The sequence below is a fragment of the Zosterops lateralis genome, assembly GCF_965231275.1.
Source record: "Zosterops lateralis genome assembly, chromosome: 1".
Classification (NCBI taxonomy): Eukaryota; Metazoa; Chordata; class Aves; order Passeriformes; family Zosteropidae; genus Zosterops; species Zosterops lateralis.
This window is the reverse complement of record NC_139762.1, coordinates 55,663,139-55,727,006: the sequence shown is the minus strand read 5'-3', so window position 1 is coordinate 55,727,006 and position 63,868 is coordinate 55,663,139. Positions and strand designations below refer to the sequence as shown.

Below are 63,868 nucleotides of genomic sequence, written 5' to 3'. Positions count from 1 at the left end.
TTGGGAGGAGCACTACCAGTACGCAGTTTCACTCTTGTTTAATGTTCATCCTCTAGTGGCAACAATGGCAAATTACTGTTTGGTTAGTGCTTCTCTTCATGCATGAAGTTCCTTTATGAACATATATATTACAGTATCATCACAGTGAAAAAAAAAATCTTAAAGGGAGCTGTAAAATCCAACACCTCTAAAAAAGAAATCCTCCTAATTATTACAGACCTTAAGTATAGACTTTGGGTGCTGAGGCTGAAAAAGGTCAGCCGCTACAGACACCAGATCCTTAGGAGAAGATAATCCCCAAGACATCCTGTTTTACAAAACAAAAAGCCCTTTTCCTGCATGAATGAATGTGAATCAGAGTTGCAACATGCTCTTGAGCTTTGGCGTTGTCCTGACTTTCAAATGCAACATGGACACATTTGTGAGTTCAGAACAGCCTTCCCATCGAGAGTGTTCTTTTAGGGCAGTATTTTTCCTTTTGGAGTGAAGCTATGACCTTGACCTATGGAACTGTTTTCAGTACACTTGTCCCTGAATATATATTACACAACCTACCTGCTGATGGTGACTAAGCATGATGTTGGAGGGAGAAGAACAAAAACATTACCAAGAACAGAGGGAAGAGACAGAAATGTCTTCATCCTGGATTTATGAGCTTGGCCTTGTTCCCACTGAAGCAATGGTAATCCTGCTGTTGACAGAGATGGGAGTACTCTGCCCAGCTGCCGTGCTTCTGGAGGAGGCCAGTTTGAAGAGAAATATCTTTAGCGTATCTATGTAACATATTTTAGATTTATGTAACAGACAAATGGAAACTAAATCTTTCCTTTGCTCATCACAGCTGAACAATTTTAGAATAGTTAGGAAAAGTAGAAAACTTTTAAATAAAAACAGATTTTTCTTCCCCTCTACGTTACAACAGTTATATTCCTGCTATGGACATAAACCCTGAGTAATAAATCACACAACAGTGTCACTGACCTGTACTTGGTTGTGTTTTGTTCTATAAGACATACAAACACAAAAGTGTCCCTTAGCTTCATCTGTTGATGAATTCCACCATGCCTATTAAAATAGCTCCCTCCTCAACATTTCCAACTTATTAGAAACAAATGAACAAACACAGCCTAGCAGCACCTAGAAAATTTAGACCAGTTGAAGCAATTGGGTAACATTTTAAATGTTGCTAAAAACTTAAACTAGGCACAGATCTTACCACCTCCTTTAGGATTCGGACCTAAGCTGCTCACCCTCATCCTGTCCAAACTTTGCTCAGGCTTTCTACTACTATTAGGTACCTAATACTCCTATGCAATTAAATGGTGCTTAACAGTGCAGTCAGCCCCAACAGGCATGCAAATCCTGTAGAGCTTGACAGTATGGATATACTCATACATGTGGCTTTGCAGCACTGACAGTAGCCCCACCCCTCCATCATGAAATGGTACATGTGCATGGAGATGCATAGCAGACAACAGTGAGATAGGAGTTCTGATTTCAATTCCAGCGGTCTACAGTATAAAATTCTAGAACTACAGATTTGCCTTTCAAATCCCCTTCTCATGTGAGATAGGAGCTTGAAACTAGCTCACAAGGCAGTAACCCTTGCTTCTAGCCTTACTGTGAAGTCAGTGCTTTTAAGTGTTATCTGCCAAAGTAGTTCCACTTTGCCTAAGTTTTTATTTAAAATAAGATTGAACTTGCATGATTGCTCTGTCATTCACTGTCCTGCATCTGAGGAGTTTTTTATTTCTTTGTAGATTTGTGGGGGACTTCTCCTGGTTTTCTTCATTTTTATAGGAGAAATGGAAAGAAGAAAGGGGGAAATATCCATCATATCTTTTCTGCGTCTTAGTGTTGCTGCCATTTTGATCCCTTTTGTTGTCCTCTACTTCATACTTTTGGCCCTTCCTAGCTCTACATGTCCTACCATAACTGTCCTCTTTCAGCTCTTCATGTCACTGCAGGTTTGTCCTTTGCAGTGATCTTCTTCTACAAGTCAATACTATAATCATCTTAAAGTTTATATTTTCTCCTGAAGAGAAGGTGCTCTAGGATAGGAAAGAAAGGTTCTCTTCCTAGAAATGGAACAATCCAATTTTATGGTATGGAAAGCTAATGCAAATTCAAATATAGGAAAGAACATATGCGCACGATTGCTGAGATATTTACTTGGAGAGGAACTGGATCCAAAAAAGCACTTAAAGGATGTCTAGGTAAAATGGGTTTCAAAGTATTCCCAGTATTCAAAGTATAAATTCCCAGCCAAGAGAGCACAAACAATTCATTGCATCATATAGCATGCATTTAAATCAAATTGGTGTTGCATCAGAATATTTATACAAAGGTCACGGATGCTGTAGTGTTTGTTACTCCTCTAGAAGAAAAAAAATCACACAAACCCCCAAAACTTGCACAAATCATAGCTCAGCAACAGCAAGAAGCTTTTCCACCAGAAGAGGGAAGACATTGCAATTAGATGGAAGACTTGCAATTGCAATCAAAAATTTTATTTACAACACATATGCTACTGTGGACATGTGTTATAATTGTGACTGTGCTAGAAGGAAGAAAGAAGGGGTGGAACTGGAATAGTGGAGAAAGAAGTGCTGTATGGCATTCTGAATACCTCTGGGTAGCTTCAGAAAAAGTTCACCAAGACTGTAGGATTGGAAATTATACCACAAAGGTTATGATGCAAGCATGCAAATCAACAGTGTATCCTGATCTTTACTAGTACATTCATAGCAGATTTCTTTGCCACAGCTGGAAGATGACAAAAATTGATAAAGTAAATCACAGAGCAAACTCCTTGTGTAATACCAGCAAAATGAAAAAACTATGATGATCACATCTGGAGAAGAGATGAATAAGAGAAGCAAAAAAACTATAGCAGACTCATGACACCAAAAGGTCTGTTGGCTATTACAGTTTCTCAGAATGGAAAATCAGTGAGTTAAAGGAAAATAAGTCTTGAACTTGATATTTTAAATTGTTAAGTTAAAAAAAAGTGTCCTTTTTTGCATATACTCAATAAGTCTGTAAGATAGGTTTTTTCACCAGATAGATATTTTTGAGAAAAATATCAACTCATAGAGGAAATATACTACGTATGAAAATGTAGGAAATTACATTAAAAAGGAGCTTCTGAGCTGGTGGGGGGTTTTTGGGTTTTTTTTGTTTGTTTGTTTGTTTGTTTGTTTGTTTGTTTTTTGTTATGTTGACCATTTCGTGTCAAGCAGTCTGATTGTAATTACAGCAAAAACAAAAATAAAATTTAAGTCCTCCTTTTATAGTTATCCATATAAAATTCCTACAACAGCTTGATTTATCAGATTCCTCAAGAGAAAAGCTTTTGACACATCTAGTAATTCTTCTCTGTATCTATCTTAGTTTTTGCAACTGCCCCATCATCATCAAGCTATGGGTCACTAGAAGTTTGATTCTTTTTTATGTGACTTTTTAATAGAAGGCAAAATCACAATGATTTTCCAAAGGTAGTCAAATCTTATTTGTAAAGAGAAACACTCTGCTTTCATCTGTAACAAAGTGCTTTAACAATCTAATCTTGGCTTTTTTGCTTTGTTTCATTATACATTAATTAAATTGATTTTTTTAAATCCAGTAACTCTGCATGATCTTTGTGTTTGATGGCAGAGATTATTTATACAGTGGGTAAACAAATACTCATGCAACATTCAATCTTATCGCCAGTGTGATTTTGATATAATAAAAACAATTTGTATTAACCCCTTGTATTGGTCTGGGTTTTGTTAGCAGGGGGCCACAGAAGTGGCTTCTGTGAGAAGCTGCTAAAAGTTTCCACCATGTCCAGCAGAGCCAATCCCTGGTGGCTCTGAAGATGGACATGCTGCTGGCCAAAGCTGGGCTGATTAGAGAGGCTGCTAATGTGATAACATATTTAAGAAGAAAATTAAAACAAAGTCACAGGTTTTTCTTCTAGTCAGAGAAGAGGAGGAGGTGAGAACATGTGAAGGAAACAGGATGGAGACACCAAGGTCAGTAGAGAAGGAGGGGCAGGAGATGCTCCAGGTGCTGGAGCTGAGATTCCTCTGCAGGCCGTGGTGATGACTATGGTGAAGCAGCTGTGCCCCTGCAGCCCATGGGGATCCACCTGCAGCTTGTGGGGGAGCTGCTCAGGCTGGAGCCGGTGGATGCCTGGAGGAGGCTGTGATCCAGTGGAAGACTCTCTGGAGAGAGGGGGCCCTGCTTCCAGGCCAGCGCAGCCTGTCCTTGGAGGACTGCACCCTGTGGAAAAGTGACCCACGCCACAGCAGTTTTGGGAGGAGTGTCTGCCAGTGGGAGGGTCTCACACTGCAGCAATTTTGGGAGGACTGCTGCTCGTGAGAGTGGACCCATGCTTGAGAAGCTCACAGAGAACTGACTCCTGCAGGAGGGACCCCACGGTCTCACAGGGGAAGGACTCCTCTCCCAGAGCAGCAGAAGATCTCAGGGGATGAACTGATCAAACCCCCACCCCCTGTCTTCCTGTGTTGTCAATGGGAAGGAGGGAGGAGCTGGGGGAAGAAAAGATGTTTTTAGGAGCTTATTTTACCTCTCAATATCCTCCTCTGATTTTGTTAGTAATAAATTCACTTTACACCTCTTAGTTGAGCTTGTTTTGCCCTTGGAGTGTTTTCTTCCAGTCCTTATCTCAATGAACCCTTCGTTAATTTTTTCTCTCCTCTGCTCAGCTGTAGCAGGGGAGGATGAGTGAGTGACTTTAGTGGGTGCCTGGCGTTTGGCCAGTGTGAAACCTGACACTATCAGACACTAAAGCTCAGGCAAACCTGATTCCCAGCAGCAGCTTACCTGATTTCAGCTCTCTGTGCAAGCCTCAGGCTCTCTAGAACTGACTGAAGTCCCCGAGTCCTGTCTCTTGACCTCTGAGGAAACAGTAGAGGCTCTGAACCCTGGAAAAAATAGTCTTGGTATTACTATCAACAATACAATGACAATAATTATTATCAACATAATACTGCCAAAATCAGGAATGCCCCAGGACAAAAGGCAAGGACAGATTTCCTGACAAAAGCAGCTGGGCAAACTGTTTTATTTTTGTAAGAACCACTGCAGAATTGAATAGCCTGAATTTTAACTGATAACAAGAAATGTGTCCTCCTGTTTTAACAGCATTCATCACTTTGCTGTCAGTAACAACCCTTTTGATCTCTTTGCTAAGGATTCCAGGCTGCTGTCTTCTGCTCTGCCTGCAGCCCAGGCCCTGTTCCTTTAGCAAGTACAGTTCTGGCATGTTTGTCCCCCAGTTTTGGCCTCCCACTTCATGGGACAGATGACCAGAGAAAACTGACCTCTTGACTTACTCTGGCCTGAGTCCTATGACTATTCCTATTTTTATTAGCATTTTGTAAAATATGAAAATATGAAAGAATGGCACTCAAGATTTAAGTATTAAAAGCCAAATTTATTCATGGAGGTTAAAAGTCTCCATAAAACCTCAAAAGAAAAGATCAGGAATTTGAAATATCAGGAGCTTCTCCAGTTTTGGGTTAGTAAGTTTCTTTCAACATCCAGTCTAACTACTGTCAAAGAGAATATCCACTGTTGCACTTGTTAAGGTAGAAACTAATACACATTAATCATTGCTGGCTGTTGTCCTCCAGGTGCTTTTCCTCTGGGTTGTGTAACTGGCTGTGACTGTGAAAGCTCTAGTCTGGGTCTGAATCTCCCTTTTTCTCCATCAGTGCCTACTTTTCTCCCTACTACATGTAGTAATGCTTGTGTGGAAAGCCATGTATTAATTCACAGAGAAAGGGGAGTTTTGTGCGAATCCTGGCATTTAACCCATGTGACAGACTCAGACATAAAGTAAGTTTGTAGTCTTTTGTTACTGTCTCAAACTTTGCATGAGATGCTTGAATGTGTATCTGAAAGTGCTTTTATGTTTAAATTGCTTTAAAAGTAAATCTCCTGGGATTTTTTTTGCCTTTGCCTTTATTGGCATAAGGTAGCAACAACTTCAGCAAGTAAACCTAATGGTGGTAAAGGCTGGGGTCTCACTCCATCACTGCCTACAGCCCTCAGGGACTGCAGTAAAGGGCATATCATATGGTTAGTGGTGTTCTTTTCTGTTTCTGGGCCTGGAGAGACACAGTGGCTGAAAAATACAAAGAGATTTAAACAGCTTATCCTTGTTTAGATGCCTGGAGCCAGCACTAAGGGGATAATTTACATTTTTTAAAGTCCCTTCTAAGATACAGCTCACCATAGTAGGCACTGAAAAACCTTTATTTCCATGGCTGGTCCCAGACATACCCCTACCTGGGTATTAGTAATGCTGGGTTTAATAATGCTGACTATAGCAGAAGCAGTGAAACAGAAAGTTTTTTTTATATTAATTGTCCACACATGAACTCATACTCTGCAACATGCTTTCAGCTTTGTCATACAACAGTAAATCAAAATGTTTCATCAGAATGTATTGTGTCTCCAGCTAGGCAAACTGCAAAAGCAGCTGGCCTGTGGTAGGATGGCTAAAGGACTTTAACCTCTCTTACCAGAAGAGTGAAAGAGTTTGTAGAAAATAGTTTTCTGGCTGGTCTATGTATGCACAACATTGCAAACAAGGTGTTTTACTCAGTGCCCAGACACTTTGGGTGCCACCAAGGAAATAACTACTTTTTTCTCTTTTTTTTCATGACCCATGATTTAATGCAGAAAGTCCATAGAAGCCTTCCGTAGCTAGGCTTGCCATGAGACAGCCTCTCACTAGAGTTTCTGCAGATTTACTTTTAGGTATTTATAAGCTATTTCCCACATTTTAGCCAAATTAATTGCTGGGGCAAAATAGCAGAAGTCAGTCTGCATCCAAAAGTTAGTGCAACAAAAACTTGGAACATCTCCTTTGCTGCATCCAGAATTTAATTCTAAAAGTCATATTTGCCTCATCAGAATAGATAAATAATACCAAATTGATTATATGTTTTTGCTACAAAGTGACAGCAATCAACAAATGTGTGAATCAAATTATTCGTCCATAACCTAAGCACAATCAATTGAGTGGAATTCCTAATAATCCACACAGCTGTAATGAAGCATTTTTTTATATGGAATGAATTCAGAGAGGAAACAAGGGGGTTTATATTTCTATCATAGCTGTTCCTCTTCATATGCTTGATGCTATTTGTGCGTGATGTGTGAGTGTTTGCGTGTGTGCCTCATAGTGGTTTTGGATATTAAGCTTAAAATTCAGAGTTAGTTTCTTACCTAAAAAAAGATAATGAGGATATTCCACTGGTTATTTGGGGTTTTTTAAAACATATCAAGATAAGCAGTCTCAGTAGGAAATTATTTGTCAAGTTACTTGAATTTTTGGTAAACTTTATATTCTGTGAGCCACTCCATAAGACTTTAAAGAAAAATAATTTTAAAATCTCAAATTTATTTATCATTCAAAGTGAGGTCATTGACTACGAATTATTGAGAAACCAATGGGAAAATCTTGCAGAAAAAGTAGCTCTTGCCTAGGATTCATGTAGTGTCTTGTGTCAAGCGGTTCAAGTTAGGCGTCAACATTTGGAACACCTAAAAACTACCATCAAAACTCTTTAGTAAACACAACTTTACATCATGAATGTTTTTAACCTCCTGACTCTTATCTGTTTGTGTTCTTCAAAGCAATGTCAGGGTCAGAGACGGAGATTGGTAGATGAGTTGTAGTATTAGATCAAACAGAGCCTACACAGACATATACACTACTTTCACTTCATTGATGTCCCATGGCCTATATGAAAACATTGCCTGGTTGATTGATACTGCCCTAAGTTATCATAATCCGTTCTAACATATGTTCATAACATTTATGTAAATGACATATGAAGGGACTGATTTTTATGGGTCTACCTTCTGTACAGAAGAACATCTCACAAAGTCTGCTTTAGCAGACTTTTAGGTTTCCTCAATTTGATTTCACAAAAGATAGCAAGTGAAAAAAGGGCTGGGCCATGATTTCAAGTGGACCTGGGACCATAAAGGAAACAAACCAAAACCACTTTCAAAATGTTTTATAATCTGTGGGGAGGAGTGTTGTTTATCTTTTGTTTATCTTACTGGGTACACTGAAAAGATCTGACTTGTAAAAGGCTGCAAGTTGTTAGGGATTGCCTCAGTAGTTCAGATACTGCCAGCTGCCTGACAGCAATGAAAAACTTGCAGGGGAAGAATGAGATTTTTTTTGAAACTTATAGGAGTTTTGTTATGTAGGCCTGTACATCAGATAAGCATGCTGTTCTTGCATTGTGACTTTATCTGGTTACTTAAAAATGGTGGTGATGAGTTAAAAAATCCTTTTTTAAAATTAAATTCACATATATCATTAAAAGCTATTTACTCTCAGTTCACCTCAGTTTTTTTAGACAGAAAAACTGCAGGCAGGACAATGGAAGGCTGGTGTACAGTAATTTCAGAGGCAAATAGCTCATGTTAAGCAGTCGGTCAGTGACCCTCAATTCTATTCATAAAAAGCTGTCTAAATAGCAAAATCCATAAATAAATAAGTGAATGAATACATGCATATGCATATACAAATGCATATGAGTTCTTTGGGTCTTTGTCATTTTACAACTTGGCTTAGTTTCCATTAGTATTTTTATTTTCATATTTCTTCATGAAAGAGACTTTGTTTTACATTGTTTCCTTTTTCTTTTGGGAGAGGAAACAGACATATTTTTGTATATTTTTAATTTCATTTTGAATGGTAGGTGGGTCATAGTTTTCCAAGACAGATGTACAAGAAAAAGTAGAAATTAAAGGGGAGAAAGAGTTTGAAAAATCTAATTGCAATTGTTGTGCCCTAAACTGTCAGCCAAAATTTACTGTCAGTCAGACATGCAACAGAATTGTTTTAAATCTGTAAAATTAGATTTCTTTAAAGTACTTAAAAATGCTAATGCGTTTCAACTTCTGGTGTATCTAGATAGAGATGCCTGAAACTATCTGAATGTTTCTAAAAAACGAAAGTAGTTAGGTGAAAATGTTTCAAGTGTGTAATCAATGAGAATGCTTATGAGAACTGACTTAAGAATATAGAGGGGTAAAAAATCACTATATTATAAATAAAACCTTTGGCATCAATATCAGAGAACAGAGTGAATAATGACATTAAACATTGTCTACAGTTCTGCTTCACTTTTTTCCACATAATTGATATATTTACAAAAGAGAAATAAATGTAAAAAAAAAAAAAAAAACCTAGCAACTAAACAAAAAATCATGCTGCATTAGATGACTTTGCAGTGGAATGTGCTATTTCAAGCTTGGTACATACTGTGAATACCAGGATTAAATAACCAGTACAGTACAGTGAAGTTTGAGTACTTTTTCTCTTACTGAAATAACACCTGTTGCAGGCAAAGGAGAAAAGGAAAGATTTCCCACCTATAACTCCCCTACATGATACGTGAGGAGATGGAGAGGGTTAAAAGGACAGACAGAAAAGCAGGTATCTCGTTTATTTTTGAACTATTTGACAATGCTGCTTTCCCTGAAGTGTATATTTTGAAGACTGATCCTCCTCTCACCCCAGGAGCAGCAGCAAAACTGAGCCCACACAAAGGAGATTTTGCTTCAGCTGCGCAGCCGCTCAGGAGGTTATGGCAAGAACTTGTACATGGTACATGCACCTATGCAGTAGTTACAAGATCCTGATGGCTTTATTACCCTTGAGGCCTTCTCTTCGGCGTGTCAGTGTACTCCTAACCTGCAGCCACATGACAAAAATTAAACAAGGGTTTGTTGCATTTGTTGCTGTGGAAATATGAATTCCGTTGCTTCGGTCTCAATGGGATTTCCCTCCTCCCCCCCCCGTTTTTTTTGAACATTTACATTTTTATGAAAAGTCAAGAAAGGAGATATTTGTTACAAGCAAAAGTGAAGGGGATGGAGGGGATAGCCCCCACTCATCCATTCCCTTCTGCCAATTTTGTCTCCAGCCCCCACCAAATTTTTCCTTGTTAACTGTGTTGGGGCAAAGAGGTGGGAATGAGGGAATAAAAGCATTCCTGCATGTCTGGAGGAAAGAAAATAGATAAAGGGGGAAAGTGAAAGGGGAGGGGAAGAGCGGCCGGGGACTTGAACTGCCAGCGAAACGATGCTCCTCCGGCCCTCCCGTTCAGATAATAGTTAACTCGGGGTTAAAGATTAATACCCGGGCAAAGCACTGTATAAATGGCCCGGCCAAGGCGAATGTATGCGAAGAGCCTCCTGCTCCCCAGGCCGCGGAGCTGCCCTGCCCTGCCCTGTCCTGTCCTGCGGGATGAGTGTCCGGCGGTGCGCGCTGCGCCGCGCCCGGCCCCCGCCTCTGCCGCTGCCGCTGCTGCTGCTGCTCTGGGCGCTGCCGCTGCTCGCCCGCGGGGCACAGCCCGTGCTCTGCGCCCCCTGCACCCCGGAGAGACTCGCCCTGTGCCCGCCCGTCCCGCCCGAGTGCCCGGAGGCCGCCCGGCTGCCCGGCTGCAGCTGCTGCCAGACCTGCGCCCTGGGGCCGGGGCAGCCCTGCGGGGTCTACACCGCCCGCTGCCGCCTGGGGCTCCGCTGCCGCGCCCCGCCCGGGGAGCCCCGGCCCCTCTCCGCCCTCATCCAGGGCCGCGGGACGTGCCGGGCCGCCAGCGAGGCCGGGGGGATGCGCACGGAGGAGCCGGCAGGTACCGCGCCGCCTCACGGGGACCGGGGCGGGAGCCGCGGGACAGACTCGGGAATTGGCCGCGCGCCGCGCCTGGGAACGGCCCCGCGGGCTCCGGGAGCCGGGAGATGGGAACAGTGAGCTAGCTTAGGCAGGAGTCTGAGGAATAGGGAGGCTGGAATGCACTCTCCAGGAAACATGCTCTAACCTGTTCCAGGTGAGGAGCATCCTGGTGCCCGGCCTAAGATGCTCACAACAAACTGCTACCCACAGTCTGAAGGCACGAAATTGTCCCATAGTGATGGGACAATGCGGAATAACTACAATAAAGTATCTGAGAGGCTGCAGACAGTTTTCCTTTAGTAGTAGACAGTAGCTGGAGTAGGACACAAATGTTTTATAGGCTTTGGGGATGTCCATCTCTAAAAGCTGTGATAGAGAATGAAAAGGCTTTTGTGCCTGGGCTCATTTCAGGAATCAAGTGTACCTGGAGTCTGGTACTAGCCAAATTATCCTGCGGCAAAATGGCATCTCAAGCATCTTGGACTATATGATGGGCAGGAATTTCCTCAGTGTTACTTTGTTATTTTTCAATATCATTATTATTTTCATCATCACTACTGCTATGTCCATGAAGGGGTGATTAAGGTAACTCAGTAGCATTACAAAAATAATCATTGAGTCAAAATAACAATAGCCTTTAGTAGAAGTAAGTGGAGTTTCTCTCGTACTTGAGGGGGTAGGGAAGGCAGAGAACAGTGACTAAACTGAGTTATTTAATCTATCTACATTCAATTTGATTTGATTCTTTTTGGACTTTGCTCTTTCTTTCTTTCTTTCTTTCTTTCTTTCTTTCTTTCTTTCTTTCTTTCTTTCTTTCTTTCTTTCTTTCCCTCCTCAATTTCTCATCTTAATTTTTTTTCTTGAACACTGTCAAAGGGTGTTTTTTAGTATATTGCCTGTTTACAGCCTTGATCCAGCATGTAATTTAGACACATAAAAAATTATCCTGTGATGAATCACCTGGAATTTCAGAGAGCTTCTGTTGCTTTCAGTGGAAGAGTTCACACGTGCTGATTTAGGCACTGGCATGAAGGCCATGATCAGGCAGAACCAAATATATTCTGCCAGTTCTCTGCTGTTTGGTCTAATGCAGGCCAGCATGAGCTACTTCTAGCTCCTGTGAATTGCTACCCCTTCTTATTTATGAGGCAAGAACAAAGTATAGGATACCATGGGATGAGGTCTTGACCATTTCCTCTCATGAATAAAAGCAGAAATACATCACACTGACAAAAATCTAGATTCACTGCAAGTTTAACTTCATTGTTTTCTCATTTAGCCAAGTTTCTACAACCCACTGTAGTCAAGAAGGGGGTTTTTTCACTTCTTGCAGACTGGCTGCAGTTTCATCTTTGAGATTGAAGTAATTTTGAAGGATCATAAAATAACCAACTTGTTAGAGAGTAGCTGCTGAGTCCTTCTATGAATTTATTACCAATGTATAATTTGCCACACTGCATATGTAATTTTATTCCTACAGGATCTACTGCAATGAATCTGTCTTAGATATTACTATTTTTTTCTTATGGTTGATCTTTCTCTTCACCTTTTTAAACTTTGAGAAATAAATGCCAAATTTCACTGAAGATGTTCACTTTAATATTGTTTATTTCCAGATTCTATAGAAGCTGATGATATGCCTTTGGAAAGCACTGAAATAACACAGGATCAGCTGCTGAACTATCAGTTGATGTTTCCCATAGGCCAGGATAAATCCCTTCCCTGGAATTCCATCACTTCATATGAAAACATGAAAGCAAAGAGAATATCTGAACTCAAGAAATTGAAAGAGCAGGTGGGTTTTCTTTGTAGAACTTTCAGGGACCATTTCAGTAGAGCCTCACAAAAAATTCTAACAGTGGCATTGAGATGTCAGTATTTTGGGTAGCTGGCAAACCAACTTTTGGAATGTCCTCATCAGATACTTGAGGAACAGACAAAATGCCTGGAGCAATAATAACAAATGTGCATCAGGTATGTCTTACACAGACTTCATGCAGAGGCTGAATGTTTCACTATATTTATGATCAGATTATAACCTGGCCCCTTAATTTACAAGAATCTACGTTAAATTCTTGGACTCCTTTTTGTTTTAGTTAAGAAAAGGCATTTGTCACTGGTCCAACACATAGTGAAATAAAAGGGAGTCCTTCCATGTAGTTATTGATGAAACACCAATGCAAAACAAAATGTGATTCTCTCTGATCACAAGGAAACACTATTAAGTACATTCATGTAGAAAGACAAAAAGCTCAACAATTAAAGTGGGGTTCAACACTGCAAAATCCTAGTGGGTAATGAGTGTAGGGCCTTTGCAAGCAGGTTTGTATTCCACTTGAGGGCACCAGAGAACCACGGTTAGACCAGTCCCAGGCAGCAGCACCGCTGCCTTATAGAGCTGGGTTAGTCGGGCAACGCAGAAGCCTAGATTCTTAAAGATCACCGTAAAAATGGAAAAGAAAAATAAAAAAATATATTAATCACTTAGGAACTTTTATTCCGCATCCAGAACAAGACTTGATCACTGATTTAGTTTGAACTGTTATGCACATGTGCTGTTAGCTGCAGTTCTGATTTTATGGCTTTTGCTTTTCTCACCCAGAGAAACAGATAAAACCATAGACTGGAATATGACAGCTTATATGAGGGGAGATTTTGTAAAAGCAGAGGTTGTATTTCCACTCAAAAACAGAAATAATTGTTCAGTCACCTTTCCTTTCTTTTACTGATTTGAACACGTTAGGTACTGTTGATGTACAGAAATTGAGACTTTGAAAAAGCGAGCCAGCAAATTGTGCAAACAATGAATATTGCAAACATTTCTTCATTCCCAGTTCCAAGAACTTTGAGGTTTGGTCTCAGAGCTACAGAATGTCTCCATGTTGCTTTAGCAACAGTTCTGTCCCATACAAAAGATAACAAACATTCAGATGTTTGTTCTTGCACCATCTATAAATGTCTTGCACCTATCCCCCATACATCAACAGAGCACAAGGCCATGGCAACCTGGAAAACGTGACCAACCTCACGTACCAGTCTTCCAACATCTACCTCCCTGTAACAGGAGAGATTGTATCCTCAGGAGTAAAATCCCCATGTTTATGAGAACAGAAAAACACTTCAAAGAATAAAAACAAAGGTCTGAATGTAACACCAGCATTTTCTGGCTGTGTTCCTACTGAAAGAAGAAAAACTACATGCAAAACAATCTGGTGTAGACTTTATGCCTAATGAGTATTTTCAGCTTTTTACTGTCTATATTCTGATCACCTTTTGTGTAGCTGACTTCCTTGTGATTTTGGTATTCTTGCAGGGTCCTTGTCAGAAGGAGCTCTACAGAGCCCTGTTTAAATTGGTGAAGGCTCAACAGAGAAGCAGAGGGGAGGTTTACAAATTTTACTTGCCCAACTGCAACAAGAATGGATTTTACCACAGCAAACAGGTACGTGCCTTTTTCCTCCTCTCTGCTCACAGCAGTCCTGCAACTAACCTGATACAGGTTAGGACTTTCACAGCCCTTTGCTCTCAAACTCACAAGTTTGCAGCAGGTTGTGAAAACAGGGATACTTAATAGTGAGAGCAGATGGTTTGTCCTTCTCTTTAAGGTGAGCTGCATGCTGTCAGCAATAGAGGCAGGGGTCTTTTCTCTTCAGAGAACAGATGTACTAAAAGCCTTTTCCAAAATATTTTAACCCTGTCTGCTCCCATGTACTTGATTTGTTGGCAAACCTTCAGTTGACATTAATTCATAATATCTGTCATACTACCTGCCAAAACCCAATGAATATATAATAATCACTATGTAAAAAGGGGGCTCTTAGCTCACAGGCAGTGGAAAACCTACATAGGCAGCAGAAAAAAAAGATTCTGTGGAGCAAAATTAACCTTCTGAAAGTCTAACAAAAATACTGATTTGTGCTGGCTGTGGATTAGATTATTTGCTCATTTCCATTATACCCTCAAAAAAAATCTATTGCAAGTTACAGTGAGAGTAATCTGCAAAATTAACTAAAGCTCCAAACCTCAAGCCACACCCTGTAACCACAGGCCATGCACACAAATTTTGTAGGTATGCATAAACCTGTGTCACCAAGACTCCTTGTTTTTGGGCACGGCATCATGGCATGACTCACAAACACTGTGACCTGGGATCTAATCGAGTGCAAACAGAAACCTGTTTAAGCCCCTCCTCAAGAAAAAAAAAACCTCAAAACATACTACCTTATTTGTCTCCTTATGAAGAGACACACTTCAACCACTCTTCTCACCCTATGAGGTTGTATATTTTGCCATGCTTCCATTTCTCACACTAGCACTGGAAGTTACTACTGTTTTCTATTGCTTTTTACCAAGGACTGGACAGTCTTAAATCTGAAGTTGCTCTTCTGATAGCTGAGCTTAGGTCTTGGTTCCCTAACCAAGTGTGCTGTTTAGAGGCTCTGCAGACCACTGCATTCAAAATAAGCTTCTGTGTGGCAGGTCCCCACTTTCTGATCCTAATTTGTCCAACACCTCTATTGGCAGTACCTCACAGGTAATCTTACAGTTACTTATTGTGATTTTTTTTTTTTTTAAATACTCTAGTGTGAAACTTTACTGGATGGAGAACCTGCTGAATGCTGGTGTGTCTATCCAAAAAATGGCAGAAGAATTCCTGGATCTCCAGAAATTAAAGGAGACCCAGAATGCCAACAGTATCTCAGCTCACAAGAATAAAACTGAGGTTTTTCACACCAAATTTTCTGTGGGGACTGTTATAGTCAGGAACCATTCCAGTCAGGAGCCATTTCACTAAGGTAGTCTTGTGCACCTGATTTTGAGTGTATGAATAACCCCATAAAGTAACATTTTTACTGCACTGAGAATGCCTAAGTGTTGAAGTGACAATTGTGAGCAACTGCAAGATCAAATCCTATAATCTTGTATATTTTCTTGTATAATGTTATATATACCCTCATATGTAAAGCTGATGAATTATTTATTTCACACTGCATGTATTTTTGTCTCTATGTGTTGTTACTAATTTATATTCTCAAACACTTTAGAACTTTATATTTAAATACTTAATACATTATATTTAAATACTTAAATATTGTGCTTATTGTGCTTAAATATATGCATCATGTTGGAGGAATGTTGCAACTTAAGACTACAAATGGCAAAACTGTTGGGAAAAATGGCTTGTAAAACTTGCATTTTTGTACTATGTATTTATAGATGTAAAATTGAACTTTAAAAAATAGATTTCAGTAGAAAGCATGCTTAGAAACTTATTTAAAACCTGTTTTGTGAACATATTATGTTACTTTTGCACCTCTGTTTCAATGCCAACCTGTTTCTTAAAAAAGAAGATTATATACTGAAGCTCCTGATGCAATAGTATTTGTATCTGTTCTTTAAACGTGTGCACTGGATAAATGGCAAGACACAATATGAAATTCTGCACCACCTTTGACAGGTGTAAGTCATTCACAATATTGACAATATTATTTAAAATGAGCTATTAAAAGTCTTCTGCTCTGCCCTTGTCTCCTGTTTTCTGCTTGTTTCCCTTCAAAAGTCTGACCTCAGCAGGAAATCAGACAAAAGTCTTGCAAATCTGCCTCCTGAATACCATGCTCCTTTTACCTTCAATGAGTTTCCTTCTTTTGGTCTCCCTGCCCCGTTCCCCTAGTCCTGTCCTCTTCAGTCCCAGCTGTGCCATGCAAGCCTCTGCCTTGGGCAAAACAGCAGCCTCCAAGGGAAGTTATTAAAAGATTTTCTGGATAGGAAAGCTGGATGCCTTTCTCTACTCAAAAGTCCAAGGCAGCAGTATTAGTACATTTACAAGATAACATCAAGACTACAAAAGCCATTTCCTGCACAGAAAGTCAGAGGTTATAAAAAGGAGGCTGGGAAAAACCCAGCATGACACTTTTTTCTGAAAGGAGAGAAGACTCTTGGCTTGGGATATGGCCCATTTCCCTCCCATACATGTCCCTTTGACTTAGTGGTTACAGAGAAAAAGAGAATGCAAGTGACTGCCATTTTGCCTTCAAGCTGATTTTGTCAATGGAGAAACTGGTGTGGGAGTAAGCAAGTCCCACAGGTGAAAACAGTCTGCACCAACCCTTCCTATGAAAACAGCTGGGGAGGAGAGTGATAACATTTTATAAGAGTCTGGCAGAAGTGAAAGCCCAAAATCCTCCTGCCGTTTGTTGGCACAAACTTTGAGTTTTAAATGGGAGAGGGAAGCTGCTTGTTGAAGCTGCAAAGCTAAGGCATGAACATTTCTGCTCTCCCTGTCACATTTCTGTGGCTTCAGACACTGCGCTTGCTGTGTCAGCTGTATCTGCATGCCAATGCCTGCCAATCCAATGGGGTCTATTAAACTGCTCTAGATTGAAAATTATGGATATACTACTGAACTTTGTGAAGTCTTTTGAGATCTTCCCAAGGAAAGCACTGCATAAAAGCAGTCAATGGTACTGATATTGTAAGTAACTAATGTCTAACATCCCTGTGAGGAGCTACTGTGAGACCTGGCTGAAACTGTTTTACAGTACCACATTCATTATGTCCAAATGCTTGGCGGTCGCTGTATCAAAATAATGAAGAAGCAGCAAGTTTTGGAGTCCTTTTCAGGGAATCTACTCAGCACTGAACAACTGTCATGACATTGCTAAGGGAAAATGGTGAAGAATGGAGAGGAAATCATTGTCTCACAGCTACATTACACTCTTAAGAGTACTCCAACTGCTCTCACTCCATAGACCTTGTGTAAAGGTTTATCTCTAAAGAGCAGAAATTTATTCCTTTTGTTGGGATAATTATATATATAGGGGAAACATTCATAGTTTATGTAATAATAGTCTATTTGCAGAATAGCAATCCAGTGGACAGCTACTTCCAATGTTTTGCAGGGTGGAAGGTTCCCATCCTAGCTGAAAGAAATTGGAGTTTTCAGTGGAGACAGGGGTTTAGGAGATACCCTTTCCTCTAATTGTGAAGTATCAGAAGCAGAAGTTACTTTGCACAACATTCAGGAATGACAGGCCTATTTCTAAGAAGTGTTTAGCCCCTTACTTACCACTGAAACTGGCAGGGGAGGAGTGCATCCTTGTCTGCAATCTGGCTCCTATGACATCTTGCCAGGACTCACCAGGACAGGCATCATCTCAGGTGCTCTGGGATGAGCTGTCTGACTAGGACCAGACTTTTCCACATAATAGGATTAGGACTAATGCAAGGAGGCAAAGCAGGCAAATTTTATTTTCCCTATAAAAATGCTGCTGGGAACTTGGACTACATTTACACCATAGAGGACACACCTGGCTTTCTCCGAATTTTTATGATCAACCTCAAACATCAGGTGAAAAATCAAAGGTCTTCAGTTTTTCTTTGGGGTTTGGTTTGGGGTTTCTTTTTCCTGTTTATGGAGAACTTAGATTTTGTTGTTTTGGTAGGTTTGGGTTGTTTGTTTTTATTTTGGTGCTTCTTGTTGTTGTTGTTTTGTTGGTTTCCTTTCCCCCTTCCCTTCCCTTCCCTTCCCTTCCCTTCCCTTCCCTTCCCTTCCCTTCCCTTCCCTTCCCTTCCCTTCCCTTCCCTTCCCTTCCCTTCCCTTCCCTTCCCTTCCCTTCCCTTCCCTTCCCTTCCCTTCCCTTCCCTTCCCTTCCCTTCCCTTCCCTTCCCTTCCCTTCCCTTCTTTGGCATGTGTCAGCTGGCAGACCTGGCTTCAGTGTTTGCTTGCTGCAATGGTTCTTCCTGTGTTGGCAAGCCAAGCCTGGTGGGAATGAGCAGGCAAACAAGGAAGGTGCCACAGGATACGGAGCAGCTCGGGTCGCCTGGTGTGTAGCTGGATGTGTAAAGAGGATGTACTTGTCATTTCAGCTCCCTCCCTTCATATTCACTTGTGTTCCTCCTACTCTACTTAAAAAATTAGTTGGTGGGAAGGTCTCACATGAGCATCTGTAATGTTTGTTTCATGTCATCTGAGAACCTTACCTACCCGGTTTGTGCTTCTTCCTGCCAAACCCTGTCAGGTTTGCTGCAGCAGGGTTTTTCCAGCCATGCCTCCTCCTGCCCATGGCCTACTGCCAGCTGCAAAATGCTCATGGCACAGAAATGAGGTCACTGCCCTCTGCAGTTCATTTTCTACCCACCATTTCCCCCAAAGCTGTCCAAAGACAGCCAAAAATCACCTGGTGTTGGGCTGTGCTCATACTGAGTCTGTTCCGCTCATTGCTTTGGTGTACAGCAGAGGCACATTTGTGTCTCAGCTGGAACTGGCAGAAAGTGAGGGGAGAAAAAGGGAGAGAGAAAGAAAATGGTGGTGAAGAGCAGCCAACCCTAATACTGAAAGCTCTTTAGCATCTCTGTCACTCCTCTACCATAAAAAGAAAAACATAATCAGGGAACAACTTCCTGCAGACACAGTCCAAAATACAATTAGATATTAAGCACATGAAAATTTAGCCTTTTACTTTACAAACAAACTTATTCCTTTGATCTTGCACTTGCTAATGTGAGTCTTAAAGACAGAAAAAAAATAAAAGGTAAATGGAAAATGCATCATATATCATCATATATAGTTTGCTTTCCTCAGGGAGAAGAAAAGTGGGATGAAAAGAAATGGCACATGGCAGAGACTTGTCACAGGATTTACTGCATTTCTGGAGAGCACTCAGCTCCCACAGCACTATATATTACTAGTGCTATTACTACAAGTGCTATTATTACTAGATATTATTAAAAAAAAATGCTAAACCAGACCTAAACCAGGTTTTTTCTGCAAAGTCAGAAGTAAAGATGCTTGTGCTTTACCAGCAGTCTAACAGCACTGACTTCTCAGAATTATGTTATTTTTCTACATGCATCATTGCTTTGCTATTGCAGAACAACACTGATGTCTACCCCCATTTAACCCATAACAATAATAATTATTAATAATACTAATAATACACTAAAAATAAAATAAAGAAAAAAAAAGTGGGAGTTGGAAAAGAAGAAGGAGCCCTTTCTAATTAGGAAGCAAGCATATTCTTCTGGTAGAAATTAAAAGAAGTGAAGGATTTCTAAAGGCATATAGCAGGACCACAAAGAAAACAGCTACATTTATAAACATTTTATTTTGTATACTAATATGCTTTGGCATCCAGGAAAATTTATCAGTACCTTTCATACTTTAAATAAAATTCCTATTGCTAATGTGTGAAATCTCTGCAGAGACATCCTTGCTTGTTTTAGAGTGAGCATCCTTGCACAGTTTTAGAGTGACTAGAGATACCAAAGATGAAATAGTTTGAAAAACCACTACTTAAATTTAGGGCTCAGTTCAATAAGGAATTAGGCTGTGTAGGGTTTCCATGGAATTTAGTCATAAAAAGTTCAGACTGTACTAAAAATGAATTAATTCAGTGGTTTTGGTATTCAAAGAAGCTTCATTCCCTCGTGCACAAATAGCTAACAGTATGCCCTGAAAAGCCAGGCATGTCAAAAAGGTGGAAAAGGACATTCTGGGCTCTAAAAACTATAGCACAGTAGATCTATTAAAAAAGGGAACTTTCTCAGAGTTTGTAAGATAATAGAGCTTCTGGCAAGGCAGCTTTAATTTGTATTCTGGTCAAATTGAAGAAATTTATGCAGCAATTTATCACACTTTTTAAAATAAATACTTACAACACTCCTCTGGGCTACATATGATATCCATGTACTATCTAGAGAAAAAACATGCTCAAGAAGAAATCAGCAAGTTTTGCAACACATATTTTGACATTTTATAACACCTTGCCATGCAAATATTTGAGGTGTGACTAATGTAATAAATTTTTCTGAGGCTTCTTAATATTAACTCAGACCACCTTAGTCTCTTGAAAGAGCTTATTAAAAACTAGAAAAAAAGCTGAAGTTCACTTAATAAAACACCAAAGCTGAAGACAGGGAAGGCACTAAGACATAAGGGAGGTTTTTAATGCATTGGTTTCATTTCTATCAACAAACCCCATGTTCTTCACTCACTGCAGCTCTTAGTAGGAATCAGTTCTAACCTGTACCTGAAGGTAATTCTTCCTCTGAACTGATACTGACCGATATGTTTACTTTGTGCTGCCCACATTCTGCTGCATGGGTGTAGACCACAAATACATATATTTGTTTGAATTGGAGCCCTTAGCCATGAGAAAAATCTTTGAATGACAAGTACTTTTGTCTATTGAATTGGACCATTGTCTTCACAGAAATAGGAATGCTAAAAAAAAAAAAAAAAAAAAAAAAAAAAAAAAAAAAAAAAAAAAAAAAAAAAAAAGAGAGAGAGAGAGAGAGAAAAAGACACCACTGATTCTTTCATTTTAAAAAAGCTTTCTTTTTGGAGAGAGATAGTAATGTTATTTTACATTTCATACCAGTGTCAATTGACATCAGATTAACAATGGCAAGTACCCAATACTAGTGCAAACAACTGTGCTTGTAAAAAATATTTAAAAGGCAATTTCTGAAAAGGATGAAGCTTTAAATTACAGGTGAGACTTTATTTTTGGAACTATTTTTAAACACAATTTCTGTTTTAAAGAGTCTGTTGGAAGCAAAATAACAAAACTGATTTACACACAGATTTTTTTTTTCCCCTTGTGGCTGTATGTTTTCTCTGTTAAATAACTAAAACCTTTTAGTACTAATAAAGGAGATGAATGCCATGTCTTAAATATTCATGTGACAGATTGCATGCTTAAATCAGGTTTAGCTCCTTGAGATATAGTGTGTTTGGGGTTTTTTTCATAAAATATATGACTTAAGAAACTCTACTAGCTAGCTTCTTCTGTATTTATTTCTTTTTAATGGTAAGAAAAAACATAGAAAATTAAAATACTTGACAAAATACCCGAATCATAAAGCCTGTCACAGGCTGTTGAAACATCTTACATACTTGCAAAATGTGCCTTACAAAGCAGCTATCACTTTTGACAAAAAACTGATTTTTGTTTTCAGAAGGGTCACCAGTTATTGAAAAAAAAAGAGGCAAAATAATAATTCACTTTAATGAACCCAATCCTTATTTTCTTATCTATGATTATATGCCCAAATATTGGTGTATATAACTTTCTTCTCTCTGTGAAAGTATTTGAAAAGAACTGGTTTACAACTCTTAAAAAAAAATTTTAAAAAAAGCCCAGCATTTATTACTTCGCCAACAAATTTTTGCAGGCATTAGATCTGCTTTAGCAATAAAAATATTGCAATAAATCTTTACCTCAAAAAGTTTTCTGTAACAATGTGTCAGGAAATCTGTATTAGCCTGGAGTCAGCATCACTTCACATACAATTTACTTACCATGAGATTATAAAATTTCAGTTTTAATGATGATATGAACTCATTGCATCAGACAGATATTGGAAAAATGTGGAGAACACTCATAGTGCTGTTCAGCTAATGCATTTAGGTAAGGCATTAAACATCTGAGTTATGGTAATAGGCTGCTGCCATGACCCTGGGAAGCTACACATCCAAACCCTTCCACGTCTAAGTTTCTAGACATTTGCCACTGTTGGCAGGAACAAGGATGGTTGTAATTCATGCAGTGGGAGAGGAATGGGCTCCTCAGCACCATAATCTCTCCTCCATCAACACATCCCCTAGCCCCAGTGGCTGAAAGCCCACTGTCCTTAGTCTCCATGGAGTTCCCAGCCCAACAAGAAATTACAGTGTTGATGGCTTCTTCTATCTACAGTGACAGCACACATTTATAGTGAGACATATAAGAATATATATTTATATAAATATATAAAATATTTATATAAAATATATAAATAAATACATATACAAAATATGGCATTATTTTCCAGAGAGATGATCCATTTCACAGGCCACCTTTCCTTATCCAGATTTCATTGTCATACAGAGTTTTTCACAAAGTACATTAAACAATCAGCCTCAAAAAAAAAAAAAAAAGTTGCCAAAATGTTCCCTTATGTGAAAGGATCACATACCACAACAAAACCAAATCACTTCTCTTCCAATTAAAAAGACATAACGACACAGCAGACAGTGAGTTTAACTATTTAAACCCAATGGTTCTTTTTCTATGCTTAGATGCAGGCAAATGATTTTTACCATAGTCAAAGCAAGCAACAATTGTGTGTCACATAAATGAAATGCACGGGTCTCAACACTCAGAGTCCACCATCTCCCCATCTTGTCGACATTGTGTTCAATAGGAGTTTCTCATACAGAGTAAGTGCTTTGGTAGAATGTACCAAGATAACACAGAATAGATACACCTTTTCAAAATAAATAAGCAAACACAAAGAGTAGTACTGTAATGGCAATTTTTTGTCCATGAATATTCTATATTAGTGTGAGCAGTAAATGGAGGAAATGTAAGCCCTGTTGCAGAAACTGAAGCAATGGACAGACAGAAGAAAGCTTTACCAAGAGCTTCAGTGCAACTGTTATCCTTTCCAGTGGCATAATTCAGTAATGCATACATTAGCATTATCAATAAAATAATTTAAAAATTATTATCTTGGTATTTGTAGTTAGATCAAATAAAAAAACTCAATCTCTTCTGGAAACACTTCCTTTGCTCCAAAAATTCATTTCTCTTACCTAGAACAGGTCATGTGTGTATGCATACAGATTTATACATATTTGTAAATCATTCCATACTTACTTTCTCTTGGCATACAGACATATACACTAGAATTACTGTGTAATATTTGGTATTCACATGTTACATTTAAATAAAGTCTATTAAAAAACAATTATATTAAATATAGACTAACAGAATATTCATAATATATTTTACAGAAAAAAATAGCCATGTCTTTATTTTAGAAATACATTTCTTTAAAAAGTTTTGAGATTTTTATAAAACTTTTTACCCGTGAAGACAAGTTTCCTATCAGACCTGTATAAAACCTTTACCTCTAAATCCTTGTGGGTTTTTTGGTTTTGTTTTTCTTTTTAATACTTTTACAAGCTTAATGTCTATAAATTCTTTAAAATAAAAAACCCAGCATCTTTTGGGATCAAATTGGTCACAGGCCATTCTTTTAAAAGTCAGTGGAGACTCCCTGATTCCATTCTGAAGTGCCTTTTGGTTTTCTCTCTCTGGGTGTCAATAGTGCAGGTTTACATGAGAATTCAGAGCTCCCTACATGTCCCATAGGAAGCTCGATGTGTGTCGGTGGCAGGGTGCAGCTGCAGCAGCATCCACAGAGGCTGCAACTCCCCATCTGCTGCAGGAGGCAGAGCTGGTTACTCCACACACAGTGCAGTCCCACAGTGTTTGCTGAGCCCCTCCAAGGTCTCTGTGAGGTCCAGTGGCCATGCACAGATGCCATAAGAGCTGGCACCCAGTCCTCATTTGCTTTCCAAGTTATAGCAGTGGACATCTCCTTTTCCCTTCCCTTCATACCCAGGAAGTGGCTGTCCATATTTATCCACACACCAGCAATAACCTCTTTCTCGGCCTTTGGATGGGCGACACTGAAACATAATAAAAGACACAGTTAGCATGAATTTTTTTTCTCCACTTGCAGTATTAGACAGCAGGGATTCCTGCTCCTTTGATAACTGCACCTCAATATCCTGACCAGATCTGACAGAGTATTTGTTACCACTACGAAGTATTTCAATAAAAGCTTACCTTCTCTCCCCATCAATCCCTCTGGGTCTAACTACTTTATAATAAATATCATATTTGGCAGCACAGCTGCCCCCTTTGAATACCATACAAGATTATGGGCTAGAGACTGGGACCTATGTTTACAAAAAAAAATTAGCAGATGTGTTCCATACTGAAACACAGGTCTGGCAAAGACAACAGCAAGAAACACACTTGGTTTGCATCAGTTTACTGGAGGAAATCCAACAGTGTAGCTGACACTTATTAACAGATACATAATCCTTCTGTAGTGTAGTTATTGCAAAAGCTGCTAGGTGGACTAGAACTTTACACGTATATTTTCCTATTAAAAAGTTTGTGTATCTACTAGTCTGTAACATGTTAGCTTCAAGTTAACTGCTGGAATTCGCCAACAATGCTGACCAACCTGAAACTATAACAGGCAATAACACTGAACCTCTTTTGAAGCAGTAATGCAGTAAATATGCATTATAAAGTCTACTTCATACTAAGTAAGTAATGCTCCTCCTGATAGCATAGGGTTAAAGTGTTTCTAAAATCATGGGAACTGTATACAATAGATTCAGGGGAGGTGGAAAGAAAGGTTGGGCCTGGATAGGCCTGGGAAGGGAACCAAAACTATGTAGGCCCTGGAAACAAAGGTTAGGTTTTGTCTTTACTAGATCATGTACAGAAGAAACTGCACCTGCATAATCATGATGATATGATTGTTAAATGTGATGATTGTTTGGTACTTGAATATGATTATTGTTTAAGAATCATGAGAAATTATATTTGGGGGGCTTGATGGAAACTACAAGACTTTGTGCTTGGGTAAGATCAATGTATACAATAGAACAATATGAGTTTAATAATTAATATGTAGTTATATAACAAAAGGGTATAAAAACATGTCCATTTCAAATCCATGTCAGAGTCAGATTTGGGTTTGTATCCTGTACCCCTGATTCCCAGAGCTCTTCAATAAAGGCATCTGCATATAATCATTCTGTGATTATGTGTTTCAATGCTAACACTCCCAAGGAACAAAGAATGGCACAAACTAGACTAAAGGAGATAACATACTGCAGGGTGCATTCATTATGCAACCCTAGACACAGTTAAATTACTACTCTGTGACCTTGCAAGGGTTTTATCCATTCATAAGGCATCCAAAATCTCACTAGGTTTGCAATGGTCAGCCTCACTGTCAAGACAGTCTTCCTGTCAGCCCATGTTTTGAGATTTGGTGATACAGGATTTGCTTCAAATGCAGACAAAGGTGGGTGTTTACTCAGGACATACTCACAGAAGAGACAGTGACACAAGCACACTCCATTTCCTGCAGTTTCGTCTGTTGCATTGCCAATATGAAGGAAGATTGGCTAGACTGGTGCTACTTATGTCCCTCAACACTGTCAAGTCTATCCTTCAAGCAGAGCAACTGTTGCCTCTGAGATCACATTCAGAGTAGTTCAAGTTTTCAGAGGTTCATGCTGGTACAATCTGGTAAACTTCACCACTATCCCTCTACTTCTTGTTCTCCAGAGTCTCCTAGGCATGGGCCAATGTCTCAGGAGGCTATGGCAGTGGCTCACATAAGTGTCTTTTCCATGTGCAGGTACACAAAAAAACATGAAGCAAGTTTTGGGTTTCCCATGCTTTTTGAAGTGACTGATCCTTTCCATGTCTAGTTTAGCACGACAGGTGACAGTGCCATCTTGGATGGAATAGGAAGTACAGATCACTTTGGGACAGCCTGCACAAGCACACTGGCCCATAAGCCAACTAATTTGTGGCAGCATGGAGTAGGATAAACAGTCTTCACTAAGACTTTGTGACAGAGAGATTGAAGCAGGTCACATATTAGGTACAAATTTTTCAAACAAGTCAACATCTTGTTTATTTTGTTTCACCATAAATTAAGTAATGTTATTCAGTATAACTGCAAATTAATCCACCCTTCTGATATATTATTGAGTTAAAAGCCCAATGCAGAAATAATGCAATGTCTTCTCTTCTATATATCTGCAGTCCTTCTGCATTAGCCCTATGAAAATGGACAGCAGCAGAATGGCAAGATCCAGCTTAACATACATATCATACATATTTTAGAAGAGGGTAAAGAAGTCCAAACCTACTGACAGAACAGCTACATTAATAATTCACTGAACTAAATGGTTACCTGCACTTCAGTTCTTATCTATTACTAAATCTTTAAACATAACTTCTTACTGTTTCTTTGAGACAAATTTATTGTCTCAAAAGCCTGACTAGAACTCACATGCATTCTTCAGGATTTCCATGGATGACTACTCAATATCCATTGATGTCAAGGGAAATTTTTCTTCAGTGTTGATGGTGAATGGACTGGACTCTAGCTTAAGTATTATTAACATTTAATGTTAATTACATTATTCATGCTCAAAACAGAGGAATTAATAAACAACAGCCTTTGCACAATTTAATTTTACAAAAAGGAAACTGAGCCAGCACTTCTAGAGTTGTTTTCCCAACAAAGTAGGCACAGATGGAGCCCAAAGAGCATAGGGCTTCTGGCTGCCAGCCTGGTGCTCTGGCAATGAAACTACATTTCTGCTAATAATAGTAACATAGCCTCTCCTTTTAGAAGTGCAATATGAAGTATGTTACACAACTCTCCTTGATTCATAGGCTTGCATCACTTTCAAAACAAATGATCAATTAAAGTTCTCATGTTGTTGGAGGCTTTGATTGCTTTTAACAACTGCACAATCAATTTTCAGAATTAATTACTACATGAAGTTAATCTGCAGAAACACCTTTCTTACTATTTTTTTACTACTTCTAGACAATCCATTTGAAAAGCAAAATCCTTGGATCATTTCACAGCTGAAATAACACTCTATGAGAAAACAATTTGTCTTTTCCAAGTGATTTTTTTTCTACCCACTCAAGCATGCTGTCAATAGTAAAGCACTTCTGATTAAGGAGCAATGCTTTTGTCCTGAAACAGCCAATACTCCCTACAGAGGCGGTAGACAGGTCCTATTGAAAAACATGTATCTCTAAATATTTGCTCTTATGAATTTTGTGTTCCACATACATTTCTAGGCTCTGCCCAGCTATTCATAAGGTATGACTTCATAAGTTTAAAAAGTTGGAAAACTGCCCAAGCAGTGGAGACAATAATTACTTCTGATAGAAACACCAGCTGCCATCTTCCATGCCACCTGCACCTCTCCCTTCCACAAAGAAATGCCGCAGAGGCATTTATGGGGCACAGAAAAGCATATGGTATCTCACTGAATTCCTGGTTAGTCCAGAGGGCTCCACAGAGCTACAACCATGGTCTTCAGAAACAGACTGCAGACAACACTGACATATACCTCAGGCCATTTTGGCTTCTGGCAAGCGCAGGTCTGTTTTCAGTGGAACGATGCCAGCTCACATTTAGGTGAGTATCTGGCTCCAGTATACAAACATGGAGCAATTCTAGTAATTGCCCCATATAACAATTCTAAATTCATCAAAACAATTTTTTCCCATGCTTGAGATAGGAATGTGCCTGTATTAACTAACTGTGCATAAATATACCTTTATCATAGAATCACTAGGTTGGAAGAGATCACCAAGATCAAGTCCAACCTACCCCTAACACCTCAACTAAACCACGGCACCAAGTACCACATCCAGTCTTTCTTTAAACACATCCAGGGATGGTGACTCCACCACCTCCCCAGGCAGACAATTCCAGTCCTTTATCACCCTTTCTGTAAAAAACTTCTCCCTAATATCCAGCCCATATTTTCCTTGGCACAGCTTGAGACTGTGTCCTCTCGTTCTGTCAGTTGATGCCTGGAGAAAGAGACCAACCCCCACCTGACTACAACCACCTTCCCGGAAGTTGTAGAGGATAAGGTCACCTCTGAGTCTCCCCTTCTCCAGGCTAAACAACCCCAGCTCCCTCAGTCATTCCTCACAAGGCTTGTGCTCCAAGCCCCTCACCAGTCTCACTGCCCTCCTCTGGATGCACTCCAGCATCTCAATGTCCTTCCTAAATTAAGGGGCCCAGAACTGGGCACAGCACTCAAGGTATGGCCTCACCACTGCCAAGTACAGGGGAAGAATGACCTCCCTGCTCCTGCTGGCCACACTATTCCCGATCCATCCCAGGATGCCATTGGCCTTCTTGGCCACCAGGGCATACTGCTGGCTCATGTTCAGCTGCTGTCACCAGAACCCCCAGGTCCCTTTCTGCCTGGGCACTGTCCAGCCAACCCTTCCCCAGCCTGTAATACTGCAGGGGGTTATTGTGGCCAAAGTGCAGGACTCGGCACTTGGACTTATTAAATTTCATCTTACCGGACTCTGCCCATCCATCCAACCATTCCAGGTCTCTGCAGAGCCCTCCTCCCTTCCAACAGATTGACATATGCTCCCAGCTTAGTGTCATCTTCAAATTTACTAATGAAAGACTCATCCATGTCATCAAAAATATTGAACTGGCCCCAGCACAGACCCCTGAGGGACACCAGTAGTGGCTGGCCGCCAGATGTATGCAGAACGATTCACCACCACTCTCTGGGCCCAGCCATCCAGCCTGTTATATATATATATATATCTATATCTGCCAGCACAGTTGAATAGTACAACCTTACATGTGTGATTAAGACAAAGAATTATAAATGTTAATAGGTCTGTTTTTAAAGTTTAGATATAAACAAAAGGTGTGAAATATTTTTCATGTTATACCCTGACATATAAATTTACGTTCTTAGAAGTGTTTCACATACGCAAATTATTCTCCATGGTTGTTCCTGAAAAGTCAATTTCTAGAGATCCACAAATGTCAAGAAAAATAAGTGCTTTCAAGTTGACTGGAGACCAGATGACCAGAAAGGCAGAATATGTAAGTGCCTCCTGAATGAGTTTTAATGGTGCCAGCATGATCATAATTTATCAGATTCCTACCATCCCAAGCCTACTACATTCACATCCTAGACAGTGGTTTTGGCAACTGCTTCTAGAATTCAAAATGCCTAGCTCGCATTCATTTTTTAATGGATTTACTGTCTACTTCCTAACCTATTATTCTGAATTTTGTGACAATAGACTATAACTCAATTACAGATTGAACATGGCTAATAACGGCATTAATAAATTAATAAAACAGCATAGCATTCTGTTAATGAGATTAGACAGGAGCTCACAGTATCTAAAATATCAGACCTACATGTTGATGCTTCAAAAAGAAAACCAAACAAACACAACTCTCACAATTCCTTGTGGACAGTTAATTTGATCTGGACAGGACTCACTTCTCAAACTGATGTTTTTTTCCTAGGAGTTAATTCTATGAGGGCAACTATTATTTTTGGTTTGTATTTTGTTGGTGAGAGAAGCAGGCTGCCTCTGTAATCCCATCTCTGAGGGCCTGTTCCCAGGGTTGATAAAGGTTCATTTACAGAATCAGTAACCCAAGAGAATTTCATGTAAAATGTTTACTCATGTGGGCTCTATTTGTGGGCACCTCCTGCAAGACCCTTTGTAATCTCAAACTACCATTGAAACTTCTGGACCTGTGTAAATTGGCACAGTGCTTGACAAAGCTGGCAAGGTATAAAAGTGTCCCTTCATTGTCTATATTAGCTGGCCAGATGGGCGATTGCACATAGTGCAGGAACCTTTTGTAAAGAAGTTTGAGAAGTTTCCAGGCAGCACAGACAATACACAGAGGACAAAAGTGTCTATTTGCTTTGTACCAACACCTTATTCTCACAAATCAGCTTCTAGGAACAAATACTAGGTTAAATTATTATCTGTCTTCCTTATTTTTTTCTTTGTATTTCCTTTTTTTTTGCCTTGGTGATAAAACTATGACTGTACTCTAAAGTACAAATCTGATTTACTATACACAATGCCAAAGATTACTTGCAAACCACCACATTTTTGCAGACAAAGCAAAATCCTCAGTCTGAAGAGAGATGAAAGGAAGATCTACTGAACAAAGTAAACACCAGTCTGCAGTCTTCTATAATACATGGAGAAGGAGAAGGGCTACGGCACACTTGAGTGCCTTGAACACAGTCAAATGATGTGCTGTTCTAGAGCAGCTAAGAAAATACTTCTGTGACACAGGCACAAAATACAGTCCTCGTCTCACTCTGCATAGCAGTCCAATGCATTTTCTGAAAACAAACAGATTGAAATGTGAGCATTGCTCTCTGCTAGTTTACATGCAGCACAACATGGCTGATGCAGGCTTCCCAAAGCTCCAGGCAACAAAAAGAAACTTTCCTTGCTTGGGAGTTGCCACCACCTGCTCAGGAAAAGCTGGGAGGCATAGAAAAGCTCAGCAGCGTGTACCAAAGGTCAAACAGCAGTGTCAATGCTGGACTGATGGCAGAAAGGAAGGCTGGAAATCTCACCCCTGTTATAAATGCCCCACCTGACACTGACAGCTTATTGCAGAGCTCCAGGGAATACTAGAAAGCGAAAGACTGTTTCTAAGAAAGCTGAAAGCCAAAAAATGGAGAGATACCATTCCTAAAATAAGGATGTCTGAGATCAGAGGTTGACCTCTCACTTCCAACCAATGAACTGCATTAGCTAGCAATAGAGAGTCTACCACTCCTTTGGTTACCAGAGATTAAGAGGCTGATTTGTGTAAACCCAAAGGGAAAGACATGATGGTCCACAAACAAAATCTGTCCTTGAGAAGTCTTAAAGAAGCCTTTGAATTCAGGAAATTTTGGAATTATCCCAAGAAATATATATTTGGAGGCAGCCCACTAACTAAACACTGAAATTAGATGGGATGTGCACACTAAACAACGAACCTGACACATCTTGCCCTTCCCCAAGTTCTGAACGAGCTTCAATGGCAGCACTGAATGGAGAATGCTGCTGTAGCTCAATTCGACACAACTAAAGCAAAAATGCACACAGTTTTGGTCAGCATTTGTCAAGAAAGGTCACAACCCCAGAACCAGAAGGGGGTTGAGAAGCCATCCTTGCTGCAGAGTAACTACTAGAAGTATCATTTTCACGATAACATGACTTGGATTATGGAAGCGATCTGTGTAGCACATAAAGGACAGATACATACCTTTCTCAAGTTGCTTTATGTAATATGATCCAGTGTAGGTCTTCTAGGAACTCTCAAGCAGCTATTTACAATTCAAAGCATTGATCTATTGCAGTCATATGGTGACTGCAACATTAGCTCTGTGGGTTATTGTAGAGGCACTGCTTTTTTTAAAGCAAAGGGCATTAGTATCTAGGACACCAGTCAACTCATGTGTGATTAGGTATGAAGTTTCTCAAATGAATCTGTTGTCATGATCAACAGAAAATAAAAACACTATCACCACTTGACAAGTTTCAGCACTATCAGATCAAGTCCTAAAACTAGAAATTAACTAGTTCCTCCTCAAAATGACATATAATGCACCTTGCTGGCAAGATCTTTCAACAAAGATACAGAAAAGGTGAAATGCATTCATTGAAATGATTGAAACACTGTACTTACTTGCTTTTTCTTGTAGAATCCCTTCTTGTCACAATTTGGAATATGAAAGCCTCTGGGACTCAAGATATTCAGGATCTTTAGATGGTTTAAAGTGTCTTCTATTTCTCTACGACATGGACCCTGTTAACAAGCACGTTTTAGAAAACACAGATGAAACTTAACTCCAAATTCCATCTTTCCTTTAAGAGTTAATAAATCTTTAAAGGGCAAAAAAAAGCACAAACCTGAACAAGTCCATTAAAACAAAGAGATGGCTGAATATGTCAAAAACAAACCATTCACAAAAAAAAAAAAAAAAATCTGAGTTTCTGCTCTCTTCAAGAGAAACTGCTTTCTGAAGATGGAAGGCCCTATGGTAATGCTGAGGGACATACTGCATTTCCAGTTGAAATCAAAGTCACATATACATAGTGGTTAAGCCTTTGGGAAGGCTTAGCCACTATGTAAATCAGTCACATACAACATAATTTAAGTTTGGAAAAGCTGGCCTTGCACCAAGTGGGAAAAGGAAAAGAAAACAGTAGGCCACTGGAAATACACGACTAGATAGGCCATCCCCAATAATATTTTTTGTAATTCTGGATTTGAAAGTTTAAATTTGGATTTCAAAGTTTAAATAAAATTGAGACAATTGAAAATAAGTTGTTTGGCATAATGTATATATAAAACACCTCAACTTTGGACAACAATTCCCAATTTCAACTGAATCAAATAAACACAGTCATACAGAGGACCAGTTGCACACAACAGTCTCATTAGATAAGTCACTTTTTTCCTCACTTCCTTCATCTGCAAAAGGCTGACAACAAGGTAGTGAGGATTAGCTCTAGGACAATGAGCCAAAAGAGCTTCCAGAAGCACTTCTAAGAGCATGTCTCAAACACCAACTAATTATATCTCACAGCAGCCCTTCAGAGTAGAGAGTAAAGCATTACAAGCCCCACTTTGGAGCCAGAAAAGCAAGAGCAGAGGATTTCACATTTTGCCAGAGGCCAAGAAGGCAGTCAGTGTCAGCATGGGATCAGGAGTCAAGAGTCACAGCCTACAAACTCTGTATTTAGCTACACTGCTATCTGGGTATATCACTGATCTGTGCCACCACCCACTTCTTCAGCAGAGACACGAAAAAATTTCTTTGCATGGTTTCGTGATTTAAAAATATTTAAGTTGCAAAGACTCGTTTGGTGCTGTTTTTAATTAGTGAAGTAATGAAAGTTATACTTTCAAGTGGTAATATTAATAGTTTGCTCATGTAAAGGACCTTTAATGTGAGTGTCTGAAAGCATACAATCTCCATAGCACTACTGGAGATTAAAATGGAATTTTTTGGTTAGTAAAGACCTTCCTTATTGCCTCCATGTTTTCTTTCTGTACCAATCTCACAAGTTCTAAACACGGGTTTTAAATGACTTCTCTTAGTGCTCAAATGCACTGACTCCAAGTGACAAACATTCAGGGATTTGGTGCCAAATTAGGCCTACAAAAAGCTCAACAGCTTTTCAAAAATTTTTATTTTGAAGCAAGCTTTCAAAGTCAGGCAGACCAGTATCAAAAGCTAACATGCAGACACAGCTAAAAGAGCATTTGCTGACAAAGGCACCTGTCCCTGATGGACTAATTTCAGGTTCTTAAAGACACCAGCAGCCTTGGTAAACTGGTATACCTTTGCTCATGGACCCAACTATCACTACTTATCCTAGTTACGAATCCATTTCCTCAGACCAATCAACCTTCATTCTTTTAGTGATGGCACTTTTACTTCACATTTTTGGGAGGAGGACACAGTGGAAGACAGATACTGAAGTGATATAACTAGATGGCTGGACATCAGTAACAAACTAAAAATGCAGCTTCTCTTGGAAGCCACACTCTCTTCAGGCAGAGGTTTTCACCTCATACAAAGTTCAAAACCTTCTTTTGAAGATGAGAAGCCATGTCTATTTTCACCATGCCTCTTTGGATAGGAAAATAATGCATTGTCCAGGAAGAGAATTATTCTTGCCCTCAGATTAACCACTGAGCACAGTCAAGAGGAAGCAATGACAGCCCATGTGACCACAAGACTTTGCATTTAGGCAACAGCACCAAACTGCAACTCCAAATGGAGGTGGTGCTCAGCATGTCATACAGTGACTGACTAGTCAAGACCCTAATCCTCAGCTCAGCCTAAGTTGATCTCCCTTGATTTGCACTAGGCAGTGTATGAACACAGTTCCACTACACTCAATGTGAAACATCTTTTTTCCATTATTGCAGCTCAATTACACTGTTTGCAACCAAGTTTAATGATGACACTATTAAACCTGTCCCAAGTTCACTCACACAAATGTGCGACAATTACAGGGAGGAACAAGAACTTTCAATCTCTAAGAAACTTCAGTGAAAGTCATGCTTGTATTGATGTAAATATTATTATATTAGTCCTACGTATTTCCTGAATACAATCTTCTTGCTCTGCTGATTGTCTATGCATTTGCAGAGTCAACAGATTTAACAGTTAAAATGCCAAAATGTCCTAAAAGGCTGCAACAATTACCACTCTTTAGCTATTTAGTGTAACCATTTATCTTGTCATATGCACAATATGCATATATATACACGTATGCACACATTCACATGCTAGCAAACTCTTATTTACAAAAATACTTACATATTCAGTTTCTTGTTTCGATTCAGAAGAGAAATTCAATGTATCCGTACTCTGTGAATCATATTCAGCTTTATAGCGTTGTGTATCTTTGGCTTGCACTTTCCTGATGATATCTATTTTGATGTGTGGTGGATGTGACTTGGAATCTGGCCCCCTGTGAGAGTTTGGAATGGGCTGATTTTCCACGCTGCTGGTACTCCTGTCTTCTTCTGAATCACTGAAATTTCCTTCATAAAGAACAAATGCAGAAGAAACAATGTTACTTGGCTGCCAGCTGTGTCTGCAAGGGCATAGAAACATAGAATCACAGAATATCCTGAGTTGGAAGAGACCCACAAGGCTCCTCAACCCTGCACAGGACAGCACCAAGAATCAAACCACATGCCTGACAGTATTGTCCAAACATTTCTTGAATGCTGTCAGTCTTGCTGCTGCCATCACTTCCCTGCAGAGCCCACTCACCCTCTGAGTGAAGAAACTTTTCTTAAAAATTAACCTCTACTTCCACTGACACAGCTTCATGCCATTCCCTCAGATTTTTTTTTTTCTTTTTTTTCTTTAATACGTTAACGCTATCAACTCTAGCTTGCTGAGTTTCCTGGTTCTAATTAGCCATTTGTTGTTGGGTTTTTTTCCTTAACTTTACTCAACACGCAGAATGGGGAAAAAAAAGAACAGCACACTTTCATCTCTCTCCCATTAAAATAAATAAAAAAAAATTTCTTGGTGTACAAAACACATTTTCAAAGTAATGGACAAAAACCACCATTTATTCTGTAGTGGTTCCAGGGACAAGCACTGTTTTCATCTAGAGCTTCAAAAACATTTTTTCTTTAAACTAGCATCCACAAAAAGTCAGGAGGAGCATTAACTTCTAACATACTTAGTAAGTTCAGTGTTCCTATACCTTCTAAGGTATTTGTCTATGCTGCATTTCTGTTAGGAGACTCCTGCAGTGCAACTCTAAATACTTGCATTTCCTCCAGGGAATTTTTCCAGTTAAGGTATTCCTAACAGCTAAGCAATAGCTGAGCTCCACTAGTTGCTGTCTTAGCTGTGACTCCTTTTTTTTTTTTTTTTTAAAGGAAATCCTATTGGGAGTGCACAATGATAACATCCAATACTAAAATTATACTTGATGACTCACTAAAACAAAAATCACAAAAGCTGAGAAATTCAGAACTAGAAGTCCATGTTCAGCGAACATAGCTCGTTTGATGCTAAATATTTCAACACAGGGAGTACAGTGACACTGCCAATACACAGGAATGGGGGAAGGAACATAAGAGGAAGAGGGTTCTGAGTTAACATTTTGGTACTGGTGGTTTTAGTTCAGCCACTGCTGGCAATGGATGTAATTGACCAGGAAAATCCAAATCACAGTGCAAATAGATTAAGGAAGTTTAAGTCCTAATTCCAAATTTCCTGGCTTTTGTGGGTTTAACTCAGACTCTAAGTGGTATTTGAACATATTTTTGGTGGTTTAATGTCCTGTTCTGAAACAGTAGTATTTTTCCCCCAATTCTCAATGAAATTTGCAAAAAATGAGTCACTAAAATGTTTTAAAGCTGAATCTAGGTTTTCTGCAATCAGTCCAGTTCAATCAGTTAGTTTTTCTCTTCTACCAAAAAATAATTAGAAAATACTCATAACATGGATTGAATATCCATGACAATGTCTGGTCATTTCAGTTTGGAGAGACCATCATGGCTCAACAGCACTTCTTACACTTCAGATTAAAACGGTCATATTGTCACATTTTAAACTGTAAAGCATATTTGATTAACTCAGTTTGACAAAACTTGGTGCCATGCTAGCTTTACATCCTCATAAGAGAAACAGAACTGCCATGAGAGTTACCCATTCTCTTTTTCTAAGAGTTTAAAAGGGTTGCAAATGCATGCTACTATTTAACACTTTTGTGCCCAAAAAAACCAACTGGAAAGTCAGTGGGAACTACAATTTCTGCCACAATGCTACTGTAATATACTCCACCCTATACCAACTTCTAGCAATTTCTGTGAACTAGAAAGGACCAACAGACTAGCACATGATGGAGGACCCAGCTGCATGTAAAGGATGCTATGTATTTTTATTTTCTTTTTGTACTGGACATGAGGTTACATGCTTGTTTTATTTTTAAGGACATAAAAAACTTGCCTCTTGTTGGCTAACAACCAGGGAGTGTTGGCTTGAGAGCTTGGAGTGGAATGGTCCTTGTGAGGAAGTGGGCACTATGTGTCATATAGGCTGTGAGCACTTCTTTCTTCTTGCACACCAGGTTTGCAAGCTTATAGTTCATATTCTTTGAGTTTGAACTATAAGGGTCTTCCTATGCACTTTTTAAGGAATCAAAAGTTCTGAATGATTTCAAAAATCAGAATTCTCCCTCAGCCAAGAATACAGAAATAAGAATTCAGCTGAAAATGGAAAGATTTTCAGCTATGTACAACTCTGTCTTTCCCCATCTCCTTCTCTAACAGTCACTGTTGAAAGCACTACCCTCTAGATTAAACGCCACCAACTCCTAAATACCAAGGAGATGACTCTTCTTGTTTTCAGTGTTACTCCAAGGATGAACAGGATGAGGCAAACTCATGCAAAGAAAGAAGCTACTCAATGTTACAAGGAGATTAAAAACTTCAATTAATACCTCCAAACTCTCATTCAATTTGTCACAGCTTGGAAGCAGCATATAAATAATTATAATAACACATCTCCTATTATTCTAAGAGGCAGTTAACTGGAGCATTGGTTCCACTTTCCCAGCTAAGGAATGGCTAGTCAAAGAGCCCCTATAACCTGGCAGAAAATCATCTGGCTTTTTAAAAATGCAAACAGTGGCCTTTTGACACACTTTTCTATTAAATAAACATTAACATACTTGCTGTTGGTTAGCAAACAGTTTAATTAAATGCTTGCATAGTGGGACTGTGCTCTCTCAATCTGAATCCCAAGTTTCCCTGTCTTAAGTTTTAAAATGTGCACGCTAACAGAACTTTTTCCAGCCGTCCCTTCCTTTTCAAACAAAATCCATTCTGCTAACATCTCGCTTACAAAGACACGGAAAAGTTACAGGAAGCCTTCGTTTGACTAAGGATTTATTTGCAGTACAGACAAAAAAACAAAGTCTTCTTAAACACCGTTGTGCAAACGCTTTGTTCTGAGTAACCACTTCTGCAGGCCAAAGAGATATTTAAATTTGCTTTTTGTCTTTCCTGCTCTGGGCTCAGACTTCCCTGACTTACCCACGCTGCAGTGCAGGACTTAGATCTCACTCTCTCGAGTTTTTTGCTCACTCTCTTTCCAGGTACACCGGGGACAAACGGCGAGGATTACACCCTCTCTCTCTCTCTCTCCCTCCATCCAGGCTCTGTATCCTGCCAGTCCCAAGCCACAGGCAATCAGGCAATCCCTCCCCCACTCCTTTTATTTTATTTTTTTTTTTAAGCAGCACTGTCTCTTTAGCTACTTCTCAGTAGCAAAAGGAGCCACTTCTCAGCATCGGTGATAAGAAAAACGGTCTATACAGAAATAAGGTGGAAGAGGTAAACTCTCCTTTCCTCCAGCCCGAGCACACCTCCCTCGATCCCCGGCTCGCCTACGTGGCTCTCTCTGGGCATTGCCCCCTCCCCGGGCCGGCGGCAAAGGGGCAGCGAGCGGGGGCGCCTTCCGGAGACAGCGCTGGGCGCCCAGAGCCTCCCGCTCCTGCTGCTGCCTTTGTCATTGGAAACAAAAGAAACCGACACTTACACACACACACACACACAAAAAAAAAAAAAAAAAAAAAAAAAAAAAAAAAAAAAAAAAAAAAAAAAAAAAAAAAAAAAAAAAAAAAACACGAAAAATCAACCAACCAACCAAAATCCCACCAAACGAACAAAAAAACCCCAAAAGAGCCCAACAAGAAAGCAGCGAGGAGGGAGAGCGGCGCGCAGGAAAGCCCCCGGCCCGGCCGCAGCCCGTTCCTTACCTGCAGGGTGCTGTGCGGGCAGCAGCAGGTCGCGCAGTTTGCCGCCCGCCGTGGCGTTGGTGCAGAGCCCGCGGCCCTGGAGCAGCGCCTGCAGCGGGCGCGCCTCCTCCCGGCCGGGCCGGCAGCTGAGCCCGGCGCCGCAGCGCTCGGTGTAGACGCCGCAGGGCTGCCCGGGGCGCAGGGCGCAGGTGAGGCAGCAGCCGCAGCCCGGCTCCCGCACCCGCTCGGGGCAGTCAGCCCGCAGGGGCCGGCAGCGCTGCAGCGCCCGCGCGTCGCACGGCTCGCAGCGCACCACCGGCCCCGCCAGCGCCAGCGCCGCCCGCCGCAGCAGCAGCACCAGCAGCGCCGCTGCCCAGAGCGCGGCGGGCCGCGGCACCATGGCAACACACCGGCCGGGAGCCGCCCCCGGAGCGCAGCAGCGCGGCCCGGCCCGGCGGAGGGAGCGGCGCGGAGCGGAGCGGGCCGGGCGGGCTCCGAGGGGTTATGGAGAGCGGGGCGCTCGCAAGGCTCCGGCGGGAGGAGGCGGGAGGAGCAGAGCAGCGCCGCCGGCACTCGGCACTCGGCACTGGCACGCCGGGCCTCCCCTGCAGCCGCGCCTGCCGCAGTCACATCAAGGCACGAAAAGCTCGCTAGCAACAAAAGCAACTTTTTCCTTCTCTCCCCTCCTCCTCCCTGCGGAGCGCCTGGATTACTTGGCTCGACAGTAACTTTTCTCTTTCTTGTCGTTTTTTTTTTTTCCTTTTTTTTTTTTTGGGCCACACACAACACTCAGAAAAAAAAATTTAAAAAGGAAAAAAAAAAAAAAAAGCCCTTTGCAAAAGTGAAAAAAAATAAAAATTAAAATAATAATAAAAAAGCCCAGATGGTCTGAAGAAAACTTAGTCCAAAAATATTTCAGAGAAGAAGGAGAAAGCACCGAGAAGGGAAGAATAGAGATGGGGCTGAAAGAAAAAGCGAAGTTCCCTTGGTTTTATTGCCCGTGCTGCCTGCCAGCCGCGCTGCCCGGCTCAACTCCGCGCCACTCCGCACAGCTGTCCCGAGTGCCGTCTGTCTGTCCGCCTGCCCGCCCGCCCTATATAGCGCCTTGGCCCCGGCCCCCCCGCCAAGGATAACGCCGCAGGGAGCGCCGACCCCCGCCGGATCCAGGGCTCGGGCAGGCAGGGCTGAGGGGGCGGGGAGGAGGCGGGGGATGCGGGGCTGCCGGGGGTTGTGGGCACGGCTCTGCAATCAGCTGTGAGGGGTCGGGCTCGGGCAGGAGGGACGCGTCCTGTGTGTCTCTGGTTTCGAGGAAATGTGCTCTCTGTGCCTGAGCTCTTCCTCATGGCAGCGTGTGTTTCCCTGGCACCCAGAGCGGCGAGAGGAGGGCGCGGGGAGTGCCCTTTTTGGACTCCTGGCTACAATCCTGTTCACCCTGGGGCTGAGAGCGCTGGCCCTGGGGAAGGAGCGCCTGTGCTCGCACAGACCCGCCCGCAGGGTCGGGGATAGCCCAGACCGGTTACAGCTCACAGGACGCTGTTCCCAAGGGAGACTGGGGGGGAAAATGTATGTGCATGACCACACCCACACACTCGGGCACCCCACACACATTTGCCAAGATTCTGCTCTCTGAGAGCCCAGGACTCGGTCCATATCTTGCCTCATCTTCGTGGATGTGCCTCCCTCAACTTTTTTTTTTTTTTCTTCTTTTTTTTTTTTTTTTCAAGCGTACTCTGTACTCTTAAAACTTTTCCTTCCATATTTCCATTGCAATGTTCTCGCAATGTTCTCAATCCATTCTCCCAAACTCCCAACATCGAAATTCTACATGGATTTTGCACAATGCATGTGTTTGTCTTCAGGCCAACAGCAAATTCTCTTCCCATTTTGCTTGGCATATTTTGCTCCCCCTGTTAACTTGGCTTAACTTTGAGGAAAAATCTGAATTGGCAGTGACAAATTTTGTGACAAATTCTTTCTGAAGCTCTACTGCATTCTCATGAGGAAGAGGATGATGAGGTGTATATGTAGACAAATATATGGTGTTTCAGTCAGAGAAGCTTGCTCCTCATGAAAAATAAAACCAGCAATGCTCACAGATACTGGCTTATGCAAATATATTCTGCCATGGGAACGATGAGTTAGGCTACTGTTCTACTTTCAACCCCTTCATCCTTAACACTGAAGCTCATCTTCCAGTAATTCATCCGTAGCTGTACCAAATCTGCTCAAATGTGTCAAAATTCAAGTGGAAGAGAGAAGTATATATCCTATTGCTCAAGGTACTGGCCATGATACTGTTAATCTTGAAAGCTGCACTTTTTACAAGTCTTTTTTTTTTTTTTTTAAATTATTATTATTTCATTTTTCTCTAGTCTTAATTCAGTACTTACACCTTGCATCTTGAAAGGAGCATCATACATAACAATATAAAAAATATCTGATTTTATTTGTGAATAATATGGTGTAAGAGTAAACACTTTTCCTTGGGAAATTAAAGATGCTTTAGAAGAGAGATCAGCCTTGCTTCCTGATGGGTGACTACCAAGGCCTTTCAGTATTCTTTTGTCCTTGTGCTCATTTTGTTAATTGACCAAAAGAGGTCGCAGGTTGTCCAGGATTGAATTACAGATTCCCTATCTGCACGAGCCCATCTACAAAGGGGGAACTGATCAAGCCCAATATCCTGCATGTTTGGTTTCAGTGGGTTTTTGGTTTTTTGGGGGTTTTTTTTGTTGTCGTTTTGTTTTGGTTTTTTTTAAGTTTTGTTTCAGGTTGGGTTTTTGGTTTGGTTTGGCTTTCCCCCAGACTATTGCAGGAAAACTTGCTGTTACTTTTTTGTAAATTTTGATTTTAATAACTGGTGATGAAGTCCAAAAGTCCTTGGGGTTGTCTGGCAGCATATATCAGATTAGGTCTATCAGGAAGAGGAGGCCTTCTTCCTTCATACTGTATGTATACAGGTATCTTTTCAGTTGGGATGAGCTTTTATAGCAAACTGAAACAAAAATGCATAAGAAATGCTATGAGAACATAAGTAAAATGGGGCAAAGGGGATGGGAGGAAAGAGAACAAGCTTTTCCTTACCAGAGCTGTACACCTCACACAGTAATACCAGTGTAACTTGTATTTCAGACTGTGGCAAGAACATTTTCATTAAACTGAATTTTTATTCTCAAAATCAGAAAGACTTCTTTTTCCTTTCTCTTCTTTCTTATAAATTGTTACCCAAGCTGTGGTGAACCATTTTGAAGTCCTGTTAATCCGAGGAGATATATTCAATGTCACACAATAGAAGAATTTGCCTTTTTTTTAATACACAATTGTTGAACTTACTATATATATTTTTAAATAGCATTAATCAAGATTAATGCAACATCAAGGCACTTTGACCAAAAGCAATATAAAAGAAAAATTAACACCAAGAAAGATGTAGCTGGATCACCTTTGCAAGGAGAAAGCCAGTGATGTGTCAGAGGTGAGGTCAATCTAACAGCTTCTGCTAAAAACATAGCGGTTGGCACTGTCTTGACTGAAGGGCACTGCATGAAAATACAGTTATGTGAATGACAGAATTTGGTTCAGAGCTGTACTTTGCAATCATGAGATGGATACCAATGTATCTGGAAACCCAGATTAGAAATTTATAAAGAAAAAGAAAGTAAAAACCACAACATGCACCTTTAGCTAAAAATTCTAATATACACCTATAGCTAACACCTGAATTACATTTACGTCCCAATCTTTATTATTATTGATGGAATTGTTTTACTTGAACAAGACCAGACACTAAATATGCAAAGTAGCAATGTTTAGAAAGCTGTACCAAATCTGAATTTTCATATTTACCTGTACTATTTATTCTAGAGGCTTTGCATTTTTTTCCTGTTTATTCAGTTTTACCAGGAGAAGAGGGAGAGACAAAAGTCATATACTGAATCTCTACAGTCTGTTCTAAACAATTGAAAGCAGAAGAGAAACAACTGCGAGGCACTTGTGCTTCAGGAAATCCCATGTCCTCCCATATTATGGAAGCACAAAAAGAATGTATTTTATTTCCCCTCCCACTTCATCCTCCCACCTTCTTCATATTCAGCTCTCCTCTCTAGTGCCTGAGCTGAATTAATATCTTTTTGTATGTTTTTGTGGTGGCTGTGCTTGCTGCAAGGACAAAACATGGGAAATAGAGTTGTGGCTGAAGTAGCTCTATTTTCACCTTCATGGTCATTTATGGAGCAATCCCAACTTTTTAGTGTAATTCCTTATAGTATCTGTGGTTATAGCACCCAAAATATAAGTGTCAAGAATGTGAGCTTCCCTTATAATGCCATTTTAAACAGTGTGTTACTTCGCAACCTTTTTCCTTTTTCAGACAAAAACTCAACCAACCAATCAACCAACCAAAAAACCCAAAAAGCAAAAACAAAACAAACAGAAAACAACAAAACAAAACAAACAAAACCAAAAACAACCCCAAATTAAAAAATCTTCACAGAAATCTAGAGACCCATAGCTGATCTCAGGTTGAGGGCTAAGTCCTGATTTACAAAGCATCCCTTAATTTTTGTATCTCTGCTCTTTTTTTTGCCAACCTTGAAATTTTATGTATAATAAACTTCTGAAGTAAAGAGAAAGTAGAATTTCCTAGATATGTTCTTGTTTTTCAGAGGAAGAATACTCAGATTTACAATTAAGTTAGTTGATATAATACTTAATTGAAAAGATACTTTGCAAATCACTGCTTTCTCAAAGGCAAGGAGTAAAATCTCAGCATTGTCAACTGTCTGTAAAAACACAGTTTATTGAAAATTTCCTGCAGACCTCCTTCTGGTTTGAGGCTAGACATGAACATTTCAGGTGTTCTCCATCTCTTTAGACTCTTATGCCAGGTGGGCAAGCTTACAAAAAACAAATTCAACTGGATTCCTCACAAATGTTACCCTGTGCTGCTGAAGGTGGCAATCTGAATTGAGTGTGATGGAACAAACTGAATTTGAAAGCAGATAAAATTAGGAAGCCAAAGGAGAAATAAGAAATGCTTTGCTGGGAAGTCAACTGAATTGAGTAATTTCTTTGCTATCAGAGACATACATAATGAAAAGATATATATACATTGATGGTATTACAGAAACAGTTACCAAACACTTCCCTTTAGTGATTAAGACGTCTTGTTAAACATAAATAGAGGAAGGGTACATAGTTGATAGGTTTCCTTTTACAAAGCTCTTATCCAGAGATGTGTTAATATCTTTTATGTACTAGTTAGACATTATATAGTGGTCTGGCAATAAAAATCTCATGGAATTTAAAGAGAACAGGGGGATTAGAGTGAGGAGGAAATGAAGGAAAAAATCTAGCTCCCATGACTTCTTCATACAAAGAGAAGAGATTGCTGCTTGACCAGATGTTCTCCACACCCACACTACAGTCAGTAATCTGGGTATTGTGCACGTTCCAAAATGCAGATGTCATAAGAGATGAAAGGAGAAATGCTGCTGCTTCAAAGTGTACAGTCTGCTGGAGACAGACTTACTGACATGGTTTAACTTCTGTCCACAAGTAAAAAAACAAAAACAAAACCAAAACCAAAACCAAAAAAACACCCCAAAACCAAAAACAAACCTCTTAATAAAAAAGCATATCCTATCTTAAAATCTCAGTGAGGTGTTGAAGTGGAAAGACTTTAGATTACTGGAAGAAGAATACAGCAAAGACTGGAGTGAATAAAGAACTGACCTTTATGTATATTTGATTTTGAATAAATACATTATCTTTTAGGTCATTCTAAAAATTAGTAGATCATGAACATACCTCATGTCAAGATAGATTTACATACAATCAAGGTCAGAAGACAAAAGTGTAAGAAAATATGTAATAAATTAATTTAGCACAAGCTGATTCTTTTTTCTATTTGTTAATCTCATAGCTTCATGACACTGTTATAGTACAACAGCATCTCATATTTATAAAATGTCACCCATATATTATAGAAAAAAAAGGCATTCATTTTAATACCTGTAAATCTAGATGCTTTGTTACCATGTGGCCTTCAGAATAAGACAAAAAAACACTCTTAAAAACTTTGCAGGATGTAAGTTGAGCAAGAAAAATACCAAGTTGTAAAATCATCTATCACAGACTGCTGGTAGAGGTAAAAGCATATGATGTGAGTTGTGTTGAGAAGTTTCCTCCTACAAAAAGCATGAAGTGTTCTGGGACAATCTCTGTGCAAAAAAAAAGACAAATAGTTTAAAGTCCATTTTATTAATTACACAAGTTCAAATCACATATTTCAACGGTTTCCAGGTGAGAATGGTATCTCTAACATTCTATATATTGCCCTAACTAATGAATTATTGATTGTAAATTTTCAATAGTTGTCATACCTTCTCTCTTTTCAGCTTTACTTTTTTGTTTTATCTTGGATGTCAGATTATACATCTTACTCCAGCACTGGGCAGCATTGAATACCCAAAGCCTTTTTGGTCTCATGGGAATTCAGGTCCATCCTGCTGTTGATCACACTAGGCAGGTCTCAGGTCCATCTGAAGGCCTACTGTTATGCATCTCAACCCTCTGGCTGCTAATGCATAAGAAAGTTATAGGTCTTTAAATAACCAATTATTATACACATAATTTTTACAAGTAACTGATACACCACAAATACCAGGAAATCCATTCACATTATTTACCATCAGATCCCACTCTGCTTCAATTTACTTCCCTATTGCATTTCTTCAACTAGGATTTAAATCTCTAGGAAGACAGCAGTACTCATATTTTCCATTTTATTAGCCATTCATAATTTTGAGTACTCTACTAATTAATTAAATAATACTGATATCCATCATGGATACACTGACAGAGAACAAGTAATGCACATTTTCTGTTTAGCAAACCCATTTCAAAATGGCTTAAATATTAATTCTAAATTAACTGGGAGGGTTGGGTTTGGTTTGGTTTTTTTTGTTTGTTTGTTTGTTTTTTGTTTATCCCCCCCCCACCCCACAATGTATGCCCATATTTTTAAGAAGACCAGATATAGTATTGTTTTCTTGGATATGCAGGGCATAATTTCAACAAAATATACTAATTTATATATTTAGAAGTTTTATGCATTTCATAGTTTGTATTGCACAATATGTGCCCAACCAGCCTGTTAAGTTTTCAGTCTATTTTCTTTACAATGGCATGCAACAAGAGTTGTGCAGGACCATAAACAGAAGCAGCAAAATTAGAGTACAAAAACTGTAGCTTCCTGTAGAAAATTAAGTTTCCTGTACTTATGAAGATTAGTGTAGACACTTTAAAATACAAAAGAAATTCTTCTGGGTAAGAGGTGCTTAATTGCTTGTCTCACAAGCAAATTTTGTTTGATCAATGGTTTGTTGTTTTGCAAATATGTTTTTGATGGGCATTTCTACCTATGCCCAAAGCAAAACAGGAATAAAAAAATAAAACCATGGCTAACAATACTTGCTGGAAAATTCAAATGATTTCACAACAGTGCTATATCCCTTGATGACAGAAGATTGACACAATGCAGTAGTACTACTGAGCAATCTGATCCTAAATCCATCAAGTATAATGAGAATCTGTCCTTTTAGAAGTCATTAGTTAGAGTCTGTAGTTGGAGCACAGTTTCAGGCATGAGTTTGGTCTCTGGATGTGGAAGCTGCAGTAAAGTATCCTCAGATTTGCTACAGACTGAAAGGAAGAATTTCATAGTAAAACAACAGAAAAATACTTTGTTTCAAAAAACTCATACTTAGAAAAAGAACAGAAACACATATGATGCATTTGATAATGCCTGCTTAATATCATGTGTTGTCTGATGCTTCTTCTTGTATTTCTGTTTTTCAAAATCCCATCTCCCTAAGGGTTAGTTAGAAATTTAGTGTGAATTTTTAAACAGATCTTAAATAAGGCTGGTTACAAATTTCAGCACAGTTTTCATTGCACAAACCTATCTCTGCAATTTACAAGGGTGTTGTATATCTTGGTTTTGGGTCTGAGTCACAAACAAGAATAAACTCAGTCAGTTCTTAGGAGAATCTTGAAAGTCAGGTCACAGCATATAAACATTCTGCTTCGTCTGTGTACAGGAGTTTCTCAGAAGGATAAATGTCACAAATGAGGCTGGAAAGATATGAAAGTACATCTCCTTGTTATACATATGGGTGTGACCAGAAAACAAGGGGACTAAATCAAATCCCATTCTTGCTGCTGAAGTCATTGACAATATTCCTGATGATCTGGAAGCATTTGGGTCTGAACAAATGAGTGGCCCTTTGACATTAGGTTCAGAAAACTAGTACAGAATAGAGTTTTGAAGTGCACCCAGTGCAGAAACAGGAGCTTCTGTACTCATTACTTCAACTTACTGATCTGATATCACTACAACAAACTACTTGACCATGTAGATTTTTAAAGGCATCTGGAATAACAACACCATCCCTGGAAATTTTCTGTTGTTTACTAGAGGAAGAGGACTGTGGTCTATTTACTATTGAACATCATATTTAGTAATTTGAAAGTAATTTGAAAATGTGGACATTTGAGGCTCACCTCAAAATTTAGGATGAGAGGACAAGGGCAGAAGTTGTGTTAGAGGAGATTTAAATTGGCTATTAGGAAAAAAATTCTTTACCAAAAGGGCTCTCAAGCACTGGGACAGGCTGTTTGGGGAAGTGGTTAAGTCACCATGGAGGCATTTGAAAAATGTACAGATGTAACACTTAGGGACATGGTTTAGTAGGGGACTTTGCAGTATTATGTTTATGGTTGGAGTCAATGGTCTTAAGGGTCTTTTCTAACCTAAATGATTCTATCATTCTATGATATCTGAACAGAAGTAATTGTGGAGAACATCTAAAGGAACACTACTAGCTTTCAATTAAACAAAGTCTCTCAAGGGGAGTTACTTTCAGGAAGGTAGTCTATGAGAGTCCTATAACTTGTGGAATCCATTTTATCTTATGCTCCCACTGGTTTGATTGTCTTTTCATAGCACTGATAAGAATTAATGGAGCTAGAATGTTGAAAAGTTGGCAGGAGGGGAAAGAGATCCAAGTCCTGCATATCAGACTTCTCTTGGCAGTAAATCTTGGCACATAACACTTAACTAGGAGATTAAAGGAATGAATATACCTCTCTCCCTACTATCTAGAAAATGTAAAGGACATGACACATTATTATTATATGTTGGTATTCAAAGTGTAGCCTGTTCAAGAACTTGTTATGTATGGGATGCTGGGTTTGAAACCAGAATTCAATTCTGAAGGAAGACTTCTGAAATGTCTTAGAAAACTTCCAAATTATGGACAAAAACTGACAGAACCTGATGTAACTTCTTGCATTGAACGCCAGTTCCTCGCCCCAAAAAACAAGAAAAATTTCCAACATTTGCAGAAGGATAAGTCTATCCCTGTCCTTATTGGCTTCTATATCTTAGTCTACACTTTAGAATATTTCTGCACTAAAAATCTTCATTGAATTCAGCCAGATTGGTCAGAAGTATGATGGTTACAGCAGTTGTTACTGAGATAGATAGATAGATAGATAGATAGATAGATAGATAGATATAGATATAGATTTTTATTTTTTTTTAATACTCGCATTTGGTTTTTTATCACAGCAGTACATGGAAAGAGTTGTACTAACAAAGATAATAGCCCTATTTCTGCAGCCATGTCCCTCCTAAGTGCATTTTGTACAATGTATAACTGTTTCAGCCTGCTAGAAAAGTGATTTCAGGCAGATGCTTCCTGAGCTTTCTGGCCTTATCTATAAATTTCCTAGCAAGAATTTTTATTATTCCATACAGAAGCTGAAGGCTATCTCTTTCCATGTTCCCATTTAAAATGTTACTCTTCATTTTAACCAACTTAATTAATATTCCTCAAATTGCTTCTAGTTCATGCATGACTCTCAAAGGAAAGTACAGCATAAAAATTAGTTACTTTCTTCCATGGACCACATATACAATTGCGTATTTTACCCCTATTCATTTGACTTTTAAAAGAAGTACCTATGCAGCATTTTATAATTAAAACAATTGTTAATTGTTTATTGACAGAGAAGGTCTCTCAAAGTCCAAACTATGAGAATAATAAGTTCAAGAAAAAGGCTACTGCAGTCTTGCTGTTAATAACACATACCAACATAGCTTAAGACTTTCACTAGCACTACCAATTTCATTCAGCATATACTATCCTGTAATTCTTCATTGCTCCTCCAGATTCTTAGCATTGCATAAAATCAGCCCATCTGAATGAGGTGCATGACCTTAATTTTTTTTCTTTACAGCTGACATTTTTCTTGTTTAGAATTTTAAATTAAATCTGCTTAAGGACTGAAATGCCTTATAACAATCTACACTGAGAATTTGCTTAGATGAGAAGTTAATTAAAAGTCACATTGGAAAAAGGCTAGGTCAGGTTTTCTAAGCTAGGCTACCTCTCTATAAATCTGAGGACTTGATGCACAAAATATTTATTATTATGGGAATAGCATATTATTTTATATAACACAATAATGATGATACATAATAGAATAATCCATATTGATAAATGTATGCAAATATAGACACATATATTAAACTTGCCATCAGAAAATGTGGGTCACAGTCAGTCCAATATCCACATGTGTGACCAAATGAAGGAACTCAATGGTATTATTTATTGCTATTAAAAACTATTTTTTTTTCATTGTTCTCTGTTACAGGTAAGCAAAGAGTGAAAATATGCCTCAACAAAATGTTGTAGTTTTGCTTTAATAATCTAACCAGAGGGCCAAAACCATCTTTGACTGAAAAAGATTAATAATAGCCATTAGATTTTTTTTCCACACAACTGAACAGACTAGCAGCTCAAAAATCTGGATATAAATACCACTCAACTCCTTCCTTGGGATGTTAAAAATATTAAAAACAATAGAGAATCATTTGAACTAAGTCATCTGTCATCCTATGTTGTGGGATCTACAAGATGTGGCAATAACAAACTATACAATAGCACAACGTTCTTAGAAGAGCTTAGACTTCTTTTTCTTAGCGCTTGGTGCTTCTTTTTCTTAGAAGAGATCTACATTTGGAAATAATTTGTTAAATTGCAAATTTTGCACTTTCAAAAGCAACACCACAATTTTCAACAATGTATTAAAATATACTAGTAGTAGTAAGATGAAGGCAATATTTTATGTCTTCTGGAGGTATTATTTCCATATGGTGCAACACTTTTCACTCAATTATGATATACTATAATACTGATTGCTACAGAAACTGTGCCTTCTTTAATTTACTGTATTACAGTCCTCTAAATAATATACAATTTTAAATAGCAAAGATTAGATACTATAAATACTGTTTATACACTGCAATAGTTCAGTACAGAATAGAGACTTATATTACTCCAAACAAATAGGAGCTGTATTAAACTTATAGTATCATTTATTTCCACTGTTATAAAAGACCACTAACAAGTTGAAGCATTAGAAACCAAATAATCCTTGCATTACTTGCAATGGAAAATACTATTCACACTGAATGAAATGTAGCTAAAGCTGCTGAGTGTAGCAGTTACCCTCCGTCAGGGTGCACACCAGGAGCAGTTAAATTTCCGTATTCAACAAAACTGTTGGTGTAGTAGGGAACCACCACCCAAAACACGGGCCACATGCATGGCTGAACAGATGCTTAGCTCTGTGTGTGGAGGGATTTCTCTGGGAGCTTAACACAAACACATGGGTGATTTTTTTGCCAACATGGGTTGGGCAATGCTGGCATAGGGTTGTGCATGTGCTCAGAAGCAAAACAAGCAGCCTAAACGACAGACAATGATTTCAAGAGACAGCTGGATAGAAACACTAGGTATAGTGGTTGGAAGGAAAGACTCCTTCAAAACTGTATTTTCTATCTTTTTCAGGAGTGTATGCAAAAATCCAAAAGAAAAAAAGATTTAGTTCCATGGGCTTCAGAAATAAGAATCATCAGCCAGCCAAAAAAACACTAGCCCACAAATCCAATTAACCTTCCAATTAACCAAATAATCAGCTATCCAAGAGTGACTAATTTTCGTGTCTTAAAGACTGTATGCTTTTTTTCCTAGAGCCCATTGACGCCTTTTATGAAATCAGCCCCCTCCCAGCCGCAGTGCAGCAGTACTTAAACATTTGTTTGATGAGGGATCAGGCTTCACTAGGTTAGTGCTAAGCTGTGCCTTTCCCTTTTTTCTTAGTCAGAGAAAGTGGATAGTTCTGAGCCCATCCCAATGTTTCTAAATACAGAATGAGATTTAGAAAGACTTCTGATCAAATTGCCACATGTCTGAAATTCATGCAAGTTATTGAGTTTAGACTGGGTATCAATAGAAGAATATGGCATAAAAAGAGATGAGTGGACACTTGTATGGCCACATTACACAAATTTTAAAAAAATTCACCCTGAGTTGGCCCACTAAGGTCCAATTTTAAACAACCTCTCTTCTGCATAAGCCTATAAATAGCTGGCAAGATATTGAATTCTTTAGAAATTATTTAATATTAAGCTAATTTGTTTCATATATTTTGGATTTGATGATGGCTATTAGACTTTGGATACAACTGCATGTGACATTTCTGGAGAGAATAACAATATTTTGGTAAGAAAAAAACACATGAACTTCTAACTCAATGTGCAGATGAAACTGGTTAGTAACACCCACTACCTACATTATGTTTGAAACTACTACTCCATTAAAAAAAGCTGTGAAAAGTCAGCATTTGCTGTTTAGACCAGCTTATTTGTAATCGATGTAATTACAATGAAACTGTCCTAATTTCTTGTCCATGGATTCTTTAAAATAGGATAAATAAAATGGCATTTGCAAAACTACCTTCTTCATGTTTTATTGTTGCTGCCACCACAAGCTCCAGAGCTCCTGCCCACAAATAGCATTAGAAAAAGACAACTGACTCCACCAACAGAATTTATGCACCATTTTGTTTTCATACTTGCACCAAAATCTGTACCCTTGGATCATTTATTTACAAACTGCATAATCTTAAATATAAGATTATTTTAACAAGAGTCTGTCATGATTTCCATGTAAACAAGAGAGAGATTTAAAAGAAAGGCAATTTGCTCAACCTAATCTTATCATTCCAGGTACATGATATTGTAATAGGTATTATTCCCATAGCAACATTATTATTCCCATAGCGTTAACAGTGAGTTCTGAAATTGAACCAGGCAGCCTGGTTTTGTTGGGTACATGTATAACATAAGAAAAGAGACAATCCTTGCCATGGGCTTCCTGGAAATAGCAGAAGGAAGAGAAACTAATGAGGTCATCCATGGTACACTATTTTTAGAGTCCTCTAAATCAGAGGGTATATTTTGTGTACAACTGTATAAAAGTATTCTTCCTTATATGAAAATGGATTTATTTCTTAGCAAGGCATTGTTTCTATAGAAACAACAGAGTGCTTTGTCAGTAGGTCAGAAGCACAGATGCAATTGTTTGTTCACACTACAAAATGGTTTAGTGAAACTATCTTGCTCAACTAGATTGGAGGCATTAAGACTATGTAGGCAATCAGCTTCAGTCAAAGCAGCTGAACCGTTTACATGGTGGGCTGCCGTCATTTTCAGTGGCACAGCTGTGAGGGGAAGCAATCTGTGCTGGGGGTATTCGGGTAGGGTCTTCATAAAGAGGTTTTGTGGCCAGGGGACTGCAATGTTAAATTGCATCTTCAGTTTATACATATATAAATACAGGTAGGTAGGTAGGTATATATATATCTGTGTGTATTTTTAAAAATGCCTCAACACAGAACAGAATTTTTCTGCTTGTGTAATTACACAAGCCTCTGTCAAAACTTAACCTGAATTGACAAAAGCTGCCTTCTGTCAGCGTGGCTGTGACCACAGCAGGGGTTCTCTTTAGCAAAACTGTATTGGCCACAATGTGTGAATTTTTTTTATTAAACAAAAATACTGTCTTCTTACACTAGTGCAGTGTCATAGGCTAGCTTCTGTTTGCGCAGTCTTTCACTGATAGGCATAAAGATATAGTATTTCATGGCAGCATGAAGCCAGATGGTGCATGCACTGCTGGTCAATTAGGTTCAGATTTTAGTTAAGCATCATCTATGTAGCAAAAAGCTGACTGGCATCTTTGTTGGCACATCATAACATTGAATAAACACTGCATGCATACGGTGAGGTTTGTTCTCACTCTTGATGTGATCTCATGTTAAAGAAAAAGCCATTTAGTAAAGCAGAGATGCTACCATATGTGATACTTGCCCTGTGCCACTGGGATCCCAGGTTCCTACAGGATATTCCCTGTACCACCCAGACAAAAGTGCTGTGATGTTTCCGTTCTTTTGTAAAGATAGGAGTCTCCACCCATAGTCTCAATCTCTTCGAAGTATGAAGTAGGCCTGTGTATTTTATTAACATTAGATTAATGAAACAATTTTAAAAATTCAATAGGAAAGCTGAGTGATTGCTTCTCTAACCCCTCCATTTGAGGACCCATACAGGGGACTGCAAGAGTAAAGTTAAGGATACTGGAGGCTGAAATGCTAAGTATTATTGCAAGGAGAAGCACCAACAAAGCTGAGCAGGATACCTCACTCCTTCCTTGCACTAGAGCCCCTAACAATTTCATTTCATTACTTAACAGGAAGGGTTTGTTACTACAATTAAGAAATTATCCTTATTTACCTTAAAGAATCAAGAGAACTGGCCCCTGGGACATAGTGAAAACTTCTGGGATGCTCGTAATACGTGTGTTCTTTCAAGACAAAATACCCTGTTCCTGGCTCTAGAGCAAGAGAATCTTTATGGCCCAAAAGATGATGCCAGTTTCCTAGCTATACCAGTGCTAGAAAGTAAAACCATTCTCTGACCCTGGGATAAAGTAGTATGACAAGACTTATATCTGCAGTGCTAAGTCTTCCTATCCCCTCAAGCAGAGTAGCCACGTCCAAACTGCCAAATGTATCTCCTTCAGATCACAATGTAACCACAGAGCCTCGCTGAGATTAGTTTCAGAAATGGTCCCAGTGGGCAATTGCTTTGCTGCCCCAGACAGGAGAGAGACCCAGTGAATGTTCTGTGTGCTCATGCTTCAGACTACCTAGCCTTTGGGCAGAGTAATGATCAACTTGTGCCACAGCCCTTACTAACAATTTGACAGTATCAAGAACCACAGGACAAGGCTTGAACTTGAGAACTGGCTCTGTTTAGTCTAATAGTATAAACACAGACTCAGACTCTTCTGCATGCAAAAGGGTTATACAAGTTCAAGGATAGATTGGACAAGCACTTGGAAGTTAGGTCTACTGAGGGCTGCTAAATAGCCAAACCAAGTGAGCTAGAGAAAATCCCCTGAGCTAAAAAAAAGCCAGAGATTATAAGAACAGTCAGGAGATGTGGCATATATGGTTGTTCTGTTCTCACTCTTTCCTGGGTATCAACTCAATTGCTAGTCTTAGAAATCACACAGACAGACCTTTGGTCCTCACCAGTAAAAATATTCCCAGAAAAATATTCCCATAAAAATATGCTCTCAGAAGTCACAGAAGCTATGAGATCTACACCAAGTTTGGTTGTCTGAGACTACCTTTACACATACATGTAGATACATACAAATGCTGTTGCGTTGAGGTTGTTGGGGTTTTTTTAAGTTGTTCTTCACCACACTAATGATACCATGAAATGTCAAGAGTGCTATACTGTCACTGCAGCCTCAGCTGCAGGTGGTCTCAGAGGAAGATACCAGAGCAGACATCTTGTAGCCAGCTGCAGCCTGGTGTCCAAAATTTGAGCCTGAGTTTCCTACACAATAATTAGGTAGAGAGTACCTCAGGGTGTTTCACTTCTTTGCAATACAAGTTTTAGTTTGCAGAGTACCTGATAAAATAACTTTAAATTGAGATTAAGATAGGGTGCTACATGTTTTGGTAGCAGTGAGAAACATGATATGAAAGTGGACACAGTGGAAGAATGAAGATCCGCTTGAAAAAATTCGTGGTTTAGGAGTTTTATTTAATTTGTCAAAACGCTATTCTTCCAGTAATTTCCCAAAGAACAACCAGTTCCACAACAGACTGGATGTAACGTGCCCCTTTTATTTCTCTACAGCCACTAATGTGCACCTTTTATTTCTTTAACTATGGCCACTAAACTACCTGAATGGTCATTAAAAATAAGTTTGAGTTTTGTGGGCAGGTTTGAAGATGGTTTTGTTCTTCAAGGCACCACTACTCAATGATTGGCAATCCTAGAAGTATTAATACCTGTCCTACATGTTAGTACTTACCTGGACATGGAATGGATTGAGTGATAGTCACATGCACTAGACAGGCCAGAGAAAGCTGAAGGTTTGATTCCATCTCACAGTCTGGAACCTCTGTGTCCAGAGATTCTATATATTTCTTCCATGAAATTTATCCCATGAAGGCAGTCTTTCTTAAGGATGGGAGTAATGAAACTAATAATAAAATCCTTGTAAGAGATCAATTGCACTGTGTACACTGGGTTCTGGAAACTTGTCTGGGACTGTTAATCAGGTTCTGAGAATGACATTAATGCAGGATCTAGAAAAATGGTGGTACATTTAATTTATCTTTGAGTCACATCTGAGATTTATGGTTTTCAAAATATTAAATAAAACTAAACAATACTAACAAAACCTCAGCAGTTAATTCACTGATTTCATAACAGTGAGTGAGAGGGAAAAGTGAAAACAGGTAAAGTGTAATTGATATATCCTAGGTCTTACAGCCCAGGAGGTATGCAAAGCAGAGGGGTATTCAAGGAGGCAACCAAAAAGGAGCATGTGCCAAGATAGTCTGAAAGGTGCATAAGTGAATATATTTATATATACAACATACATTCTGCCTTCTTCAGGTGAAGGCTTTGAAATTTAATTGAATTGAAATTTGAGTTGAATTTAAATTTAGTGAAAGAGGAGGAATATTTCCATCTCTTTGAGGGATGGAACAGGGTGAGACAGGAATATCTAATTTTTATCCACTCTTTAGCTGGAAGAAGAATGTAGACTTATTGATTACAATCAAAACAGGAAAAAAAATTCTCTTTGCTCAGCTCCATTAGTGACATTTCCAATCCAACTGGCAGGCTGGCAGACAACATTAAAGCACTTGTTATAAGCAGTTTTTAAATAAATTGCTAGGTTTTAGATCCCTAATAGGTCTTTAAGCACTAGCTCAAACATTCCTGTAGTAATAAGGGGGGTTACATACCAGTGTTCTAATTTTGCACATCTTTTATATGGCAACGACTCCGCTAAATCAACTGCCATATTTAGAGAGGACAGATTCAAAAGTGTTTTTCTTGGGTTAAAAAGATATACTAAATATGATCCCAAATTCTATCAGGAGTATTTAATTTATAACAGTAAATGTGGTACACATTTGCCTTTTTCTCTCTAAATTCCAAACAAATGGCATTTTTTTGACACTTCAGCTGTCAGTAGATGTCCTTCTGGACATAGCTCCTTCATGCAGTAGTAAGTTGCATTTTACTTAAGATACTAACTTTTACATCTAGTAGGGAAATCCCAGCTACTAAGAAAAAAATCACCTTAGTCAATATGAGCCATAGCAAAGATGTGTAACATACAGGTTATTTGAACTAACTGGGCTCATTTTGGCAAAAGTGAATTAAGGAACACTCAAATGTTCCTCCCCCAGGAACTGAGGAATCAGTGAACTACTTGAAAACAGCACTTAAAGGCAGATGGAGAGAAATTATTGGAAGTAATCTCATCTGCCACTACCACCATAGCATCCTATGCTATGTTGTGCTTATGCTGTGCCTAAAGCCTTAAGTGAGACTTTTCAAAGAAGGATAAGTGAGCTGACCATCTGCTGCCACATACAGTCCCTTGACTCTTCTGCAACAATAACTGCTCACCATGCTCAGCTTCACAGTAGAGGTGACAAATCATTCTCCTAAGAGCCAAAATGGGTAACATCTCTCCATAATATTGCACTCATGAAGAGAGAAGAAAAATTGAAATGCTTAAGGAACAAGAATGTTCTTAATTTTTTTAATTATACCAGTAAAACTGAAGTGTGATGTTAAGCTTGTGCACTCTAATCTCTTCATTTTTATTGTGCTGCACTTTCAGGACTGCCTTCAGTGTGCAATGATTGTTCAAAGCAGAAAAAGTTTTGTATAATTATCACAAACTTTGTTTAGACAAGCCAGTAAGGCAACTTTCACGTAATATAACACTGCACAATAAGTACACCCTAAACAAAAGCATTCTCCCTGATAAGCATGTGTGAATATGTATGCATGTCTACAGCTCAAACGGCAATATTTGCAAGCTTGGATACTTAAATTTAAGCTCCTGAGAAAGAAGCCACATTTTTATAAATGCCTACCTCCTATTCCTTGACAAATATGAAAGTAAGGCTTTTAAGTAATGTAGGTAACTGAATTTGATATTCAGAATTTTGAACATATTCAAGGAGGTAAAGGTGCAAATACGAAATCTATGAATTTTTCTTGTGGATTGTCCAAATCTAAAGGTTTGTAAAAAAATCTAATTTGGGGTCATAATCACATGCCAGATATGCAATTAAGTCCTGCACTTAATCACTTGATGAAGCAAGTTTCCTCAGGAGCAAGATGATCCCTCACCCTAGGTGGATTACAAATTCTTAAATACCAATGTAGCAACTTGCATTCTTATGAAGTGCAGGATCACTCCACATTTTCATCTGGGTTTCCTGTTCCCTTTTCAAACTACAGGTACCTGATTTTATGTGTGCTGTATTATCAGATCCAATGAAGAGGCGCGTTGCCTTTGCTCCCTCAAAAAAGGGAAACAACGACAGAAAATACACATGTTCACTCTTCTTGAAAACTTTGAGTGATCAATGTAGAGTCTAAGTTGAGAGTTACAATGATCTATCTAATAGGAAAAACTGGGAACAGGGACTTTAATGGAATTTGAATAAGTTTATATGTTTCTCTTCAGGTTTGTACACTTCCCCTTAGCATCTAATCTTTATCTACACAAATAAGAACATTTTAGTCAAACTGTATTTTCAATTATCAAGTATTTGCCATTTTTAGATATAGGTATAGTAGCTGACATGATTGGAATGAGCTGACATAGACATTTACATGAGTGACTGGTAACTTTCTTCCTAACTGTTTTCTTTGGAACACTGAACAGAGAAACAGAAGATTGGCCTTTTTTTCCTATGATTTATATGTGAAATTTAGAGGGTGTGGAGAAACCACAGGAAAGTCTTGAAATTTCAAAATAAAGCAAATAGTATGTTGTGATATATTTTACAAATGATAATGTAAACCACACATAAAAATAAGAAGATTTTTAAAAATATGTTACTTGGATGTGAACTTAAGAAACATTTATAGTCAAACTGAGAGGACTAGAACAGGTATTTCTTTTGTCTTCTCCAAATCTTTATTGTATTGAAAATGGATAGTAGACCATATATAGTCATTTTGGTGGGTAAAGCAACAAGGGACAACATGTGACTGTCCCTAGTTAATTTTTATAAATCTCTTTCAGACATCCTATGCTTTCTTAATCAATTTTTCGCAAACATGAATATGAATCTTCTGCCTTTGTTGCCTAGCCTCCTGCATGCTGGTGAGACTCCAGTGAACACCTGTACATGCAATGCTAAGTCTGCCAATCAGTGCGTTGTAACAGTCATACTTTCCCTATCCAGAGACATTGGATGGCAAGCATTATATCCCTCCCATCTTATTTGTGAAGCAGCAGGTCATACAGCCTATTTCCTGTTCTTAAAAGTCCCCAAAATCTTTGCAATTCAATAACCCAAAATTTAGAAACGTATGTAAATGAAACTTATTAGTCATAAGCACTTACAGCACTATCTTTGTTTTCCAAGGGAAATAAAACAGCTCAGTAGATATATAGCACAGATTAGCATTATAACTTTGTGAAATCTTATTTTAAAATTCCTAATTGTTTTTTTTTTTTGCTGAAGTTACCCAAATTAAATCTACATTTCTGAAGCTTGTTAATACTTTTGCCTCCACTAATTTCACTTCTGGCATTATACATTTCTCTTAATTAACTCTTGCTCCTAATTCTGAATAATTTAATCACTAAAATCTGAGAATGACACTGAGATAAGCCACTGGAGGTGGCTTTGCTCTGTATTCCTGGAGCCTGTCATCTTATGCAAGTTGCTTCTACTCTTTTGCCTGTTGTGTCCCTCTCACCTACAGATGCACCTAAGCTCTCTCTGCCTGTAGCAGCCCCACTTCTGGAAATAGGGAAGTACACAAACAAGTATTGACACTGTCTGGAAGTGAGCCAGTAAGGGTCTAGATGTAGTTTACCAATTATCTTGGCATGGTGCCCAAGTGCCCTGAGCACCACAGCTTTTAATAAATTAATGGCACTATTGTGTTAGGAATTTTCTAGGAAGATACTGACTTGGCTGACTCATTTCTATGTCTGAATTCACTGTTTATTTTCACACAGAACTCTTCATGTTTCTATAGTCCCTACTGGATCCAGTACAGTTCTTTTTTACCCATTGTTTGAAAAAAATCTTTTTGATTAGAAAATTACAAGTAATTCCAGCTTTATTCTCATATTTATACATGTATGTATGTATTTTTTAATTTTAAATAACCCTTTGTCAGGTTTCTGTTCCTCTCATAACATGAATTCTTCATTAACCATATTATTCCAACAGCCCCTTTTTGTTTCCATTTCAGTTTAAGATACACTTCTGTGAATACGAATGACTAGAACTATGTAAAATATTGTACACTGGCTCATATTGGTGCCTTCTGTAACGTAGAAGGCAGGATCAATTCCTTGGATTCAGTGAAAATGGTGGAGTGAAATGGAAAATGGACTTGTTTTTTCCTCTTTCTACTGCTGTGTCACAGTGGCAAGCTTCCTGTCATCCTTAGCTTGGCTATTTTATTCTGTTGCCTGTTGCTTCTCTTTCACCTCTAGCTGACAAAAATCTACTTTTAAGGAAATGCTTTCATCAACACTTATTTGTACTATACAAATCCATTGCTGCAGCTCTATCTCACAGGTGTAGAGGTCAGGCTTTCTGTGTAGTTAGTCTTAAGTAGTATCTTAAGTAGTATCTTAATTTAGCAGTCAGCTAGAATCTCACACATCTTGTTCTCTCACTTATGACAACACTGTGCAGCATCAGTCCCTAAGACTGATGGGTAAGAAATGTCACTGATAAAATTGCACCTTGGGGACTTCCTTTTCAGTGTGTGCACATTTTAGCTTTCTGCTTAGTTTTTGATTCACCAAACTTCCAGTTCATGTATTAACACTCTTCCTGGGTTCCTTAAACAGTAAATTCTTGTGTGGTAAAGTACTGAATGATTCACCATAATCTATACTCTTGGAAACATGACACTTACTCTTACCTTACAAGAAAGTTATCTTGTTGATTGTAAATCATTTCAGTCTAGCCTAGTATGCACCTCTAATAAAGGTGCAGACAGTTTAGCTCTTTCCATTGGCCTTCACAGCTTATTGTTCTTGACTTTGAAAATCTGTGCTAAGGGCTCCTGTAGGAGTGACCAAACTGAATGCAGCCACCTAGATCACCAATTCCTCCCCCAAAAAACTTTCTGTAATTAGATGTGCTATCTCTAGTCCAAGGCCAAGTTCTCTCTTCTTTCCACCACATATTTCCAAACTGATAAAGCCATAAAAAATGTCTACTACTGAACTTGCATTTTCATATTTAATTCCTCTAGTGTTTTAGCTGGTCTCTTTTTCCCTCCATCTCATTCTTCATTTCTTTCACCACAGTCCACAACCCAAACTCTGCTGTTACTTTGAATATGGTAATGAAAATATCATTCCTACTTTCATTCATTATTAGATACCCTGTTTTTACCCTCATGATATTAATTTCTGCTGAGAACTAAATTATCAATTTAGTATGTAGGAGATCCCCGTTTTCAGCTTTAATCATCCTTCTCTTCTCAGCCTTTTTTGCCTTGTGCTTCTCTTGTACAGCAGATGAAGACATCATTAGTATTTGTGTGTGTTTTCCTTCCAAGATAAAGCCTAATTATACTAACTGAATTTTTTTTCCTAATCTACAAGACAGAGTCCTCTTATTTTATCATTGTTTCTTTGTGGTCCAATTCTATTTGTTCTTTAAACATCCTGTATGAGGTTTTAATTTATTTTAGTAGGTCTGTAGCCCATTCCTAACAATCTTTTCCTCCTTACTTGTAAGTCTGTCTCTGAGTAGCAGTGGTGCTCATGTACTTCTGATTCCACTAAAAACCATAAGCTGTTCTTCCTAGTAAATAAACCACTTTGCAGCCAGATTCTCAGAACTTCTGCCTGCTGTAAACTCAGTTTTGTATGCCATATACAACCCAAAGTGATTTGATTCAGCTGCTTCAGTCCAATGTTTTCTTTTAGAAAAAGGTCTTTTATAAGGCACACATTGCTTTCCAAAAAAAAGTTCAGTATGAAATTGTATTAGCTCATTGTGGTGGGGTGACTTCAGCCAGCAGCTAAGCATCCATGCCCTCACCATTTTGAATGATATGGAATATGCCTTTGGCCATTTTGTGTCAGCTGTGTTGACTGTATCCCCTCCCACCTACATGACTATCTCTTGCCCTACTTACTTGTGCATGCAGAGCATGAAAAAAAACCCCTTGACACTGTGCAAGGGCTGTTCAGCAATAGACAAAACACTGATGTGTTATATTGGTCTAGACACAAAGCCAAAAAAGCATCACATGGGCTCTTATGAAGAAAAATAAGTCTATCCCAGCTAGAACTATTATATTCATTCAGTAATGGAGAAATCAATCAGCCATTGCATTCAAAATTTGTGATCATAGCATGTTCACAACTTTTTAAAATTTCCATATGCCAGGTCTGTCTATTATGTGATACTCATGACCTCTGTTTTTGTAAGTTATATATTCCGTATGGATAATGAAGAAGAATAGAAAGAAGTAAAATCCTAAATACCCCAGATACTAAGGCAAATGTTAAAAACTGTTATCTGGAGAGTTTTTAATATGTCAGTTTTCTAACTCATCTCATGTTGTGGGTGCTTGAATTTAGGGATATGACAATGCGCAGGGGTCAGTTTAGCCACACGTCATTTTACATTTTATTTTCTTTTACTTGCAATCTCTGTACAAGACTATTCTATTGGACTGCAGCTTCTTTTGATTCTTCCACAAAAACAGGTCGTGTAGGATTGGACATAACTGTGATCGTGGTGACATGCCTTTCCCTTATCATGAGCCAAGGCAGATGTGCTTTGCAACATTATGCTAAGAGCAGAAAGGATCTTTACACTCTTCAGTTCCCTCATATGAATATTTAAGCACTAGACCAACAAGTTGTCAGTATTATTTTGGTAGTAAAAATAATGAGGATACCTATCTATAATTACAAACTTGGCAGTAACAACTATGTTAAGAAATGCATCTTGATAGAACTAAGGACACTGCATGTCACTCATTTTGCACCATAATTTAAAAATCTTTTCCTTTGTATCCCTGTAACTGAGCATTGTATATGATGATTCATACAAGTTTTCTCTGTGTTACAAGTTTTTATCTTGATTTCCCTTTGTGATATATAATGTTGTCCTTCTTTTTTCAAGGACATTATCCCTACCTGGAAGGCTAAGGTTATCTGTGCCATCTGGATGATCAGAATTATCAGTAAATTTCTGTATTTCTCTGATGTTCAGGGCCCTGCACATGATCCTGAATTGTGTAGGACCAAGAAAATTCACTATCTTCTTTCTACCTGAACCATTTCTGTAATGGTTTAAGAGATACCTTTGTTATACTTATATTAATGAATCATAGAATCATTAATGTTGGAAGAAACCTTCAAGATCATAGATTCCAACCTTTGGCCAAACACTAAATGTCAATGTCACTTAAACCATAGCACTAAGTGCCATGTCCAGTCATTTCTTGAGCACTTCCAGGGAGGTGACTTCACCACTACTGTGGTCAGCCTGTTTCAATGCTTGGCAATGTTTTCACTAAATTCTTTGTGATGTCTAAATTGAAGGTGCATTTTGAGGCCACGTTCTCTTGTCCTGTCACTAGTTGCCTAGGAGAAGAGGATGACCCCCAACCAGGAGCATTTTTGACCTTTATCATTAAATTCTATGATCATTTGTAAAGCTGAAATTCTTAGCAATTTTATAGATCTCACTGACAATAATGTGTAAATTTTCCAGATTTTTATGGCATCCTTTTGTCTCCATCACATGTGCTCACGCATGCACACCGACTTATTCATGTTTCAAATATCCTTAGCAGCACTAGACCCAAATAGCAGTGGTGCATATACTGGTTTTCCTAGTTGTTCCTGTAGAAAAAAAAATACTGAAGAATAGACATGGAGCTCAGAATAGCAAATGAAGATGGTACAAAGGGAAATGGTAGAAAGCTGGCATAAGCTTGTGAGAAACAAAAAAAAAATATCAACCTTAAGACATCTGATGGGAGTTCTGTGTTCTGTTGTCCTTGATTGCATGGAGTCTTAATGACACTTCAGGGCTTAATCACATTTCTCTCACGCCAACTCACCCCACTCATTTCAACAAGACTGCTTTGGGATTCATTATTATTCTGTATAAGGAGTATTGAAATTTTGCTGTAATTCATTAACCATTTAGTTACAAGCATGACTTTTGAATGATAGCTATGGATCTCCTTTTCTAAATTTACACCAAGAATATTTCATTTCACATTGATAATCTCATTTCTCTATAATAATAATAATTTTGACCATATTCATTTGAAATATCCACTATCAAAGCCATTCATGCTGTGGAAGTAGTGTAAAAATACAGATTCATTTGAATCAGTGAGCTATACATTCTTAATGTGTAGTATTACATTTACCTGCTTTGGCAACCTCTTGCCTATTCGTCAGAACCAGAATCTGAGTTTAAATATAAAGAGATGGTATTCTTTCCTACTGCCTCAGAGATGGCAAGTCCTGTCTAGCCACTGATTTTGAAGTAGACCTCTCCAATAGATACATTATATTAAAATAAGTACTGTATATATGAGAAGAAAGAGATATTCTAATGGACTCCAGTCTTGTAATTGTATCTTGCCACATTAACTTTATCTTTGAACTTCATGCCAGCCTCTTTTGATTTAAAAGAACAGTGAAAAGAAGGTATTATCCATCATATATGACAGCCATTTGTTTCAAATCAAGTTTCTCTATTTTTAGAAGTAAGCCTAAATGCTGAAATAAATGAAAACAGTGATATTTTTCTTAAAAGTGGTTAAGATCCTGGAAAGCTAATAATTTCACAATTTTTTTTCAGTTTCTTTAATACTAATTTCAAAAAAAGATGAGGCCAGATGACTTTATGCAATTCTCAATGAGACAAT

The 63,868-nt window shown here is 38.9% G+C and overlaps 2 protein-coding genes across 2 annotated transcripts; one reads left to right on the top strand and one right to left on the bottom strand.

Annotated features, from left to right (window-relative positions):
• Positions 1–10,294: 10,294 nt before the first annotated feature.
• On the top strand, positions 10,295–16,214 carry IGFBP1 (insulin like growth factor binding protein 1; the record flags this gene model as incomplete). Its single annotated transcript, XM_083885181.1, has 4 exons — positions 10,295–10,679; positions 12,337–12,515; positions 14,034–14,162; positions 15,305–16,214. The coding sequence occupies 4 exons, from the start codon at positions 10,295–10,297 to the stop codon at positions 15,434–15,436; spliced, it is 825 nt and encodes a 274-aa protein (XP_083741307.1). The 3' UTR covers positions 15,437–16,214.
• A 3,752-nt stretch (positions 16,215–19,966) lies between these two features.
• On the bottom strand, positions 19,967–39,830 carry IGFBP3 (insulin like growth factor binding protein 3). The gene is made up of 4 exons (XM_083860571.1): positions 38,458–39,830; positions 34,485–34,711; positions 31,835–31,954; positions 19,967–24,182 (listed from the first exon to the last, which is right to left on the bottom strand). Exons 1-4 carry the CDS (start codon positions 38,834–38,836, stop codon positions 24,057–24,059), a joined length of 852 nt encoding a protein of 283 aa, XP_083716697.1. The 5' UTR covers positions 38,837–39,830; the 3' UTR covers positions 19,967–24,056.
• Positions 39,831–63,868: the final 24,038 nt, after the last annotated feature.

Bases quoted from the DNA above. Each gene is read 5' to 3' on its own strand.
- IGFBP3 (XM_083860571.1), bottom strand. From the start codon at position 38,836: ATGGTGCCGCGGCCCGCCGCGCTCTGGGCAGCGGCGCTGCTGGTGCTG. The intron at 31,955-34,484 runs GTAAGTATTTTT...GCTTGTTAACAG, and splicing joins CGAAACAAGAAACTGAATAT to GGTCCATGTCGTAGAGAAAT. The intron at 24,183-31,834 runs GTAAGTACAGTG...ATTATGTTTCAG, and splicing joins GATTCTACAAGAAAAAGCAA to TGTCGCCCATCCAAAGGCCG.